Raw genomic sequence first — 72089 nt, 5'->3', positions numbered from 1 at the left:
AGGTAAATGATCAAGTCTGAAAAAAACACTACATTTTTTTTAGCAGTGCCAAGACTCCCAGAATCAAGATAACACTGAAGCAAGAACACCAATGGGAATATCACAGAAGTGAAAAAGAAAAATCAAAGTATTTTCTTCTTTTGCAGCATCTCACATCCTGATGCATCACAGCACTTTACAACCCAGTGATCTTTCCAATGTATCTACAGGGTTTGCAAATACTCTGTCAGTCAGAGAGATGGAAAAGCTGAGAAATGCAAAGAGGGTGTTTCTGCCTATAGAAATTACTTCTCTCAACAACCATGGGTGAGTATGTTATTTAGAGTCCTGAAATGGAAAGGATGAAGAAATGCTTACCAGAACTATCATTTTCCACAGATAAGTAAAAATGCTCCCAACAGCTGAATTTTGTGATACCTCTAAGGAATGATGGTACTCCCACAAAATACATTTGTAGGATTAGGCATTTCAGGCAGAGGCAACCTTTTTGTTTTCTTTTCAGAAATGTTCCTCTTTCTTTGTTGTTGTTGTTGTATATGTTGGAGTGACTATTTTTGCAGTTGATCAAACAGCAAATATCTCCCTTGACTCTCCCAACTTTTGAAAAATCTCAGTAATAATTATAAAGGATTGAATGGAAAAAGGAAGCTGTTTTCCTTTCTCTAGCCAGTGAGAATCTCAACAGGTATCCTTGGCATATGGTCCTTGCAGGAAATGGTCCTTGAATTATTATCTAAGGACTCCAGCTTGCCAACCTCCCCCTGTACCTCCAACTTCTTCCCATCACATCACCAGAAGACGAATACACACCATCATCCCTCTGAAATTAGCAAGGATGGAAGGAAGTAAATTAACACATTAAAATTTGGGCATATGATTGACGGCAATCTATTCATCTCCCTCCAGTAGCTGCTCTTAGAAAGCACAGTGGTGTCAAAGAAATAAATGCTTTTAGAGGTTCCCTGTTCATACCAGGTATCATGGGCCGTGCTGAGGTAAACATCAACATTTGTGATGGCATGGCACCATCAGACCTGATAAAATTCATTCCTATGGAATCTTGTGTATCACAGAATGGTGGAGGCTAGTAAATTATTTTTCTTTCCCTGGAGCTTCTCTACATTGCAATTTTGATGGGACCAGTCAGTCAGTGCACTCTTTCCATTATTACCTTAATAAAAGAACACAAGATCATTATCTCCCAGCAAATGTGCTGACTCTGTAATAGTGGGTTGGGATGGCTCAGTGTGATGGGAAGTTACTCTGGAAATCCTGCATGACCTTTCATGCTCCTGGTATAAAGAACACCCTCCCTGTTCACCTCTGCTTATGCTGATCACATCACAGAGCAGCAGTTCCACCAGAGAAAACAGCTAGGAAAAAAGAAAGGTACACAGAAATAGGGGAAGAAAAAGTGTCTTTCCATACATATAATTTCTTCCAAGGACAACAATCCTGAGAGTCAAAAACAGAGTAAAAAAGTACTTTTCTACTAAAATTTACAATATCTATTTACCACAGCCCACCTGAAATAATTTCAGCTACATTTTTAACTGTAGGAGTCAGGTTAAAGTACTTTAGCTGTACTGGCTTTATTAGGAGCTTATGAATTAAATTGAGAAAGAATGCTTTAGTGGAGGTTTTCTGGCATCAAAGAACTAGCTGCAATAAGCTTTCTTGGACTAAGCTGAATTATTAATGTTGATTATATAAGAGTACCATTCACCTTTCAAATGCTGAGGGTAATTAAGAATCATTCAACAGAATAGCTGGGGAGAAATCACTCAAACAACTTTTTTATGCAGCTCCCTTGAAAGAAAAAGAAAATTGAAACCCTGAAAGAAAAGCTGCTCTGCTAGTATGCATGCTTTCAGCAGATTTCAAAGACAAAAAAAAAAAAAGGATAAAAAAAGAATTATTTTCTCACAAATTACATTTGTAGTTAAACATTTGCTTTTGAGATGGGATGCGTTTTCAGCACCACGTCATTAGAAAAGAAATGGAGACGTTGCTCTGAATGTTTAACGATACCCTGAGCTGCTCTCTTTTAGTAAAATTTCATTTCACTACCATCATTCTGCTGAGAAAGATGTGTTGAATAACGCCAGAGAGCACCGGGCCAGCGCCACAATATTGCATCATCGCTATTAAATATTCCTCTTTGTGCATTCACGGCATGCTTCCACACATTTGATGCATGAGAAGTGAAAATGGCAGAGAGCTAAAGCACCTCAGTGTTCCCTTCAGCATTAATCAAGCGTCCAGGATGTTAAATGCCTGCAGGGTTACATCCCTGACCCCGCCACAGCAGTGCCACCAAACTTTATCTCATGCAGGCAGGAGGCATCGCCAAGTGAGCACCTGAGGCGGGCAGCTGGTGCAGCTCAGTCACGCACAGGGATGGTTTTAGGTGTGCTTTCCTCCCAGACTACATTCCTCCTAATCTCTGAAGGATGGAAAAGGACAGCAATAGAATGCGTGGATTAAAGAACTGCTTGCCTCGAAAACACCCAAATGAGCAGTGCCCCAAATAGAACAGAAACCGGGGCCTGACTCCATGCCTGCCACTGATGCTGAGCCTGTCTCACCCCACCAGTGGAGCTGACAGTGCCAGCTGTGCTTGTTCCTGGGAGGGGACGAGCCCCCAGAAGCCAGCCCCACACTTTCTACTCACAGTCTTCCATCTTCCTGTTTCTTCCCAGCCCTTGTGCCTTTCTCCCCTCAACACCCAACCATCCTTTCCCTTCAGATTAATCTCAGCTCAGCTGAACCCCAACATCCTCCCTCTGGTTCCCAACATCTCGATCCCTTCTCACTCCAGTCCCTTAACATCAGGAGAGCACATTAACCAGTGGCATGTAAACACTCAAATTGTCCCATTTATGAAGAGAAACTGAAAAGGAGTAAAACCTTTGAAGAACTTGGAGACAATATGCAGTGCCCTGCTTCCCTGTGCACCAGAGGGAATCTGTTGCCAAAAGTTACTTTTCGCGGGCTTCTCTGTTTCTTGGCATCAGTGTTTCATAGCTGTTTCTGCCACTTTTCCTGATGTTTCTGTTCTCTCTTTTCTCTCTCCTTCAAGCACACCCCAGACTAAAACCTAGCAAAACCTTCTTCCTGGAAGGCAAGGTCTTTGGGCTTGTTTCTGGTACCCTTCTGTGCAGCTTTCTGCTTAGGGGTCTCTGCATCTGCCTCCTTCTACAGAAAGTTTGCAGCTAATTTCACCACAGGACAAAGGATGCCTCACCACAGGATCATTTAGACTGGGCAGCATCTTTAAGATCCTTGAATCACTGTTAACCCAGCACTGCCAAGTCCACCACTAAACCATGGCCCCAGGTGCCACACAGTGGGGAATAGGTCCCCCAGATACCTCCAGATTAAGGGTACAGCACTAATAGACCACCTGTAGGAGGCAAGGGAAGGAGAATAAGGGGAGGCTTGTTCCAGATTTTAAAGATTTTTAGGAAAATCTTTATTTAGATTTTTAAGGAAACTTTGTTTCAAGTTTTTTAATTTAGACATTCTTTAGGGAAAAGGAACAAGGTGCTATTTATTTGGACACTCTCCTGTTTCCCCTGCCTTGACAAAATTCTGCTTCTTCAGGCAATTGTTTCTGCCAGGAAAAACAGACCACTGAGCTCAGGGTCTTCAAACAGGGTGAAACTTGACTGTGGCTGCTGTTGCTGCCAGTCATGCCTTGGCAGAAGGGTTACACACACAGAAACTGATCCCTCAGGACTTCATCTGCTGGCTCCTTCACCAGCACAGCAGCCAGACACATAATACACACTTGCCATGTGATACTTTAACAAATCTTTTACTGTCTACATCTTCATAGGCTTCATCTCAGCCACCTGGGTTCATGTGTGTGAGACAGACAAGTTACACAGACTCCCCTGCATCAAATGTATGATTTCTCTGCAAATCAGTGGGATCTGAGCAACATAACACTGTCCTTTTCCCTACAATACAAAGCAGGTATTCCTGTTTCCTTCACAGGACAAAAAAGCACACCTGCACTTACCAGGTTGATGTCACCCTACAGGGACAGACCAGATCTTGGGGCAAAACTCTGGACCTCTAAGCTTCAGTCACACTGGAGAAACAGACCTCATTCTGTCCTGATTCAGGGATTCTTCCATGTCCTTAATGAGGCAAAATGGAATCCCCATTCAAGCTCCTTCTAAATGCTGAGGCAATTCATTCACCCTCTGGTTCAAAAGGAGGGAGTTCAGGAGTGGTTTTTTTGAGGGAGGAGAAGGGTATTGCTTGTCCACAGAAAGAGCAAGCAAACAAACAAATGACCCAGTCTTTACTGCAGAAGATCATGTAGACGGCGAGATTAATAAAAAGAAAGCACAAGGACAGGGCTCCACAGGGACACCTAGGCTGGCAGTCAGTGCTGTAACAGGCCTGGAGAGTCTGTCTGTCTGTCCTCTCTGCAGCCCCAACAGCCTTGAGGAGACATGCAGCACACAGAAAGCAGCAGCTTGGTTATCAGGCAGTTACACCAATCACTCACAGGAGCCAGAATATACAGCTCAGCCTGAGCTCCTTGTTAACCTGAACTTGGTTGCAGGACCAAGGACACACAACCTACTTGATGCTGCTGCTGCTCTCTTAGTGGTGTCCTTGTGATTTGATTAGCAGGTAATAAATAAGGGGACATGCTAAACAAGTACACACATACAGGGAATAACTTCATGTTTGGTAACATCAGGGATGGCTCTGCCAGGTAAGCAATGCCTTCACTGTGGAAGCTGTACACCATTTACTACAGGACAGGAAAAACATTCACGAGTTCTCCCAGCCTTTACAGCACAGGACTGCCTGCAGGGAGCAAGTTTCACTTTGTGTGCCACACAAATTTATTGCCTTCCTCTGGAGGAACACTCAGGCTGATGGCATCAAGCAGAAGAAAAGGGATCAGGAGGGGCAGAGCTTTAGGTGTGAGCTCAACCAGGGTAGATTGGAAATCCTGTGCCCTCCTCTTATAAAACCAGCCTTCAAGTCCTTCACATCCTCTCCTCCACACATTGGAAATTGAAACTGTGCAGGGGAAGGGTAATTTGGGCCCTTAATTCATCAGTTTAAGCATTTTCTATCACTTCATTTTAAAATGTTGCTCTATACAGAATCAAAGGATCATATCCTAGAATCATAGGGTGGCTTGACTTGGAAAGGACTTTAAAGTTCATCCAGTTCTAACCCCTGCCACGGGCAAGGACACCCAACACTAGATCAGGAGCCTCAGAGCCCCATCCACCTGGCCTTGAACACTTCCAGGGATGGGGCATCCACAGCTTCTCTGGGCAATCCATGGCAGTGCCTCACCACTTCACAGTACAGAACTAATACAGATGAGAACATATATCCCTGGTCCTATCCACTCTTAAAATACTGTTGAAACCCCCTTTTTGTCCCCACACGTTACAGTGTGGTGAAGAAGAGTGCAGGGGGCAGCTCTGGGTACCATCCAAGCTCTGGGGGCTGAGGAAAAGCTGAAAGCCCTGGTGCCAGTTCCAGATGGCAGAAGCAGGACTGCTTGAGGCTGGGCTCCAAACAGCACATCCCTGTGATTTCTCTATGGGTCAGCTTTTTTCCAAAGAGGATGAAGTAATCAGAGTGCCCATATTCACCTTGCCGAAGCACTCAGATAAGCCAGTTCAGAGTAGGGGATATCCAATTTCTTGTTTCCCTGCAAAGGACACACACACATATCTGATCATCACCAGTATGCACACATAACTAGAACTGATCTAAACTTGTCTAAGCAGGCAAAAATTTACACTGCATTTGTACCAAGACTGTAGAAAAAAAATGATTGCACTTAGCAAAACATGTTAATCTGTTCCATTCTGCCTTGGGCAGGCCAGTGGTATGTGTTTCATCTTGATAAGGAAACCCTGATCTCATCTGGGACATTGCTTTTCTAATATACCCCTAGTAATGATGATGACAAATCTAGTCAACAAATAATTGGCATTATTGGGTGAATGTAGCACTTGATGTCCTTAGATCTTTCCACAGATAGACATAAATGCTGTAGATGAATAGGCTGCACTGATCATTCACAGTTCATGGTTACCCTTTTCAGGGTCAGTACTTTTCCTGTCTTCAGCTCCTCCTTGTGTACAACCACAACATGTTCTAAAAATCAAGTGCTGGCTGTGAAACTTCCAAGTTGAAACGGTTTCTCCTCTTCCCTTGCAAAAAGAAAATAGCCCCAGTGTTTCCATGGCTTGTTGCAAACTCTTTGTGAATCCTAAGAGATTAATGGTATCCAAATTTGTGTATTTTTTGTTTTCCCTGTTTCTGAGCTGAGACACAGATTTGTCAAAGCACTCCTTCCCACAGAAGGTAAATCTGAAGTGTGAGCTGTATGATCCCAAGTGGTTACTAATAAATTTAATCAGCAATAATTGTTCAAAATAGATACTTGCACAGATCAGATTACTTTTGGCTTCATCTCCCTGCCTAAGAATTCTGTTTTATAACAGGCGGTTGCAGTGCAAATGACAGTGGTTTTCTACAGCTGCTGTCCAAGACATACCTGGTAAGTCAATGCTAGTGGTTAGGTGAGGGAATCCTCACGTGCTTCCCACTGCTGGCTAATCGAATCAATGCATAATTGCCTCACTGCACAGATCTGCATCTCAGTAAGTAACAGCATGAATTCCAACACACTCTGTTCTCTCATGCACTCACTCAGAATGGCTTTCGAGAAAGAGATTCTGATACCTTTGCAGGCAAGAGTGGATATAGGCTTGTCCTCTAAATAACTAAGAAAGTAAATACACTTCAACATTCCCTCATTTATTTTGGCTGAGTTTGGGGAACAAAAGTTTTAAAGGCTTCCTTCTGGAGCATGGTGTCCTTGCCTCTACTCCCCCCACTCTGGCTCAGCCCTTTGGCTGAGTGCACCCTTGTGTGTTGCAGCTTGTTCTAGGCATTCACCTGAGATTCTTGCATTTCTGCCTGTACCTATTCCCACCCATTGTCTTTCTTCTCCCTTGTCTCCCAGTGAGGATTTCCCCCCTTTAAGGAGAACAGCATTAGAGAGAGAAAGCAAAGTGTCTGCTTCACAGCCCCATCACTCGAGAGTCAGTGGCAGGTTGACCACAACTGCTGCACCTCTTCATCTTCCAGAAGGTTTTGGGCTCTCATCTCCTCCCAGGAACAAATTGTGTTGATAGATTCTGATGCCCAAGCAGCTTTCCCATTTTCAATCACAGTCCCTGATGGCAAAGAAACCTCAGTGAACATGAGGCAGGTAAGCAGCTAGGAAAAGGAGTGAAACAATTAAAGGAGATTATGGATAAAGGAGCCTGGATTAATTTGACATGGTAGAAGATCACAAAACTTCTGTTTAAGGGGAACCAGAGCTATTGCTCCCTTCTCCATCTTCATGGCATTTTATATCCTGAAAATCAATGAGAAAGTTGATCCTGGAAATATGAAACAGGTTCACTACAAAATAAAGAAATTGCACTTGTCAGTGAAGCTTTGCAAGCAAGAAGAATCAAATGTTTATAATTCCTGAAAACCACGATGAAACATGGATCACCAACCTGCAAAAAGCAAAAGGAACAGGGTAGCACATATTGTTCAAAGTGCAACCATATTTTTCCACAATGCCTCTGAGCAAAGGATGCATTGTTTGATTCCTGATTTCAGCATCTAAGGACTCCTGCAACCAAGAGCTTGATCAACCTGGGAGGAGAGCATTAAATAAGTATCTGCCTTCACCATCACAGTTACAAGACAGAAACTAAGTCATTTGTTTTCTGCAGAAGAAATAAAATATTTTCCACTACTGACTCCCACCTAGCTTTCAGAGCCTAAAATTAATAGGGAAATTTCCTGGACTTTCAAAACTCTTCCCATGGAAACTTGGGGTAGGTCAGATGTTTTAATTTCTTCTTTAACGAACTTACTGCTTCAAATTCAAGTCCCTGCACTAATTTACTCAGAAGATGACAGTGCCTTTCCCAGCACCTTTTCCCATCCTCAATCTTCCAATGCAGCCCTCAAACTGTTTTTATCAAAACTTCTCCTCTTTTTATCCTACTTCTCTGAGGAGCAGAAAGCACTAAAAGCAAAGTCTCGCTGACTTCCTTACATAACCTTGGTGACACGGTGGCATTCTCAACAACTCTGATGAAGCATTTCCCAGTGTCCATCCTTATAAAGATCCGACAAGTATGTGCTTCTGCTTACCAGCTCACTGGGAAGAGCTGATCCCACAGTTCCACACAAAAACCTGGTGGTCAATACCTTTGGGTTGTGCCTCTATCTCATTTCAAGATGGGGTTGTTGCCCCTCTGCCCAGGTGAGTGAGACACCATTGAAATCATAAGCAGTCTGAGTAGGGTGACCTGCCAAGAAAACTTGGCACAGTGTGAGCCTCTAAACATGGAATATTAAATCCCCATTGGATTATGTGGGTGGTACAAAGCTTCCACAGGTTAAAGGAAAGTCTTGTTATCCTTTAAAACCCATCACTTGAGTAGGATCTGGAGCCCACAAGACAATCTCTGTGGAAGAACACCCATCAGTTGTCATTAGTGTTTCTGACAGCTTAACGGACACAGAAGTGACAGGCACTGAATAAAAGCATTTCTAAATACACATCTTCTGCTTTAGTCAAGATTTATTGCAGAGATTATACATGATTGCTCCAGTTTTCCTTTAGAGAACCATCACTACAAATCAGCATCCAGGAGCCCGCTTCATACCCAATGTTTAGATTGCAAGAGTTAATAATTGAGTGAAATCATTTCTATATTTAAGAAGGGAGGATATAAATCTTCAGACAGAGAGTGGACAGGGTGACTCACTGTGCTATTTCTCCTCCTTCCCTAACCCCTCTCTCTTCTTTTTCTTGGTTCATATACTTGGTTACTCACAGCCTATAGCTGGTGAAAGGAAAAAACCATGGAAAATAAGGGGATTTGCTCCTGTTTCTCTTCCTCCGTTGGAGTAACAACTGTCGAAGTAAAAAATAAAGCTGAGGACTCAAAGGAGCCTGAATCCCAGTCTGTTTGGAAGGCATGACCCAGCTGAATCTTCAAATCTCTGTGCTGGAAGATGATTGCCAATGCACACAAGAAACAGGAGGAGGATGACCTTGTACCTTCAGAGTCTGCTTTCTCCCATGCCGCAGGAAAAAGTGACTATAAATATAGTTTCAAAGAGTGCAGCCTATTGGTTGTACAAGTTGTTTTCTGGATACAGAGCTGTTCAGAGATGTCAGATATCCTTTTCTGTCTAAATCACATCTGCAATTTTATTTGCACCACAGTATGCTAGAGAAACCTGAAAACATAGACACTCTAACAGAACTAACACCTTAACATTTCTTTTCTTTGTTCTCGCCATATAAACTTCAAATAATTCTACAAAACATTTAAGATGGCCCATTAAGACAAAGAATGCAATTTACTTTAGTGAATTTTCAATAAGGCCTGGTCAATGGAACACAATATTAATGTTAACTTACATAAAACACATTTTTCAATATTATTATAGACGGCTGATTACATAATCACAACTATATGTCATCCCAAACTTATTCTTTACATCTTTCATTGGCCTGTTTTCTTGGGATTCCAAGCCTGGGCCATGCTGAAGACAATTTTATGTTTCAAGGATAAAATTCTTCTAATTGATATTCTCACTCAGGTCTGTTCAAAGCAGTGGAACAATTACCTTCATATAAGAGTTGTGCTCACTGGCCATATCTCACCTTTACACTTTAGCTCAACACATTTTCCTTTCAATTCAGCTCTCATTCTAAAAGTGATAAATTCACTTTTTATAGGGTGCTTATTAATTCAGCAATGCTGTCTGAAATTGGTATGACAATTTCTATTCTCTCTAAAATCTTCACCACAGTAAAAGACAGAGCAGTTCTGATTTTGGACTGTCATTGCCTGAACATATATTGGTAGTAAATGGATCATGAAGAACCATGTGCTAATTGTTTCAGAAATCAATATGTTCAACTTGAATATCCCAAAGCAAAGACTGTCCTTTGCTGTGTCAAGCCACAGATATTTTGTGCTCACTTGCTTTTTCCCCAGCTCTGAATACACCACAGACTTATTGCCCTTCTATTCCATTTGTGGTTATGATCAGAGTGTCCTGAAAGCCTAGATGCAATAAATATTGGGGTAAATGGACCCACTGGCACTGGAAGAGTTTGTGTATTAGTCTGAAAAATCATCTACTTTAGCTCCAGACATGGGAATTAATTATTTTTAAATAGTGCTTTTTTAACTGCAGGAGACTGAAAGCCTTACTTCTTCAGCCAGCTGTTACAGCATTCCCCGGGCAGTGCTGCACACAATACCTGCTGTGGGGGTTTTATTCCTGTTGTACTGTTCTTCTCCCCTGCAAAGGCACTTGCCATTTTGAGTTCAAGCAGAACAAAAGCAAATGCCAACATTTTGGGGCTCTGAAACAGCGTGTCCCCTTGTACCTTCACCAGAAGAGGTAATTTTCACCTAAGTCAGTGTGTAATGTTTGCCTGGTTTAAGACTCAGCCAGACACTGAATTAAAGTGACTCATTTTAAGTCACAATGGTATAATCAGCATCCTTGGGTTATTTCTTGCTTCTCCATGAAGGCCAAATGCTTTTTCCTTCCAAAGCCTGTTTCAGCTTTGAAACCATTTACTTTTCCAAGTCTTTCTTCACAGAACAATTTGCTAGACAAAAGCTCCTCATCAAAATAATCTCAGGAAAGCTGTTTGTCCCTTTGGTCACAGATGGCACATACTGCCAGCTCCAAGCATTTGCTTTGGAGGTCACATTACAGGACAGCTACTCAGGTATTGCTCCCCTCTCCTGGACACCAGGCTTTTGGATAACGTTCATTTTGCTGTTCTTCCAATGAAATAATCAAGGCCATCTCCTGGAAGCGATGCACCTGCCCATGGCCGCTGTAGGACATTAATATCATCTGGTTTCCTACGCTTGCCAGCTGGCCAGGAGGAGATCGTCTCGCTGCTGAAAGAAACCACAAAGTTCCGCGCTCCCCGCGGCGCGCACGGCTCCTGTTCTGCCACGCCGTGTCCATAGCTACACCAAATCACTTCATCACAGTGGGCAGCTGAGCAAATGACAGCCACCCCAGGGGCTTTGTCCAACAGCCGCTTCACTTGTGCACTTGACCAAATTACAAAGACTTCCTGGCCATTACTGGGATGAGCCAAAGCGAGGGCTCATATCAAATTATTTTAATCTACATGTACAGGAATAAAAACTATGTGATCCGCTGTTAAGCACAGGGGAACATTTATCATGCCATAACTGTAAATGCCATGTTGGTTTTGTATCACTGTGCCTCTCATTATTGGAGCAAATGAGGCTTGGGTGACATCGGCTGCCACATTCCAGCTGCTTTTTGAAGCGCCTCCACCTGTTGTTTTGCCCTTCTTGGACCACAAGCAGTTACATTTAATGAATCCTTGTCATACCAGAGGAAGATCATTGTTGAACAGCTTCTGTCACACAGACAACGCTCTCAGGATTTACATAATTTTCACTCAACAGCTCCCAGGGTTGGGCTGAAAGAAGCCTGCCCTCCCCAGGGTTCCTGTGTGGCAACCAAAAATTAGTAAATAAATAGAAGAGGAAGAGAGACCCAGCTTTCTCAGAGTGCAAAATTATATCAAGAATGCCTCCTGAATTACTCCACCCTCTACCCTCAAGTGGAAGAGGAAGAGCCTTGCTCTCTTCCTCCTCTACCCAAAACTGTTGCTCCCTCCCCTACCCGAAACATTTGCTCCACACTTCCTGGCTATAGCTCTCAGGAAGGTGCTTTGTGTCCTTGGAAGACAACCAGTGACCACAGGCATTGCCCCACAGGGTGTTAGATGCTGGCAGCACAGCCAGCCTGCCTTTCAGGTCACCACTCTCTGATGCAGAGCAGGATGGCACCTCCCTGGAGCTGATCCCTGCAGTATGTACAGGCACACAGCAATGGGCCTCTCCCTCTATGTCACTTGTATGGCAATGTGTCAAGGACTCCTTGGCCGAACGGATTTGTCTTCAAAGATGTGGGTCTTTAAAGGTGAGACATCACCTTTGGAGAACACTAGAAAAAAAATAAGCTTTGCAACCTTTCATTATGTTTTACCCATTTCATCCTCCATCTGCCCCAGCTGCAACACATTTCTGTTTCTCCTTCACCTCTCTGACATTGTTTTGTTACCATGTCTGTCACTGCAGCTTTCAACAGATGCTGCTGCAATCTTCTTGCTGTAGAGTCCCATTAACTTCAACAATAACTTCAATAAGTAATTTATTTCCCTTAAGATGTTCAAAGGCCTGTCTTTGCTAATTTTCCTTTTTGCTTAAATTTGTCATTAGAATTTACTGAAAAACATCTGGACATTCCCTCATTTTTTCCCTGCATGGTTCTGTTTTACTTTTACTTCACATTGTAGCTCTTCTGTACTTTTTATTTATTTATTTGCAACTTTGGTTAAATGTCTGTTCGGTTTTCCAACAAAACAAATGTCATAAATTCATAGAAATATCAGCTGGAGGGGAATTTTGATGGTCTAACCCAGCCCAACAACTGAAGCAGCACTAACACCAGGTCTAGAGCAGGCCACCCACAACTCTGTCCAGTCATGCCATAAAAACATCTCCAGAGGGCTTCCATGTGATCTTGGCTAATGAGGTGCAGTGCTGCACATCCCTTCTGGCCTTCTCATCCCTCTGTGGGGAGAAAAGATACTCCTCAGCAGGAATGGGGCTAATACAAGAGAGTCATCACTGGTAATCAGGCAATTTTGTCTCCATCTAGCTGGTTGTTTTTACTTCAACTGATCACAGGTCTGCCAGAAGTCAAGGGAAAGAAAAAGGGAAGATTGGGAAAGGTACACACCCAAGTGCTCTCTGGACCCAAGCATGCATGCCCCAAATACAGCACTCCTTAGAAACTATGAGGAGAAAAATGACAAAGCATAGGCAGGCAAACCAAAGCCTGCAGTGGGACAGGACTTGGGAACAGCACTGCAAACCACGAGTTCTGTCTATTTTTTCATATGGCCAGAACAAGAAAAACAATTTCCCAAATATATTAACAGAAATATGGAAATGTTTCTACACATTAGTGCTCAGACAGGTGATCCACAGAATACATGCACCATTCCAAGGGAGCCAGTTAGGAAGAAATGCACTGGGGAAAGATTTGGCCCTGTGGAAGTGTTTACATGAACAGTACAAATGTTTTGATTAATAGCTAAGAGAATCATGTTGAAAAGGGAGACACAAATTAATTCCAAAAGATAGAATATCTCTTTTACAAAAGGAGATGCATATTGCTGATCTTAAGAAATCAAAATTAAGGTGATTTCAAAACATTATGTGAGTCCCCAATACATTTCAGTCTCCCTGTTTTGAACCACTGTCACGTAATTGAAACTACATTAACTTAATGTGAATCATTCTTGATTTATGCTGATGTAAATAAGAGCTGTTCAGATATAACAAATAAAGAATTAAGTTATACAGTGAAGAAGGATGGGATAAATTGGTTTCTTATCTCAAAAATGGAGATAGGTTGATTAACATCCTTTTATGAAGCATTTTATCCTGCCGGAGCTGCCCAGGTCAGGTTAACCTTACAGAGGCAAACTGCCTGCTGAGAAATAATACAAATGGAAGCTCTTCTTTATATATTCCTTTCTGGTTCTGGCCTAAAATTCAGAGGCTCTGAAGCAGGTGTCATAAAAGTGAGTTGTGCTGGGAAAGTAAGAAGGAAAAGGCTGCTTGGAAGCTTCCAAAAATAGGCAAATTGATTATGTGTTTCAGCCTGGTAGTGATCCACACTAATTATTTCAGTGGTGCTGTATGGAGCTTATAAAGCTGTTATACAACTACAAGCACAGTTGCTATTATGGATAAAGGGATCTACAAATAAATCTAAAGGAAGGGGGTCACTTGAATCCCGTGACTTCAATCTGGGCTGGGGCAGGAATGCCTTTTGCTTCTTGGGATTCCCCAACCACTTCCACGAGATAAAACGGGAAACACTTTCTACAGCTAAGCCCTCGTGATTGCCATCATCCCTTCCCTCTGTTCATTCTTAAAACATCACTGGAAGAGCTTTTGGTGTGAGTAACAAAGCACAGTGGATTCTAAACTATGAAACACAGACAACTTCAGCTAACACAAATTGCTTTCAAAGGCTTGGATTTAGGAGGCTGGGGAAGTTCATGCCAGGAGGTGCAGAGCAGAGCTTCCACTGGGGTTTCTTCCTGTAAGACTCTTGTTTGCACACAGAAAACCAAACCAAAACGCCAGAGAGTGAGGAATTTGCTTCCCCACTGCACCAGTGCCCCAATGGGACTCACTACTGTCAGCTCAGCTGGGGAACATCTCTGGCTCAGGGCTGTGGTGAAACACACTGCCTGGGGCTGGGCACTGTCAGTAAGGAGGGTATTGCAGTACTGCTGAATCCAAGCTGGAGAAGCAGACCCTCCTCTTCCACATCATTCAACCGACAGCTGGCTTTGGAGGGACTGCTCAAAGACAATTCCTGGGCATTTTCCAGAAGACGGTTCACTCCAAAGACTGTTTCCCCAACAGCAAGATGGATAGTGTGACATTAGCAATCATCTTTTTCCTTCCAGTGTATCCCAAAACCCCTCCAGAAAGCCTGGAGCTCTCAGGCATTCCCAGCATTACTCATGCCACATCCACCTCATCCACCTCCCATTTGCTGCTGGAAGCACATCACTTGGAATGGGGGGAGAAGATATGCACTGTTTCAGACTATTTGACCTGAACACACTCACACACACATATACACAGAATGATAATCATGACCCAGGGTCACACAGACAGAACCCTACCCAGCATTTTCCAGAGTTTTGTGGACATTCCATGTGTTTCGTGTGTTCTTGAAATTTGCTTTCATTTTGGTTTAAAATAGCCACTGAACAGAAAAGCCCAGCATTTTGAAATTTCCAGCAAAGCATAAATTGTAGTCCTGGAGTCATCTGTGACCTGCTGCTCCACAGCCAAGGGCTCTGGAGCTGGGTGCCTCTGCCTGGGAAGCTGGTGGGCTGAGAGCCTGATGGGAGATGGTAAACACCCACTTGAGTTTTTCCAGAACCATTTTCTATGATGGACCGTTTTGTAGAAAGTTTTTATTTTCATTAATTGTCCTTCCTAATGTGGAAAAAGAGCAGAAGTGGTGCCAAGCTTCTGGATCAATTCCAGTGCTAAAACAAATTGCAAAACTCAAACGATCAGTTTGTCTATAAATAGTATCACCACTGGGGAAAAAAAAAAAAAAAAAAAGCAAAAAAACCCCACCCCACTGATAAGGTTACCTTGTTAAAGGGTGAGGGATAGCCCCCGCCATGGTCTGTGTGGGGTTTATAATGCAGAACAGTTAGAACCACTCTGCCACTGTATGGTGAGAAATACTTGTTACTTGTGCCATTACCAAATACTCAGACTGGGGAAAAAGATAATTCCTTTTTTAAATATGCTTCAGAACTTATTACTGGTTTTCTTTTGAATTCCCTCCACTCTGTTACTGCTAATTCCATTATATTTATGAACTACATTATTTTCAAAATGTCCATTCCACAAAACTACACAAAGCATCTTCCCTTTCAGGCTTCACAAATTCACTTATTCCCACAACTCCCTCCCTTCAGACAAGCAGCTGAATGTCCCAGTTCTGCCAAAAGCAAGGAATGGGCCAAGCAAAATATGGCAGAGGTGCCAAGGAGAAGAAATTTGCCGAGTGCCCTCAGGAAACCCAGAACAGGTGGATGCAGCATGCCCAGATGAGACCATGCTGAAAGGGCAGCATGGAGACACGACAGTGGAACAGGTGGTGCTGGAAGCCAGGCCAAAGCACAGTCCCATTTTATTTTAAAGAGGAACAAAAGTGTCTCTCTCTGAACAGAGTTTTAGGACTTTTGTCTCCCTTGCAAGTGATAAAGGAGAACTGTAAACCTGCAGAAGTTAGACAGTTTAAAATGACAGAGGATGTATCAGTATAAAGGTCAGTTTAGACAGAAAAATATTATTCTCAATTTAGCTGCAAAGTTTTCCACTCAAAAAGCACAGCTTAAAGCCTCCCACCTAACCCTTCTCTATTAAAAAATGGGGTTGGAGTCCTTTGTCTGCAAGCCAAGCGAAACAAACTCCAAGAGCTAATTTTTTTCATAAATCATGACAGCATCACTCTGCAGAAAAGAAAAGCAGCTTGGGAATTTTAGGGGCTCACCAAAACAACTGCATCCAGGGCTCAGTCCTGGAGAGAGACACAAAAGCCCAACCCTGCTCTGCAAACAGAGGTGATGAGAGATTCCCAGCCATTAATCTTCGACAACAAAACATCATCTCTGAAATGAGAAGCAATTGCAGCCACTATCTCAGGTTCACCTCACCTCTTAAACTGTAAATTGCACAGATCAATCTTATGAGGAATCCAGAGAACAGAGTGTCTGATTTCAGTTTTATACATGCTTTATACAGGGTTGACCAGATAAGTCAAAGCCAATTTCTACAGTGAACTTAATACTGTTTCTGTACACCAAGTGTATATATTTCTAGTGAGTTTATGGACACAGCCACAGAGATAGCATATTTCTTCGTTTATGAAAGATTTGACAAAATGGGATTTCAGCTCCAAGTAGAAGAAGTCTGGCTGTGTTTTGAAAGATGTTGAAGAAGTTTAAGAGAACCATATTTAAGATCAAACAGGTTCTCACTCCAGCCATTGAAAAGTATTTTTAATATCTGAGTTACACTGGAGAATATTGCAAACCAAGACATTTCCAACGAAAAATCCAAGTGTTTTATTTTGAAACTCTAGAGGGATTTTCTCTCCTTGGCTGTATTTTTTAAACAAAATACCCAAAATACATAGAAATTGCACATATCTAAGCATTAATTAATCTGTTCTTCAGCCTTTCTTCTCCTTAAGGCTTTAACTGCTGTCATGTCTGAGTGCCTCACTACAAAGAACACCCAGCATCCCTCTTTTAGGGAGCAGGAAATGAAAAGAGGCGGCCCAGTTACACAGAAAGTAAATTACACAGAATTCATTTGCTCAAGATCAACCAGCAAAAGCAAAACAGATAGCAGCACCTAAGTTAAGAAGCATTAGACTCCACAGATCAAAACATTGTGCCTGCAATATGCAAAGCTTCCTGAAAGTGTCTGTATTTTCTTTTTTTATTTGATGAACTTCATAACATGTATGCCAGTAGTGATCAGGCAGATAGGCTGGGAGTCTGTATACTGGACGCCTTTGTGGCTAAAGATTTCCAGAGAATTCTGCAAACCAAACAAATCCAGGAAACAGGGAGTAGTTGAGAACTAGGCATCAAAATTTGTTTTCTAGAGCTTTCTGAAAAGCATGCAGAGCAGGCTCCAAACCCTTTACAAACATTACTGTGAAGATGTGAGGGACAGGAGGTGTTTTGGAACACTTAACTGTGTCCATGTCCTTCAAGCAGGAACTTGAAAACATGGCAACAAGGATCCTGCTGGAAATACCTGTCCCTTTTATGTAAAATCTGGGACTATGGACCCAAGGACTGAAATCAGTGCCAATGACTTTTATTACTGGCTTCCTCTTACCAGTGTTTTTGTGATTACTTTTTTCAATATAGCTATTAAAAAAAAAAAAAAGGCAGTAAAATAAGTGAACTGAAACCATAAGTCTGGGGTGTTTAAGCACTTCTGAAGGTTTGTGGCAGAGTTCACACAGGATTGGTTCAGTTCCCCCATTTTTTGGCTGCAATTTTTAGAAGTTTCATGGGGTGAGCGCAGACTTAAGGGCAGGGCTTAATCAACAAGGCTCCAGCAGGAGCAGGGCTGATGTAAAGTGCTGGTCAGGAAGCAGGGCTGGGAGCTGCCAGCTGAATTTGCTGGAACAGCCATGGAACTGAAACAAGCCATGATGCAAACAGCTGAGCTCATTTTTTTTTTTTTATTTGAGCTCATTTTCAGACTGCTTCAAAAAACTATTCCCTGCTCATTCCATTACAAAATGTGAAGTTTAGTCCAGATTGACTCACTCTGTCACCAAGGGAGAAGGTATGATCTGCCACATGTGTCAGAAAAGGCCTATGAGGTAATTTTCATTCTCTCAACATATGAAAACTATTATTTCCTCACATAATGAAAATGCAAGGATGTAGATGGTAATCCCCACATGGACACAAAAATAAAAAAAAAAAAAAAGTTCTGGTGGATTGCTAATCGTTTTTTGAAATAAACAAATGCATTTCAAACATAACGAATATTCCTGTGTATGGGAAGAAGGTTTTTCTCATCTGCAGCATCCACATTTAGATTTGGCAATAACAGCATAATCCAGAATTCATATGTGAGTGTATGTCATTTCTGACGCTCACATTTCATGATGAGCTGAGCTACCCAGGAAATTCAGGTGCCATAAAGGGTAAGTATCCACATAGAGCATATCTTTTGCTTCCTCTGTAGTTTCATTACTCTTTGGTACACATCCAGATCATATGAAATACAATCTCACTCACCAAGTTTTCTGGACCCTCAGCACTTGAATTAAGCACTCACAGATGTTCCCTTTGCTCTCCTTTAAGCATGATGGATTCCCTCACTGCAGGCTCTCTGCTGAGGTACAGTTGTTGTCTCACTTTGAAAGGAATTTCAGAAAACATTTCAGTTCATCTGTGGAATTTTCCATCTGAGTGTTGTTATTTATTTGCATTGTCACCACGCACCAGAGGCCAGCCGCTTTTGCAAGGGCCCGTCTCTAAAGGTACTGATGAAACTTATATGTCCCCACTGCAAGCTTCCCAGAGGACTGTGACAAAGCAAAACCCATCATTTTTTATTTTTAATTACCTTAAGCTAAAAAGAGGGAGGGAAAAAGGAAGTTTTCAGAGAAAGGAACCACGACTGAGGATTTGTCTGGTGGATCAGTACAGTCAGTGCTGTAATTCTGCTTCCTGTGAAAGTGCCCTGAGACAGACAGCTGAGGATCTGTGCAACTGAGCTCTCAAACTGGTGAATTTTTCAAGCAGCATTTCACAACATCCAGATTGGGAGCATCTCTTTCCCAAGATGGGAAAAGATCTCCTGGTTTTAGTCTTCAGAAGCACACACAGTTTAACAAACAACATGAATCTTTCACGTGTGCTGAGACTTGCCTTGAGTGGAAGGTTATACATCCAGAAAGGGCTTTGTGGGCAGGGGTAGACCTCACCTCCTCTTGCTACTGAGCAGGGACACCCACACTGCAAAACAGCTGCTATTTGCACTCCAGCATTGAAGGGCTCTTCGTCCTTTGGAGGGCTGCTGGGGCTCTGATGACCCCTGCCAAACCCTCAGGGCTCAGTTCAAAGTAGCCCTTAGTGAAGCAGGAGGAATTCCACTATTTCACCAGCTTGCACCAGATAAGAGTTACACAGATCTCAAGGCTGGGTGGCCACCATCAGACCCATATGCTGAGAAATATTGAGTCATTCTGGAAAGTCTGGGCTGCTGCACAGAAGCCCATGAAGAAATAAGCTCATGACTCGTGTGCCAGCCTGCCTTAGAGGGCAAACAAGATTAGAGACACGGCTGGATGAGGAGCCCCTTCCTCAGCAGCAGGGCTCAATTTCACAGCAATAGGCAACCAACTCATTTGCTCTCCATCCCAGTACTGACTGACTGGCACAGCTGGCAGAGCCCGGGTCTTGTGCCCACTTTACAGCACAGGTTTGCTGCTCTCCTGGGTTAAAGAATCCCACTGGGAGACACAAGCAGGACCCAAACAGAACAGAGCCTCCCACAGGAACCCAACATAATCCCTGGAGAGGCACAGCTGCCCAGACAGCCATCATCATCATCATCAATCCTACCACGTTCCCAGACCAGAGCAGCACAACAATTCCTTCACCACCCTGAATTTAAATCTGTGCTCAAAGAAGCAGCAGAGAACACCACCAGAAGCCAGTGCTACAGGGCAGAATTGCCCTCTTGCCTCTCAGACCAGCAGCACTCCCCTCCAGCTCCCAGCATCAGTGCAAAGTGTCTGCAAAGCCTGCCATGAGAGCAACCTGAGTCTTGTTCCACAAGCTGGGACCTCGCACAGCAGCTCAGTGCCAGGGACACAGAAAAGGCTGTCCTCTGGCTCTCCTCAGCAGCAACAGCAGTGATGTCCACACAGCTGTGGGAAACAGCAGAGGAATACAACTCCTGGGCTGGTTTTCACACACATTTCCCTTCTCTCTGGGAGCTGGTTTTGAACTGTGACTTCAAACCTACACCTTCAGGTGTTCTGAAGGGTGACAGCACACCAGGCACCATCAAGGAGCAGGAGCAGCCAGAGCGTGGCTGGCATGGAGCATGGGCTCAGTGATCACAGCAGCAGTCACAACAGGATGTGCTACTTGTGGGTATTTGGTGAACAAGGTAATCAGACAGTTAAGAAAGTTTTGCAGAGACAGCAAAGGACATGTCACCTCTGCAGGATTTTTTTAAAAATTGTAGGCACCTGTTCCAAGTGGGAAAGTGTTCCTAGGGGAAATATTTTTCAGAAGAGATTAAACAGATTTTGACAACTCAACCTATTTTCTTCCAGTTCTTGGATATTTCCTAGCTTACTAACGTTTTCCCCGCCCCTGAGAATTCACACGGCCAAGGCAGAAAGCCAATGCAAATACTCAATCAGACTCTTCCAACTGAAAAATGTAATGAAAAGAGGAACTTTTGGGGGGTAAACTCAGCTCATCTGCAATGGTGGCTTTTATTCAAAATGTGCCCGAGCCAAGTTTCCTCGCTCTTTCCTCCCTCCTTTCAGGACTGTGCTGTCATGGGAGCCTGAGACTTCACATGGAATTTCTGCAAAAGGCCTGGTTTAGGAGGTGAAGCACCTTGTAGGTGCAGCTTCCCCTTGCCTCAAGTGGTGATCAAACAAGAACCTTAGGGGGACAATTGCCCTTCTACTCGTGCCTGTTCTCTGTGCACTGACGTCAAATGTGCTGCACATTTGTGCTGGCACAAATAGCAAGGGAGGAGAATCAATTCCTGTTCAGCCAAACACAGGTCACTTCCATCCTCTGGCCAAAAGTACTCTCAGGATAGCATACAATTTGGTCCATTGATTTTAATATATTGGCATTTCCTCCCTCTTACTGTGTGAACACATTGTTTACAATTTCAGTAAGCCACTTTGGAAAACACTGTTATAAATCAGGATACATAAAAGCTTGTCCTGTTTGCCTCCAGTGTCAAACATTGCTAGCGTGGGAGGTAGGTCAATTGGGGACACAAAAAAAACCCACTTCAAGCCTTCTTCACTAATTACTTGGTGTTTCAGGTGAGTTTCTGAAATTCCTTAGTGCTTCTGGACTGTAAAACTGTTGAGTATTACAGCAATCACCCAAGAGAAATCTTGTTCAGTGGAGATATTTTAATCTACTAATTTATTTAAGTATCCCTGTAAAGTGGCCATCGCTACAAACTGAATCTCTTGGCGTGGAGGCCTTTTTGCTCATTTTGCTCAAACAGCTCATTTGCTGTTTGTGTGTTGCTTTAAACTGAAGAGTAAAAGGATAATGTGGATCCAATGTGTATTCTGGATTGGTTTGGATTGCTGCAAAGGGTAAGCACGGAGCTTCTCTTCAATTAGCAGGGGAGGAGGCAAAGCTGGAATTGCTCTATGAATTGCCTATAGTATTTGACGAGACAGAGGAGGATACGGCTGCGCTTTCCAGACCAAAGTTAGTCACCTGTTGTCTGCAGGAGCTCATGCCAAGAATGGTCAGATTTGAGCTCAAGGGAGTGCTTTCCAGAGGACTTCAGCCAACAGCTGTTTCCTTTCAGCTGGATTGTGCTGAGAATCAAGCCTCAAGTTAAAGCATGAAAAGAAAAAGTGGTACTAGATGCCAAAAGAAATGAGAAGGCCAATTCTCCCAATAAAATGGAAACACGGATTGTGTGAATTATCTACCCTACTTTTCTGCTCACACACTATTCCCAGCGTAGCATGGTGACCCCGTCAGGCAGCCAATCAACCAATGGAGAGCACTGGAAAGTTCCTGCTTCTTCAGGAACAGATCAGAAGATGACTCTCATTAATACATATGTTCAACTCGATTCAGATGTTGAAGCAGTTTTAAAGTCCTGGGATTGTCTGGGAGAGGCAATTTCCATAATGGCCACTGAGAAGGCTAAAGTAAGGATGAGAATATGTTAGATCAGTGTCCTGATCCATTACAGAGTACCTCCAGGCATATTGCTTATTGCTGACCTCCTCACAGCATTCTAGATGTCTGACCAGCCCATCCAGTTTTGGTGGGAGCTTGGTGCTATGAATCTTCATGGTTCTGGAGCTTGGTCAGTTCAGTCACCTTTTAGTGAAATTGTGAAAAATGCTTTCCTCCTCCATATAGGAATTAGTGTGAGAATATCTGAGCAGCACAGAGCTCCTCCCTACTTAAGGCCACAGCAGTGAACTGTCTTCTTTGCACAGCCTGCAGCAATTTCAGCACCCGTGATAAAATCCCAACCAGAGAGCACACTGTGCTCTCTAAATGGCAAGTCACTGTAGAGAAACAGCCCTTGAAATCCTTTCCATCACCACCTCACAAACATAAGCTAGTTTTGGGCAGGATCTTAAGGGAAAAACCTAATCTTTTCCAATGCAATTATCACCAGAAGCCTTCAGATGGTCAGTGTAAGATGCAAATCTCCTGCCTAGCAGCTGTAACATTCGGCCAGATTCTGCAGAGATTACAACAACCAAGTGTCCAGCAGGGCAGCTTTCTTTTACTTCCTGCCCCTGCCCTTTCCAGAGGCACACACGACTACCACACCTATCATGCTTTTTAACATCTTCACCTGTTTGCAAGAGAGCCAGAATGGCTTATATCCCATTTCAAGATGCCTTCTCAGTCTGCCTCCCAGAGACTGGTGATTCCCAACATGGATAGAGAGCAGAAAGCGGCTATAAAGTGTTAATTTCTGTGTAAAGACTGAAAACAATTTGCAAAGCCTAAATTCTTTTAAAAATTATTGCTGATTTAAAAGAAGGACATCCTTTCAATAGCCTTTAAAACCAGGAAGGATCACTGATCAAGTCTGACTCCTAGTAAAACACAGGTCAATGATTTCATCCAGTGAAGCCTGTGTCCTGCCCATGCATGCAAAATGAGCCTCCCAATTAGTACTGGTTAGAGCCTTCCAGTGCAGTATCAGGAAATGCTATTTCATTGGAAGTGAAATGTGTCAGCTTCAATTACCATTTCATTTTGAAAAAAGTATCAGTCTCCAGATTTCCAGGACAGGCCAAATGTAAAATTTTCCTTTTCCTTTTTGTGATGGCTTTCTGTGTAATTTCTTGGAGGAATATAGAAGCATCAAAACGAAAATGTTTTTATGAATATTCAGCTTTCACATGAAAATTAAATAAGTATGTTTACTCTTCTCTTCAGAAAAAATGCAAAGTCTCATTCTCACAGTGGCATCAACAAACCAAACATAAGATCATACACAGAGAGGAATAGGATGCAGATACATAGCAACATTCACACTCCCTTTTATGCAGTAACACCATGTTTACACCCACATGAGTAAGGGCAGTAAGGACAAAAGCCAGTTATGAGTCCCTCAAAATCTCTTTGAAAGAAACCCTTTGGCTAAAACACGTGTGTGATGTTCAGCCAGAAAAATATTTTCTTCCCTGTATGCACATTTCCTGTATTCATATTGATGGGAAAGAAATGTCATTCTCAAGACATAAAAAAGACTACTTAATAATTGAAAGTTCTAATGAATTTTCACACTCTATGTCACAAAGCCTTGCTTACAGACATCAAATGATCTTCTAATTATTGAAACCTTCTTTAATTCAAGTTGCTTTGAGGCTTTCCCAGAGTGTTCAGAGTTTCTTTCTAAAGAAATTCCAAATTATAACACAGATGACTAAATGAACCTGCATATGCCTCCCTGGCTTTTGGCTGCCTGGGACAATCATAAGGAAGGTTCAGGGTGCAGTGCATTTTCAGGCATAATACCTAACAAAGACTTTCTCCTTTGTCCATTTTCTTATTTTCCCTCTTGCAGTTTATATCACTACAATTTTCCTCACAGAAACTTCGAATAATTTTAAATAAAAGAGGGATTTTCAGGGGGGAAATTACTATGCTTCTGTGGTCCTCCCTACCCCTCGAATAAAAAATGTAAATAACCAAAATCAAAACAAACCCAAACAAGCTTAGACATTAGGACTAGACAGGAAGGGTGGGGGGAAATTTACAGTTTTGAACTGAGTTCCAATTTTGAAACCAGAAGTGTGCATTAGGTGTCAATTTTAACACTTTACTGCTGTGTATCAATTCAAAGTTCTCATCTTGTCACTTTCAGCCCTAGTAAGCCTGTCCCTACAAGAACTCCACAAAGCTCTCCTTCCTGAACAGTAGCTTTCTAGGAAGCTGAGCTCAAGCACAAGGAGGCTTTCTGACAGTGACACCACACTGGGGCAAGTGCTGCTGATGGTCCCAAGGACAAAGCACATGGAGCACTGAAGGGACTTGAGCATTGTTGGGTGCACTCAGCTTTGAAACACACTCTCTCTTGCTATGAGCCCAAATTTCCATCACAACAGTATCCTTCAGTATTTATATATTTCAGGTGTTGGGTACCATAACAGGAGACAGGATAATCTGAACAACCAGCAATGTATTCCTCAGATGGGTGAAGCAGCTTGTAGGGCATACAGGGTCTGATCCCCAACCCTATGCAAACCAGAGCTGAACCATGCCTGTAGACATCTACCTATGGTGCAGGCACCGCCTGGATGCTATTGTGTACCACCCTATGGAGATATCAGTGGACTGGATGCCTTTTAAACACCCTGAAAGTCTCAACATGGAAGAGATAAGTTTACAGACATAAATAAAAGCCCAAAGCTTCTTTGTCTGAAAGAGTAATTATCTGTCTGACCTCAGAATTTATGCTGTTACTCATTACTAGAGTATCTGAGAACATTCCAGTTTAAATCAGAGGGAACAGAAAAATCTCTGGTGGTAGTACTGTTTGAACCTCCCTACTTAAAAGCTGAACAAGCATGTACCTTGCATTCATAAAGATTTTTTATTTCATCTGAGAGCAGGCAACTGTGCTTTGTTAATGTTTGCAAGGACATCAAGGTCACACAGGTCAAAACCTTTGCTTCTATTAAGCTGAAGCAGCAATGATATAACATCAATTCATTTGACAGGACAGGGAATGAGCCACAGAGGGCCTACAAATGCACAATCCACCAGTTTTAAGCATTCATTTCTGTTGCCACATTTGCAGCTGCCAGACATGCACTAAGTTTACCTTGAGGTTGCAAGGAAGTTAGACAGAAAGTCCTTACAAATGGTTTTGAGGCCAATAGGAAAGAGCAAACTGTGAACTATGTCAGAAAAAGGCAGCATTGCCATATCTGAACTCAGTGGTAACCATTGAAAACCGCCCTGGGCTACCTGTGGCTGTTGACCTGGAAAAGCAGGGAGTTATAAAAAGGGGGTAGGCTGACACCTTCACCTGGAATGGGCTCCCCTGCATTCCATTTGGGAGTCCCTCTAGATTTAAGATGCCTACATCCTAATTTCCAGTCCCACTACAAAGAGATCTCTAAGCATCCCTGATAAAGAGAGCTTGGAAATTTAGCAACTTTTACCCAACTGCACCAAATACAGCTCTTATCAGCACCAAGAGTCAAACCACTTGCTGTCCCACACTCCACCCTCATTTGTTGCACCACACTCCACACTCATTAAGCTTGTCCACCTAAGGGGAGTCACAACGGAAGGACAACTATGACAGAGGTAAGCATCAAACTGAAGACATCAAGCACTTACCAGGAGGAGACATAAGCACAATTTTTGGTGATCCCTCAGGCATTTTGCAGACGAATGCTTTACTGTGGAGGCCCTTGGAAACTCAGAGTGGAATGAGACAATTTTTTCTCCTGCTTGAGCTTCCCTGTGACTTGCCTAGATGCAGAAACACCTCCTAGCCAGGAAAACCTGTTGCAGGCAATGCAAAATGGGTCATTTTGTTAAAATGAATGCTTTCTGCTGTCCTGGCCACTTGCCACCAGGGCAAATGCAGTGAGAAATAGGAGCATAGCATGCATCTTCTGCTGGCAGCTGGTTGTATGGTGGGGCTTCTTCAGCCTGTGTCACTTGCTGCTGCTCCTCTTCAACAGTGAGACCAAAATTTTCACCTTCTGGCCAGTTTGTCAATATTTCCAAAATCCCAGGGTGATTCGGGTTTCCAACACGGGCGTGCTGTGTGATGAGGGCAATCCACTTGCTCCATGTGGCATCGGTGGTGTGGTAAGTAGATGGAGCATTTTCTTTAAACATCCACCCCAGCACTGGTAGTTGGGGTGCCAGGAGGAGTTGTGCTTCTGTGCCAATCACCTCTGAGGCAGCCTGAACTCCTTCATAGGCGGCCAAGATCTCCTTCTATGAGGGAGTGTAGTTGGCTTTGGACCCTCTGTAACTTCGGCTCCAGAATCTCAGCGGTCGGCCTTGAGTCTCCCCAGGCAGCTTCTGCCAAAGGCTCCAGGACAAACCCTTGTTCCCAGCTGCAGAGTAAAGCACATTCCTCACCTCTGGTCCCGTCCTGACTGGGCCAAGGGCTACTGCATGAGCGACTTCCTGCTTGATCTGGGCAAAGGCTTGCTGCTGCTCAGGGCCCCAGTGGAAATCGTTCTTCTTGCAGGTGACCAGGTAAAGAGGGCTCACAATCTGGCTGTACTCAGGAATGTGCATTCTCCAAAAGCCTATGGCACCTAGGAAAGCTTGTGTTTCCTTCTTGCTGGTTGGTGGAGACATAGCAGTGATCTTATTGATGGCCTCACTGGGAATCTGGCGCCATCCATCTTGCCACTTTACTCCCAGGAACTGGATCTCATTGGCAGGTCCTTTGACTTTTCTCTTCTTTATGGTGAATCTGGCTCCCAGCAGAATCTGGATAACCTTTTATCCTTTCTCAAATACTTCCATTGCTGTGTCCCCCCACACAATGATGTCATCAATGTACTGTAGATGTTCTGGAGCTTCACCCTTCTCCAGTGCAGCCTGGATCAGCCCATGACAGATGGTGGGGCTGTGCTTCCACCCCTGGGGCAGTCGGTTCCAGGTGTATTGCACACCCCTCCAGGTGAAAGCAAACTGAGGCCTGCACTCTGCTGCCAGAGGAATGGAGAAAAATGCATTGGCAATGTTAATGATTGCATACCACTTTGCTGCCTTGGACTCCAGCTCGTACTGCAGTTCCAGCATGTCTGGCACAGCAGTGCTCAGCGGTGGAGTCACCTCATTCAATGCACGATAGTCCACTGTCAATCTCCATTCTCCTTCAGATTTACGCACAGGCCAGATGGGGCTGTTAAAGGGTGAGTGGGTTTTGCTGACCACCCCTTGGCTCTCCAGCTCACGGATCATCTTGTGGATGGGGATCACGGCATCTCGATTCGTCCGGTACTGCCGGCGGTGCACTGTTGAGGTAGCAATTGGCACCTGTTGCTCTTTCACCCTGAGGAGTCCCACTGCAGATGGGTTTTCTGATAGCCCAGGCAGGGTGTTCAACTGCTTAATGCCCTCTGCCGCCACAGCAGCTATTCCAAAAGCCTACCTGAGTCCCTTTGGGTCTTTGTAATAGCCATTCCTGAGGAAGTCTATGCCTAGGATACATGGTGCCTCTGGGCCAGTCACAATTGGATGTTTCTGCCACTCTTTCCCAGTCAGGCTCACCTCAGCCTCCAGCAAAGTCCATTCCTGAGATCCCCCCATAAGCCCAGCAATGGAAACAGGTTCTTCCCCTGCATGCCCTGATGGTATTACGGTACACTGTACACCAGCATCAACTAACACCTCATATTTCTGTGGCTCTGATGTGCCAGGCCATCAGGTCCACACCATCCAAAAGACCCGGTTTTCCCCTGACTCTCCCTGGCTAGAGGCGCCCTGGCTATCATTTCTTTCATGGGCATACATACTAGAACTTCCTTCAAGGGATCTGACAGATCATCCTTCCTTCTGTAATACCCTGCACCTCCATGGGAGGCTGAGGCTACCTTCACATTAGTGGAGTTCCCTCGGTTAGTGTTTCCGTCCCTGAGTTGACACACCCATGCTGCCAGGATACAAGTGGGTTTCCCATCCCACCTTCTTATGTCTTCCCCATGGTCATGCAGAAAGAACCACAGGTCAGCTCATGGGGTGTACCCTCTCTCCCTTGCTGGGGGGTGTTGGGCATTGACTTTGGGGCCTGTGCCTCACACTGGTGCCATATGGGAAATGTTCCTCCTCACCTCCTCCCTCATCTCCTCTTGGAGGCTCTTAATTACAGCAGAGACATGAGCCTGCATCAGGCCACTGATCATACTCTCATGATTTCTAAGTTTGTTGGCAACAGAACCCACTGTCTCTCGGTTGTTATCAGCATTAATTGTTGCAATAAAGGTGGTGCAGTGAAACAGCCCTAGATTTGCCAGATTCCACAACATCTGCCCTGTGCACCTGACCTTGTCAGGGTCATTATCATGCTGTCCATCCCTCCCAAAGAGCACCTCCAGTACTGCCACTTCTCACAGCTGCTGGATCCCTTCCTCAAGGGTCTTCCAGCACATTCTATGGTGGTGCTCCTGCATTCTCTCTGTGGACAAATCTCTCTCTTACACTCATCAAAAGCTGCTCCCAGAGGGAAAGGGGCCCTGGCTTCCATATGAATACTTGATTCACATCTGAGTCCTGGGTCAAGGGTCCTAAAGTCCTTGCCTCAGTACCATCCAGTTGCACACCTGTACCCATAAGATTCCAGACTCGAAGTAAGCAGGTTGTATAAGCCTCACACCCTCGTGTCTTTTGACAATGTCTTTTTGCAGATTACAGAGACTTTCATATGACAGGTGACGATCTCAACCTCTGGCTCTCCTGTTGGTTGTGAGGGCCCTCCTTTCTTATCCTTATTATCTAGGTGCTCTGATTTCATCTTAGACTTCTTCATTTCCACAGGGGCAACTGCTGCTGGCTGTGAGTGCCCTTGTAGTACAGTTGGAACCTTGACAGATATAATGTCTGTGGGTTCCACTGCTGCACCATCACACTTTCCCTCTTCAAGGCAGGGGGAGGGTTTCTCACCAGCTGGGGAGATGTACTCCGCCAGCATCTGGCCTATCTCACACGTCTCCTTCACCATAACCCCCACCAAATCCGGGTGGTTCATTTCTGAGGTGGGCTATGGGGCAGGGTCATGCTCTGGGGCAGCATCCCTATTTTCTGGGGTAGGTATCAGGGTGGTTATCCAAGCCAATCTTCCCTTATCTCTGAATGCTAAATAGAATAGGCATATCAGCAACACCAGCCACTGTATGATATCATTAGCATTTAGAGAAGATTTGAACCCTTCGAAAACTGGTGGAGTAGACCCAAAAAGCTGGGTGAAGATTTGGAGATAATTTCCCCTGGTATCATTTCCTCACAGCAGGTACCATTATTGAAGTAACCTCTAACACATACAGTTAATGTGCAATAGTTCTAAATCCATGTGCCTGCCTTCCAGAGGAAGTTAAAAATCCATGAATTCCTCACCTTATTAACCCATAAAGCAAACTGGATAACAGCCACAGTAGCCTTAGTGATAGGACCCATGTTTAGATAAGGACCTGCAAATGGGAGAAATATAGCTATGACCATGTGCCACCTGAACCAGGATAAGCTAGACCACATGGTGCCACCTAATGAGGTTTCTATATCCAGCACACAAAAAATTAGGTTACTCAAGAACTGTTATTCCTTTTTCTCTTGATGCCCTCGTGCCCCACATTGGGCACCAAAATCTGTCTTGGTTTAAAAGACAGGTGTCTGCTAAGAAAGGCAGGAGCCTCTTTTGAAATGGAAAATGTAAACCCCCTCCCTCCAAATTATTAAAATTTTGAAATTAAGAAGCTCTCAGGCAAAGATATGGGAATAGGAATAACAGTTCTTTACTAAGAAAATGAAAATAAAAATGCAGTAATACAAAAAAATACCCCAAAACCAAAACACTGACAGAGTCAGAATACAACCTGACACCCCATCAGTCAGTCAGGGTGTTGGTAGCAGTCCCATTAAATGGTGGCTGCATCCTCCTGGATGACAGATGTGGTTCTGTTGAAGCAGTGCTCCTGTAGAAGGGTGCAGTTTTCCTCTGAAGGTCCAGTGATGATGTGGAAGGGTCTGGTTTTCCTCCAGAATCCTCTGGAAAAAAGGCTGCTCTGGTGTTCCAAATCTCCGTTTTTATCTAGGTAGGAAAGGCTTGGCTCCTCCCCCTGGGTGGAGCATCTCCCAATGGGATGATGTAATTTTATCAGTCATGCAGTGGGACTCAATGGCCCATTAACAGAAGATATCTCCCTGGAGGAAGGATGGGTTGTGGAAAAGATAAAGAACACTGCCCCACCTGGTTTCCACAGATGGTGATGGAATACATACTTTTGGTTACATCCTGCATTGCAACCCAAGACACAAACACATTGTACTCCAGAGATAGTGCATGTTCTCCAGAGGGGCTCCATCATGTAAAGACAAATGGGTGAATTAGATAAAATTATTTTCAGCCATTTCACATAAGAAACTTGGGCTTGATTGCAAATGTCAGGCTCATTAGTCTGCTCAGGAACCTGACAGTAAAAAATACAGATTATATATATTAAGGCATGACACAAGGACCTGTTGAAATCACTGCAAAGATCCAAACCAGTCCTCAACGAGGTCCAACAGAAAAATTAAAATGAAGATGCAATAAAGTGTATAGGTTCTCCTTAAATCATCTTCACATCTGACTGACAGATCAAACATTTCTGAGAATTGATTCAAGCCTTTTCACATGGAATCACTGTGCAACTTCTTTTTAACAGCTGTACTACTACACTTACACCTCACTAACATGGGTAGTGAAACAATAATCTGACATGCCAACTTCACTGGAGTCACTTAGAAACAGAATTAAAGTGTTGGCTCAGTCTTACTGGAATAAATATGTATTAACTTTATTGTGAGTATTACTGTCATCAGTGATTAATTGGAATAATGAGCCATGACAGTGAGCTAGCAGAGGTTCCTAAGAAAAAAGGTATATCATACCACAGAGCCAAAACCACTAGCCCTTACAAAAGACATTCACTGTCTCTAGGGAAAATAGAAATAGTACAATTAGAGGTATACAGTAGACATTATCCTCCCAGAATATAGTTTTGGAGAATGAAAAAATGGCATTTCACCCAGAGATTTTGAAACATTCAGTTCTGGCACAGTGGAGATAATTTTCAGTAGCCTTCATCTGGTATTGCATTTAATATGACATAGGGACTTAAGGGCACTTAAACACTGTCTGTGGGGTACATGAACAGAAATTTAGTTATACTCACCTACTCACACAGACAAGAGCAGGTAGAAGTAAGACCCCTCTTTTGCAATCTCATGGCTCTGCTTCCTCCTGTCCAAAGGGAAAACAACAGGAGCATGCCTGCTGCACAAGTTTCTCTCTGGGCTCTGTTCTTCATTCGTGATCTTATATTCGTACCCAATTGTTACAACCAAAGGAATAAATAAAACATCTAAAATATACACAAACCATCTTGTTCCCCAGCAGCAAGTGATGTTCAAATACACTGAGAAACACAGACATCAAACTCACGGCTTTCCTTTACAGCAGGTCTTCATAATTCCTCTAAGGCCCAACCATAAAATTCCCTTCCTTCCCTGAACCTTGCCTAATTCCTGTGTTTCACAAGGGAATCACGTCTTTTGTGGAAGAAAAATATTTCCTTCTGCTTCTTTTGCAGCTTTCAAATCTCTGAGTGTTTGAGGAAGAAAGATAAATAAGAGCATGCAATTTATTTTCCTTAGTTAGAACAGAAAGTGTGGTCTGAATGAAAGATTAGGGCTCCAGATGCTCTTCAAAATCATCAGTCACTGCTTTCAATGGGCATGCAGCACTTTTTAAAAAGGGACTGTTTCCACAAAGTCCTTTACCTGAGGGCCAAACTTTGAAAGCTTAATCTTAAAGGTGAGCATCTTCTCAAAACTTCCCCTTAGCCTTTACAGTGGGTTTGAGACACTCCATCCCCCTCACCTGCCCTCTTTGCTGACCTCTGCTGCTGAGTGTAACTTAGTTTTTCAGCAACACCTGGTTCTGGCCGGAGAGAATACACAGTCTGCTGGCACTCCTTGGGGAAAGCTTGCAAAGACAGAAGTGAGTGTCCCAGCCACTCCCCACGAATGTTGATAGTAGCTATACATCAGCCCACACCTTTCTGTTTCTGGCAGTACTATCTGCATCCATCAATTAAAACTGCTGAGTTTTTGCCAGAAGTCCAAGCCTGAGAGGAAGACCCTGAGAGCTACCAAAGATAAGGAAATCTTGAAAGCTGAGTGCTACCTACGTTGTCTTTATCTAAATGTATCAAGGAAGATTTCATAAAGAGAGCCTTACTTGCTTTTCGCACTTGTTAATTAAACTTTGTTTCAGCAGTAATTCAGTGTTAACACTCCTCCCTTACAGTGTTATTTAAGGCTTTTTTAAGTGAAGGCCTTTGTAAGAAAACTTACTGAGAACAGAGAATACCATCCAGGATTGGACTGAGTTACATTCTGACACATAAATAATGCCCAAAACCAAGGCTGGTTTCTTCCCAGATCAGCCCACAGCCTGGCAAATTAACACATTCCTGCCCCTGAGAAACTCAGGTCAAATGTTCCCTTTGGGCTCCTGAGGGCATAGACTGAAGCCTTTATCTTCTCTACTGTTTGATGAGTTTTTTATGGATGGCCTCATGCTTGCTGTATGGGGAATAGAACACAAAAATCTCAGGTTAATCCCAGAGTGAAATGAGCATTATAATCCAAAATATTGGTATGCGATGGAGAACCATTTCCTATAAGGTCCTAGGTAAGACACAGGACTATTTTGAGCAGCCAAGTGTTGAGACAGAAAGGACACACTGACTGTGCCTATGCCCCCTGGCCAGGTGGCTTCAATGGCCTGTGCTCATACAACAAATGCCACGCCTCTTCCTCCCACCATTTCAGCAGCCCAGTCCTACCTAAGCGCTCCTGGTAGGACACCCACAAAAAAAGGGGATTTGCTCAGGTTTCAAGCCAGTCTGACCTAGAAAAACTCATGAGATTGTGGGTTTGGTTCTTGCAGAGACTCCTGCCTTTTGCTCTGCTGTGTGAGAAGCACAGATGCACATTCAGGCAATCCCAGTGAGTTTTACACCAGCATGGTCTGCCCCTGACTGGGACTGAGCACAGCATCAGAGTAACAGATGTGATGTCAGGTACGCTGCTGCTGTAATTAATAAGTTGCAATTATCACTCAGATACATTCACATCTCATTTGCAGCAGCAAGAGCATGAAAGGGCTCCCTTAGCATACAGTCAGCAGGATTTTATTGTATGGATGGGATAAAGCATAATAAAGCAGGGAAGTATTTGCAAGGAAGCGTCTGAGACTTGGAGAGAATTAGAGTTTTGTTCCCAGACCTCATCTGTGACTTGGAGTGAATCGCTTCATTTTTATCCTGTACAATGGGGATTCTCCTTCCTCTTTGTTACTCTTATCAGTTTAGGGAAGAGTCTCTGACCGTGAGCAGGCATCTAACAACCAGCTCACAGGCACCTTAAACCAGTTAAGGGGTTTGAGATTAATTTTAAGAAGCAAATCTGATTTGATAGATGAATTATATTGTTCTGCCTCATAAAAACATTTGCTTGCATAACATTAACCAATATGAGGTTTTTTCTTAGATATTTTATACAAAAAGTATCATGCTAGCATCCTGGGAAATAGAAAGATCTACTGGGTAGCCACCCACGTTTGTGAACCAAATAGAGCAAGACTGAGTACATCCTTCCAAGGACTTTGCTTTTAGTCACTCACCTCCTGTAGAGAGGGATCAGATGTTGGAGCAGTGTGGGAAAACTTGTGGCAACTGAACCTCTCTTTAGAGAAACAGTAGATATCACTCAAATGTTTTGCCAGTGTTAAACCCAAGAAGGCTCTACAGCCTCAGGCGAATCAAAGGACTGGCCCTCCACAAAGGCATTCTTTACCAGCATGCTCTACTAAAATCGAAATTTCTGAGCTTCTGAGCTGCTGATTTTTCCAACAGCAAAATTTTAAAGTCTGTCCTTAACTACCAAGACAACCTTATCTTCATGATGTTTAGGTTTTGGAAAGAGACAAACTGACTTGCATTTACTGTGTGCTGTTCCAGCCCACCACCATTCCAGCACTGCTGAATGTGTGAGTTCTGACTCAGGAGAACATTTTCATTTGAGCCATGCACAGGAGCTCTCTATGAAATAAAACCCTGCAACTCCAAATAACTCTTTGTTCACTTCAAAGCCCTGGCAAGAGCTCTGCAGCTCACAAGACACACTAAGAGCTGGCAGCTGGGACTATCAGGCTGACAAAGAAGCCTCCTGGCCACACTTACCATATAAACAAGAAAGGTCAGATCATTCTCCTATGGCATATGACACTGATACTGCTTCCCCACGGGGTAACTATTGGGTTACATGGACTGGCATGACCCAACCCCTCCATAGGAGAGTGAAGAGAGCTGTACACACCAGACTCCTCTTTTGTAGACCCCGCAAAGCAAAGCCTGATTGATGGTGTGGCTTTCTAGTGACAGTGCACAGAAAATACCTCTGGCCATGTCCTTTCCTGAAAAGGTGAACTCAGACCTTCGTCCTCCTGAGAGAGAAATCAACACCTCGGGGCCCTGGCTCAGCTAAACCAGCAGCTGGCAAAAGCCCCAGAGGAGAAAAGCGACTGTGAGCTGCTCCTCCAAGGCTGATGTCTCACAGGGACATTTCATGACAGAATGAGGACGACCAAAACAACTCTGCCTCATCCTTTGCCATTGCCTACCTTCTCCATGGCTGTTCCACCCCATCCTGCACTCCTCCCCTCTGCAAGGAGGTGGGAGCCATCCCAATTAAGGCTTCTGAAGGCAGGGATCATATTTGCTCTACCTTTAAACAAAGGCAAGCACATTGCTCCCAGGCCCAGCAACATTAACCTTCTGCTAGTGCAGTTCACTGGGAGAGTTCAGGTAAGAGTGGGATCCACAAGGAGTGAGTCACATAGAGGTGAGGTAAGCCATCAGACCTGTAACACCACCAGACCTCCAGACCATCAGAGGGAAAAAATCAGAAGTACATATTGCAAAATGTACCTCTCGCAGACGTGGAGTCACTGATAAACAATCCTCAAACATTGTTGTTCAAACAACACTTGAATCATTCTCTGACTCAGTGATCAGTGAGCAGCAGAAAGAACAACAGTTAGCTAAGACAGCAGAAAATGTTAAAGCAGTGAGCCAAGTGTGGCATTCCCAGCTTAGCGTTTAATGAGCTGGGTCAGAAAATTACTGAAAAAGTCACTCCTTGGAATAAATCCCCTACAAAGCTATAATAGCAGAGCTTGCATTAGAAAATGTTCATCAGCTGCTTCGCAGTCAATGGCAATTCTTAAAGTGGGATAGCATTTATAGCTCTGTCCAGTTTCTCCTAATCTTCATGTGTTTCTCTGACACTCTTCTACGTACTTGCTCTTGATTAAAGAGCACTGCAAATCTCTCTCAATATAGCTGTCAGGATCAGATTACATCTGCTCCAAAAGCAGGAAAAATAAGAAGAAAATTAGGAGAAAAAACTTAGTTACATATTGCTTAAGTGTTTCATTTACGGCTTTGCTTGACAAACTCTTTCTTCAATGAGTTAAAGGGGAAATAAAAAGAAATTGCTGTCCCATGGAGAAATCCACACAATTGTTGGCTCAGAGCAGTGGTTTCCCATTTGCCTGATAAAAAAAATGAAAGTTTTTCAGTAAATGACTAAACAGATATGTATGTCAATGATAGGAATTACCCATTTCTGTAGTTTCCCAAAATGATCAAGGCATGACCATACAGTTTTTTGATTTTACAGAAGTAATCTTAGTCAAACTGTTTCACCACAGGCAAGCAAGTCAGGAAGGATTTTAATTATAAAAAGCCCAACATAAGCATCTACCCCTCCCCAGCCAAACCCAGCACAAGTTTAAACAACCTTCCTGAGGGATTTAGGTATTTCTCTCTCGAGCAAAACAAAAACTGCTGATCTTTGGAAACACTGAACAGAGCCACTCCCATTTACATCTTAAGACGTTACAAGGACTAAAAACAATTTGTGTGATTAAAAGGGCTGCGAGGCCATGTTTTGTACATTTGGCCAAAGTAGCACCAGAAGCCAGTGGCAAAACAGGAATTTAACCTCTAAGCACCTGTCCAGCACTCTAATCCCCTGGCAACCTCCTGTCCTTACCTGATGAAACCAAGGCAAAGTCCAGAAGATACATGAGGGAATTGTGTTCTCTGGGTTAGCCAGATGTGCCATCAGCCACTCCTGACATGTGGCCCATGCTGCTGTGAAGGAGGACAATGTGCTCACACCTGGAATCCTTCTCCAACAGGGACCTGCAGAGAGCATAAGATACCCAACAAGGCCTTCACCCAGGCAACCCAAGGAAATAACAAACTCCATTTTACAGTGAAAAAATTGTATTTGCCCAGGCCGCATGGTAAACTGACACAGAAGCTTATTTCTCCTCACACCACCAGCCTGATGAAAAGAAATAGAGTGCCTGTGAAAAGGTGCCACCCTTTCAGAGAAGGCATTGAGCTAGATTTACTTTGGACAGGGACAGTGAAGATGAAACTGGGAGCATCTGAGGCTTTAAAAGCCAGACAGATTGACAAGACTTAGCAAGGAAGGTGGTCCTGGGGTGGAGCCCCATGCCAGGGTTCAGGAGATGGTGGTCTCCCAGCTGCAGCAGCAGCCTCACAGCTGGGCAGTCACTCAATCTCTCTGAAGTAAGAGGAGTGGAAGGGGAACTCATTTCCCAATCTCTTGCTTTCTCCTCATGCACCCACCAGAGGTGAGGTGAGGATAAGCTGATGAACACACAGAGGGTGCTTCAGTCCTGCAGGGATAAGCACCAGAAAGGTCCTGCAGACACAAGAGAAGCCAGATGCCAGCTTCAGCTGCCAGACCTGAGCATGCATCCAGACCCCAGCAAGAGCTCCCCATGGCTTTTAAAGGACCTGTTCTCTTAGGGCTGATTTGTTTATTCCCAACCCAATATGTTATCTTTACATCGCAAAGTTTATTTCTGAACATGTCAACAGACTTTTGAAAAGGTCAGACATATGAGGGCATGCACCCGTGGTGGTGCACAGGGAGGCACAGACACGGCTGCATTCCTGGAAATCACGATTCCAAGGGTTTTCGCAGCAAAGTCTGACACAGCAGCTGAGTTGGGAGACACACGTAGGCAAGCCACCAGCCTCCCCCTTTTGTTATCACTCCCATTTCATTTCTGTGCTTTGCATGAAAATCTGAGGGTTGCTTCTAAGTATAGGTTTTGCTGGCTTTGTTTGAAAGCTTGCCATAGCTCTCAGACATTATAACACCAGCAGGGTGCTAGCTGAACTATATTTATCGATGCATTTCATAAAGGAAAAACTTAAGTGGTTTTGAGAAGTTGAAGTCTTTTCTCCCTTTCTTTTCTTTGCAGCAGACAGCTTAGTTGTCACCTTGACAAGTAAGATATCATTAAAAGGGGAGACTCAGGATCTGTTTACAGGCACCAATGTTTTGGATAACCAGTTCACGTTTAAATGAGATCTGAGAAACATGGTCAGTTTTTTCTCTTTTTTTTAATTTTTAAATAAAGAAGACATTCCTTTCATTCCTCTCATCCCTCAGCCTGCAGCTCACAGGTTATCCACTTACTGGGACACCCCAGCAAAGCCAGCTGACAGCTGGGGATTGCTGTCTGCTCACACCAGGAGCAGTGGCAGTGCCCAGCCCATACCTTTAAACACAGGACTGCAAATAGGGCTCTAAAATAGCGAGTCAGTGAAAAGAGCCTTTAAAACAATAAAGCAAGTGGTACCCTTTTCCAGATGGCAAACATACCCCAGAGAGGTCACAGGTCCCACTGTGCACCTGGAGGTGATCCACAGCCCTGTGCCCACTCCTCACCTCACAAGCCCCTGCATGGAAAGGGACATCTTTTTTCCAGAGCTTGGTCACCACCTTCCCAGCCTGACCGAGAAACACAGTGTGGAGGGTGACAGAGAGATTCCCAGTGCCACCATTTCCCCCATTAATGCACAGTTCTGCCCCATTCCAAGTGTCTGTGGGAGCAGGAGCAGGAGAGGCTGAAGAGGAGCAGCATTGGTATAACTCTGTTTGGGCCTTTAGGCACAGAAGCACGACCTCGTCCCCCACCTCAGAAAACCAGGGCAAAATCCAGGTCTTCCCAGGTCTTCCCTACCACACCTCCAATTGGCAGCCGTGTCCCACCAGGAGGGCAGAGCTGGAATCGACAGGAAAAGCTCTCCCTGGGAGAGGTGACAAATAAGAGAGTGCTGAAATGCAGGCATTCAACTTGTCTGGTACGTCAGCATGTCAAGGCTACAGCACTGATGAAATGTCTGCAAAGGGGCTGGTGAGAGGAGCTGCCTTTGGCACAGGGGCACTGGTGCCTTATCCAGAGCTCCCAAACGCTTCCTGCCAAGGGGTAACTGAGGGTGTCCATGCTTGCCACCCAGAGAGTATGGGACACACCCCGGGCCTGCCACTGAGCTCCCCCATGAGCTGCTCTGCCTCAAGCAACTGCTCTTGGCACTGCTCATTCCTCTCCAGGTATTTTGATGAATGCTTAACATTAGATCCAGCAAATGTCCAAGGAAACAAACCCCAGTTACTCAAAGGCAACAAATTACAAGCATTGTGTCATCAGCCTTGAAATTTCTTTGTTCCATGTGATAACTAAATTGACCCCATCCATTGAAAGGAGCAATGTAGAAACACTAGAAAGTTAGGTAATCTTTATTCCCAACAATATTCTGATTTGCTCTGTAGGAAATGATTCAAACATTTGATAAATCACAGACTAACCACCGAACCATCTGTGGAAAATTTTAAAGATATACCCATGAAAACATTCATGGTTATTCAGAAACATATCATTCACAATTTCAAACCATTTACAAGCTGTACATAGAGTGATTAACTTGGCAGGAGAGCAGGGTCTGGATGACACACAGCACTGTGTGGGCAGGAAAATATTCCACAGCACTTCATCTTGAGGTTGATGTTGGTGCATTAACCGATATTTTTTCTACTTGCCACCTCTCACTCACGAGGGCAGTCTGTGCTGCCCCTGCCATCCCAACCACACCACCAGCAGTGCATGCTGCCCAGGGAAAGGCATGTGCTGGGACACAAGATGCTTCACAAACGCCAGGTACTTGGCCTGATGGTCACTGAGCTTGTGCTCTGTGTGAGGATGGAGAAGGGGTCCATGGATGCACAGCGAGACACGTGATAGCAACAGCAAGACTATAAACTGGGACCAAATCAGTCACATTGCATGCCCCTAAATCATTCCTTTAAGGTACAACACTTAGTTAGGAAATCCCAAGGAAGATGTCATGTCTTAAACCTGATGAACTTCCACTCGAAATCAAAGTTGACAAACTCATTAAAAATACCTACATGCTTCTCTTTACACCCAACTAAAATTACTCTTGACTTCAATGCAACTATTCACCTGTCATATAATCATTTGGGAGGCCACAGATTTGTTCTGCTGAATGTTATTTAACCATCATTATGTTCCACCTCCCAAATGACCACCTCTAAAAATGAGAAAAAATAATTTCTTTATGATTTTATCCCCCTAGAGTATAGGCATTTGATAAATACATATTGCCTTTCTATGGTCAATGACAGCTTACTCCCTTTTAAAGTAATCCCTATTCCCCAGCCCTCTGTTTCTAAGTATAGAATGTTTAAAGAGTGAGACTCGATGTTTGCAATCATTTCAGACTTATCTTTGGCAAACAAGGAATTGACTCCAGTATAATACCCAAAAGGAACAGATCTGTCCTTCCAAAATCCACATTCACACTGGCTGCCATTGTACTAAGAAATTCACATCCAAATCACATGGCAGCTATCATAAAAATTACAATTCAACCTTGAGTTCACTCTCAATTTATCTTTTAGAGGATCCTCTAGAATTAGTACCAGAAGTGTTTTTACACCAAAAAGAAACAGAAGTAACCATAAGGTAAATTGTTCTCTCCACAACTAGAAAATCTGGAAACTGCAGTGTTCTAAGAGCAGAGGGGGTGTGAGGGTGGCTGAATACCTATAGAGATGTAGCTATAGAATCTAGCTATTTGTATCTGTCTTGGTATAAATCCCTCTCTACTACTGCTCAACTGCATGACTACGCAGACATCATTTCATTTTTTGTGCCTCTCTCTGACCAAATGAAGCTTGCTTACAACCAAATTGATATTGCTTGGGATTAATTCAGCAGCATAACTGAGAGTGTTTAAAAGACACTATAAATGCAGAGAGCTCCTGCCCAAAAGAGCTCTCTACATCCATGCCTCCAGAGACAATGGGTAGGTGGGAAAAATTAAAGGGGCATAGGAGGGATGGATGAAACCACAATAAAATGACAAACTGCAGCAAACGTTACAGCACATCATTAAAATTAAATGATGAGCTGATCTTAGCCTCAGAGGGTGTCATTAAGCTCCACCCAGTTTAATGGATACAGTTGTTTCCATAGCAACGAATTATTTTCAATAAAAACTTAAAACCCCAAATCCAATAAACCCAGGCAAAGATGGGACATGCACAAAATGTGGGATGGGACTATAAAAGTTTTATCACTGCTTGTCTGGCATAACCTGCACAATTCACTCATGCTTCTGCCACTCCTGTTTATTGTGGTCATGGCTGTAGAATTTTGCAGCCTCCTCACAGCTTGGCAAATCCTCTATTGATTTGTCTCTTGCAAACACACCAAGGGGAAATGTGAAAGTGCTAAATCACAGAGGCACTGCCTCTCCCCTCACAAGGCAGAGCCACATGGAAGAGCGACCTTTAAGTAGGATTGTGGGATGTGCCTCCTTTTTCAGGTCTCTTTGTACTGGTTCAGTGTCTGCACTTGTTGGTCTTGGCCCAAGAGAACAAAGAGTGACCAGCACAGAGCTCATCCATTTGGTGGGTGATGCTAGGATGCTGTCACCTGTGGAGGTGCTGCAAGCACTGGAGCACCAGAGCCAGGAAGGTCCAGGACATCTGTTTCTGTGCTTGCAGCAGTACAAACAGAAGATTCTCCACATCATATTGGCAATTCAGCCTGCTGAGCATCGTCAGCATTCACATCACAACAACCTCCGGGTGAGAACAAGAGGACTTGCAGTGGCATATCAAGTGTGCCCTACACATCAGGTAAGGCCCTCCTTAAGGTGTGCAAAAGCCAATCACTCTGGAAATGCTTTGCCTCAGCAAGAATTGGTTTGCTCACTTTTAAACATGAGATCTTCAGGAAATTTTGATCTTAGATTTGTTAGGTTGCTCTGTAAGCTGCCTTCAAAACACATGCTCGCAACACTTGGGATAATTCCACTGACTCTTGGGTCTATGAAAGGAAAGACTCAGAATTAAATCCCTAGATTTTTTGCAAAGCACAGCTCTCAGAATAGCAAAGTAATAGGACTTCCACCAGTACAGCCCAACCCAATGCCACCATTATCTTCAGCAGTCCCACAGGGTGGGTCTTCAAACCACAGTGATGCCCTAAATCCATTTCAAACCAATTTAGATCCACCATTCTCATTTCAGAACATGTTAGAGCTGGAGCCAGGAGTGTATTGAAGACTCATTGCCCCTAGCAAAGGCAGTGTGATGGAATTTGAGTGTAGTCAATACTTGGTAGGAGCAACTCTCAGTGAATTGGTGTTGCAGGCAAGAAAAATTATAAAATCTACACAAGCAAATGGTTTAGAGCCTAGAATCAGTCAGGAGAAGTGGAACATAACTGGTTAGGCTGTTAAAGTACTCCCTTTCACACTTCTGGCTCCTGTAACTATTTCTCTCAAACACAATCTCTTAGAACACCCCAAAAAGCAATCTGTCCACAGCCTTGCTATCTTAGGTGTTAAAAACATTCACAACATGGGCACAAGCCTTTGCCTCGTAGTCCCCTCAGCAGCCAGTGCTGCTTCTGGATGCAGTCAGCCCACAAATGTGCTGCAAGGCCTTAGAGTCTTCCCAGGATCTCCCAGAGTCATCAGCTGGAAAAGCTGATGCCTTACTTCTGAGCTCATGCAGACAAGCACTCCATATAACCTAAATTTGGGCTCCAAATACAATTAGAGTCAGACAAATAATGGATAACTTGGGAAAACTGGAAAAAAAAAAAACAAAAAAACAAAAAAAGCCCTAAACAAAAAACTTGAAAACTGAAGAAGAAAAGAGAAACAAACCTGAAAACTCAGTCAGGTTTTTCTTTCTGTTTAAAATATTTAGTTTGGTGAGACTTTGTTTTGTGTTCTGGTTATGGAAGTCCATTGTTTATTTATCAACTAGAGGATGGTGGGGAGCAATGCTCATTTTATAAAAATGACCCTGGTCTCTGCTAATACTGTTCTGTGATCATGCACATGGGAAATGATAGTTGCATGTCCCACTTTTTTTAGACAGAAAAACCACTACGGACTTCAGGAAGGAAACGCAATTTTTTTAATGACCTGATTTAATAGATAAATGTTTCTTGAGAACCTCATTTTAAAAAATAGAAACAGCAGCAGGTCAAAGAAGCCATCTGCAAAATAAATATAACAGGTCAGATCCTTCAAATACCATAAAATAGATGCAACTTCTGTAATTTCAGAAGACCAACCCTGCATTTGCAAGAGCCCCAGGGCAGAGTCCTGCCTGCCTCTCATGTGATCCATACAAGCTTCCTGCTGATTTCCCTGTGACTGCAAAATACCAAGCCAGGTGGAATCTGGGCCTTCTGTATTTGCCTAGAAGGGAGAGTAGTTCTTGTAAACCTGCCTGGTGAGCGACAGCTGCTGGATTGTGATCATCCAACCATCAGCCAAAGATAAATCTGTTACTGTCTGAAGCATGGGACACATTTGCCCTGCTTTTTGAGAGGATAAAAGGAGTTTCCCTTTCACCAGTGAAAGTGACAAGGCTGTCACCCAACACAATCTGTGCACTGCTTGTCCCCTTGTCAGGACTGGCCACCCCTGGGTGCTGAGATACACTGAGCCCATGAGCAGCTCACATGGGGCTTCTCTTCATCTCAGGAGCACTGGGGACCATGCTGGAGCTGCAATGCAGAGACCTGGGAGGCTGAGAGCAGACTTTGCCAGAAAGGCTGAGACAGGGAAGCACTGAATCCCTTGGTCTTTTCAGTGTCCTTCATCACAGTATGACCAGTCAGCAACAGCTCTCCTCCTGCTGCCAGTGTAGAAATGTAGAAATGCCCTTGTTACCCCTCATACCCTTTACTGGTTCTAACTCCAGACGAGACTGGGCCTGCCTGTTTTCATCCCAGAAATCCCAGGAGATGCTTCTGTATGCTTCTACCTTTCTGGTCAATGTCCTGTCCCCTTCTCCAACTCTTCCTAGTGCTGTTTTGTTTGCTAAACTGAGTTGGGGGTTCCCTGTTCAGCCAAGGTGACCTCCTGCCACACCAACTCATCTTCCTGCACATAAAGCGACCGGCCATGCATACCAGGGCAGCCCAAAATAGACTGCCCTACTGGTGATTTTCCTGGGATTGCTTCTCCACTGGTTTAAAGCCCTCCCTGTGTCTGTGCTAAGGAGCAATCACTGGTTGTGCTTGCTCCCACAGGAGAAAAACTGTCCCTCCAGGCAGGGAGTGTTGGAGCTTCTCTATGAACTATTCTCCCCTAAAATCGATATCAAGTGTAGCAGTCCCATGGACAGAACATAGCCCCAGCTTTGAGACCCCTCCATCCCTAGGTGGGAAAAAAAGCTCTCCTTCCATCCTTGCCAGAGGACTGGTAAAATTCACCCTTCATTCACTGACAGGAAAGGCAGCACAGTTATATTCTGTTGAATCTTACCACAGAATCACAGGGTACCAGGCTGGAAGGGGACCTCAATGAGCATCTGCTGCAACCTTTCCTGGCAAATGCACAGTCTAGACAAGACGGCCCAGCACCCTGTCCAGCTGAATCTTACAAGTGTCTGACTTCGGGGAATCCACCACTACCCTGGTGAGATTGTTCTAAAAGCTCATTGTTCTCACTGTGAAAATTTTTCCTCTTGTGTCTAAATGGAATCTCCCCAGGAGTTACTTGTACCCATTACTCCTCATTTTTTCCATGTGACCCCCTGTAAAAAGCAAGTCTCCATATCCTTTGTAGCCACCCTTTAAATACTGGAACAACAGAGACACCTGTGAGTTGTCAGCGAGGTCCTTTGCCCAGCTGAGCTGATGGATCACAGCATTTGTAGCAAGCAAAAATGAAAATAACTATAACTAAATCCTCCTTGATCCTATTCATTGTGCTTCTAAAAGTGCTTACAAATTATGCCAAAAAGCAGATGCCCGAGGTCAAATAAGCGGCCCTGGCTTGTTGCTGAACACCAGGCTTTGACATAAACCCCATGTAAGAGATCAAATGGGCAGAGCTCTGCCCTGTGAGGGCACTTCTGCAGCGCTGGTGCAGTGACTCAGCTGGCAGCAGTGGCCTGCAGCGCTGCTCTGCTGCGATGCCTGAATCTCAGCTCTGCTGGCTGCAGTCAGGGCTTCAGCTGTGGATGCAGCAGACCTCAAAAACACTTCACAGCACAGCCAGGCTCTTCTCTCTACAAGGAGTGAGCTGACCTCAAGAAGGAAACAGCTATCAGCTGGTTTTATCTTGACCTGGTTTGATCTCATCAGAACCATGAGGATAATTTAGAAAAAAATATGTATCAGCAAGCCTAGAAGACAAAATATATGTAGTCAATGATGCAGGAAGACTATGAAGGGTGATTTTTCTTTAGTCCCTCTTTATATGATCAATGTATTTTCCTCAATGTTTGAAGGAGTGCATGGTACACATTTTTCCATATGGATAAATGATTAACACAGAACATCACAATTGCATTAAGCTGTAAACAGAGCTTTAGCACAAACAATGGAAAATATCGTGGTCATCATTAAAAAGTGAACATTTGCCAGCAAAAGTACCGTGGTGTGGTATATGAAAAGACCACAGTTACTTCCTGCTCTGAGTATAAATGGAAAATGTGGTGTCTCAGATACCAATAGGCTGGTAACTGTTAGCAAATGTTGACTTTTCTATGGTATCCCAAACGGAATCGAAGCCTTTTTTGAGGTCCAGCCATTGCTATTTTCCAGCCCACAAAAGACTGCATTTCACTGGTGCATGAAACGATCCCTCTGCCGTGTATAATAAGTTGTGCAACCCTTTGACAGAGCACAGAGAGGGTCACTGTGTGCAAGCTCCACTGCCCTCTGATGAGTGCAATCCGAACTGCTCCCAGAATCGCCTAATCCCCTCCCGCCCCACATTCAGCCAGACTCCCCCATTCCAGGATGCTCTTGAGGCCAGCAGAGTTGTGCTCTTTCCCATGTGTGCCATCAGCTTCCAAGCAGCCTCTGTGTGAGACAACTAGAGCTGCTTGGAAAAGTTGGGCTGGAAAGCTTTTTGATGAAAAACGGAAATTGTTTCCCAATGAAATCTTTTCAACAAAATGTTCTATTTCCTCATTAACTGTAGAAGTGGTTGGAAATTTCCATTTAAAAATCTTTCCAATGGAAACCAGATTTTCCCCCCCACACCCGCTCCTTCCTATCCTGCATCACCTCCCCTTTCCAAGTAAAAAATATCAGTGGAGAACAAACACAGTTCTTCAGTAAGGTCTTCTGAGGACCACCAGATTTTTCAGTGGTTGTGGATTAATCCTTAAAACAGCACCTTCCACCCTAGAGCTTGGTTCTCTCAGTTATTTCCAGTTCCATTAGAAGATATTGTGTTTGATTCATTGAGAAAGACTAAAAACATCCCACATGATTTCTCAATCGTTGCCATCCAAGTCCACTCCCAGTCCTGGTTACACACAAGTTACTTTAAAATTTTCCTTGCAATGCAGTGCATCAGTTTCATGCCTCTGACCCCTGTGAATTTGTCTTTATTATTTGTATTACTGTTAATTTAGTTCTTAAATGGACTGATTTTTCACCAATTACACTGAAACCCTCAACATAATTTCAGATTAAGATCTCCAAAACTACCCCACTAGCTTAGCATTCCTTCAAATTGCAGGTTGTTAAAAATATAAACAGATTTGGCTTTATGCACTCATTTCTTTCTCAAACACATTTTATGCCTAGACTTTCCAACAAGCAAAAGGGCTGTGACATCTCTCTCTCTCCCTGAACACCCTGGTGAGCCATGCTAAAATTAATCACTTTTTAAGAGGTATATACAAACTCTTGAGGATAGGATCATAACTGGATTTTTTTTTTTTTTTTGTTGGCTCAACAGAAAATGCAGAACTGCTCTTATGAGGAGGGGGAAGAACGAGACACAGTTTTATACTTACTCAGAGGATATGAGAGGTGCCAAGAGCAATATAATAGGCATACAACCTATTATACCACATATAATCTCACTTATCTGTTATGCATGTAAGAATTCCGTATCTTTTGCAAAGAGAAAATAAGAATTTGTGAGCAAATGAACATGTATTATACTTGAGGAACTGAAGACCTCATTCTGTTTAAGCAAGCCAGTGTTGAATATGGAAATCAGATCTGACAGAACCTTCTAGCAGCAGTTACAATAGGATTTAAATGTGAAACTTTCCTAATGGCCTTGTCTTATTGTTTCTGCTTCTATCACTCCCTTTATGCAGAGAATTTAATAGAGACTGACACCTTGTCTGAGAATTGTTTGACCAGTGTGGGCAATACCATAGAGTAGACCCCTGCTTAAAAAACAATTGCTTGATTTAAACATCTTCTTCAAAGTCTTGTCAATTGCCTTCCAGATTAGCACACTTATTTTAAATTCTGCAGAATCAAAAACCTCTAACAGCACATTCTGTACATTTGCCAAAATGACCTTTAAAGGGAAAATTGTCTCAAGGAGAGACAGCAAAATGCGGATCCTGCTCCCTTGCCATTCCCAATCCCCAAATGTTCAAACTCTGACCTGCAATCAATTTATCATGACATTACACAGTACTGGCCACCAGTCAGCTCCTGCAAACCATCCATGTGCTGGCTTTAACTTGAAAGAAATAAAAAGCAACATGAGCAAAACCCTGGCAAGTTTGCATATAGAAGAATTTAAGCTTAATCCCAGTTCCTGTTTCCTTTCACAGGCTAGTGGCTGTGTTCAACTGAACCAGTCAGAAAAAACAGATTTCAAATGTCCTTCAGGGATGGGCCTGCTGAGAATCTTCTCCCACTCTCCCATGAAGTTCTGGACATGTAACTCCACAAACAGTTCTACTGACCTCAAAAGCACTGATTTAAGACCAAGTTGTGATTCAGGATGAACGAGGGTGGTGGCTTCCAGCTCCATACAATCTTGGGAAGATCATTTCTTCCTTCGTGCAATGGAAGTCCAAAGCATTACTTTTGTCTTATTTGACCAACTTGCTTTCTCAATGCTCTTTAAATACAGGAGACAGCTTGTATAGTTTCTGTGCTCACTTGGCATTATCACTTTATCTAACAGTATTTCCTACCTAACACTTAAATTTAATGAAAATTTATTTGTTCATATGAGTGACCTTTTCACATATTTAAGACTTCTTCTGCTTGTGTTTTATTTCTTTTAAGTTATACATACAGAGAGTTAAAACCTCATTAATTTACAAAATAACTGGAAATAATGGGTGTTTGCAGTCTGCTACTGAAGAAATCCATTTCTAAGTGTCCTGCTGTGACCCATTCCCTTTTAATAGAACAAGTTGCTTTTGGATGGGTGCCTAATGCAAACATATTCCTGCACTGAATAAACAAGTGAGTAGATAGCTGCTTCCAGATCTTCAATTCTTTATAATCCTAAAGGAATAAAGTGAGCAGAACATGGTCCAAGAAATACAGGCTTCTCTGATCTTTAGAGCTCTAGTTAATAGAAGCTTATTTGCATCCCCAGTTGTGATTGTGTATTTGTTTTCTTGGCATTCATAACTGCGGTAATACTCATTGATCAACACAATAAAGTGATGAAAACTTTACTTAATACCACTCCCACTTCTTTTTGTTTCATCTTTAGAAAAAATACAAGAAGACAAATGAAGCAATTAATGTATTTAAAAAGATATACATTTACGTAAGGTTATTTAGTAAAGGGCTTTTATGCAATGTATGTAGTGAAGTTAATGAGCTCCTGTCTAGTTTTTGGAGCAGGTACAGCCTGCAGGCCACACCACAGCAGAGGTGGACTGCACCACTCTGCCCAGTCTGGGCTTTCTTCTGAAGAAAATATGCCCCAGGACAGAGGAAAGACCAAAGCCTCTGGGACGTTTAAAGAGTCGACAGAGACTGACTGTCTCAAAGAGTTAGAATAATTTGAATAAAGGCAGAATAATCCTATGGGGTTGTATTTTTGCTTCACTGGAGTCAACTGTCAAAATTTCACAGCTTCAGAGAAGTTAGTTTCACCTCTGAGCTGCTGAGAGGTGACAGGGCCCCAGGATATTGAGTAACACCCAGCTCCTGGATTGCAGACCCCGTTTCCAGCTCTTCCCAGTTTTGTTACCCTCAGCAAGTTTCTTAATGCCTCTACTTCTTCATTTTTAATTGGGATGGCAGTAATTAACTTTTATAAAATCCTTTCAATTGGATGGATGGATGGATGGATGGATGGATGGATGGATGGATGGATGGATGGATGGATGGATGGATAAAGTCATGGAGAACATGATGCTGTAACTCATCTTGAGCTTTGCAGCCCTTTGCTAATCTAACCTCAAACATCTGAATCTTATATGTTGCTACATCCACCAAGGGTTTTGGCTGGGGATTTTCTTCTGCACTTGGCAGGGGCTGATAGTGTTGAAATGTTACAGAATGTCTGCATCTAACCAAAAAGCTGTAAGACTTCTGATGATATTCCTAGACCAAAAAGAGCTCTTTGGCATTCTTTGACAGTTCTCAACATTGTAAGTGAAGTTTATAATCTCTGAAAGACCCGTTCATCACCTTGAAAAAAATCTGTTCAGCAAAAGTGCTGTTACAGCCTCTCCTGTCACCAGCAGGATTGCTTATGGGAAATATGGTGGCCATAAAACACCACTGAGTGCCTCAGCACCCCGTTTGGGTGCTACATGTTCTTGAGTAACAGGCAGCTAAGGACACTTAGAGGGCAAGATCACTGCTAAGAAAGGGAAGGGAATTGAGGCAATCGCTCCAAGGCGATATGGATAACAAAATCTGCCAGGCCTGGCTAATTTGTGTTTGCCATGGAACTCTGCTTCTTGTGAGGAAAAGCTATTAAAACACTTCTTTAAAATATCTTGCCTCAGTTCAGTTACCAGGTGTTTTACATGGAAACAAAACCACATCTACTAATACAGAACTAATGTCAGGGAGCTGAATGGCTCTGAACTAAAGACATGGCTGTACAATTACTCCCTCCTGTACAATTAGACTCTCCTCATGCCTTTTTTAAAGTTCATTTGTTTAGCCCTTTTATCCCTAGCCAGAATCGACATAATTAATAGGACTGCTGGGTGCTAGCTTGGCAGAAGAGATCACAGCTTGAACTTGGCTTGTTTGTTTCTACACAGCTTGGTCTTTCATGATGAAAGATGCACAAACAAGAAGAAACATTCCTAGTGCAACATCCAGAAAACTGGTGGGGCTTGACAATATGGCACCTCAGAACATCCCAGACAATCTGTTGTCCTGTGTGCAAATTAGTTAAGGTTAGCAGATACTAAAAAATTTCAGAACAATATGCCAAATCCCATGGAGCCTTTGACTGTTCCCCCAATACTGACCTTAGCATGCTTTTTAATTAAAGCCAGATATAAACTTTGGTTCTTGCAATTGTTAGCAACAAAAGCCCTCACTGACTTATATATATATAATGCCCCACGACACTACAAGGAGTCTATAATCTGAGTTGGGAATGATATAGCCCTTTGATTACCATTGTCTATTACAAGAAAAAGCCAAGCCACTTGGTGAAGTCCTCTTTTATAGGGCAAGTGAAGTGAGAGGTGCCTAGCAGCAAAGTCCTAGGACCTGGCTGGAAATGCTGGATACACTTATCTGTTGCACCTGCATTTGGGAAGTTGGTGAGAGTTGGCCTGAGCACAGCACACACTCACCACATGCAATAATTCAACGTCACATGCAATAATTCAACGTCACACAGATGTGCCAGCAGGTGAGAATAATGACTGTTGAGCTACATCCTTTCTGAACTCTGAACGATGATTATTTGTCTACAGCAACTCTCTCAGTGCCTCTATTCCCTGTCTTAGGTATGACAGGAAAACATAGCCTTGATAACCTGAGATATTTCAGGTACCTGGCTAAAGTAACCCAGGATCTTTAGCCTGTACTGCAACATGGATCCAAATGGGCCTTTAAATGCATACTACACCATTATTTTTCAGCTCTCTTCTTTCCTGCCTGGAACGCTTTGGGCAGTTTCCCCAATATCCCTTGAGTTCATTCTGAATGGAGTTCCAATAGGTACAGAACAGAGGCTTCAAGTAATTTAGATCGGGGTAGTTTCCCTTTTTAAAGGAGCTGAAGTTCAGCAAGATTCAAACATCTGCCCTTGTTGATGTACTTTCCACAAGGCTGGAAGCAGGGTCAGTCCATGGTTGTGCTACAATCATCTACATTGAGAAGCTAAGTGGAAAGTTACAAGGACTGATTCCTGGAGATGTTCTCTGAGCCCCCAAATGAAGCTCTTGATAATCCGGTGCTCACTTAACAAAAAGAGTGTCAAATCTGTCTTCTGCAACATTTACAACCAAGAGTGAAAACACACAGCAGACATTAAGATAGGGCTCTATTGTTGCACGGGCCCTGTGATACCAGGGTACTTCCTACCCTAAATAAAAATCATGATGGCAGTTGCTTTGTGAATGTTCAGCGGCAAGAAGGAGCAAATGTTGGGTAACTTGCTTTGAACTGAAACAACTTCTTGCTTGGGAGGGATTTCAGTAGCTTTGGAAATAACTAGTCCGGTATGAATGGCCTCAAACTCTCTCTGTATCTTGTTACTACCCTTCAAGATGATTTCATGCAGCAGAAGAATGACAGGTCCCTCAAAAGTGTGCCTTGAAAATTAGAAGGGAACTTCCGCATTCTTACTGCAAGTTTTAGATGTTTCCAAAAGCAACTAGGACAGACAGAATAAAGGACAAGGCAAAACATGACACCAAAGTAGAGCTGCTTCTCTTCTGTTGTCCCTAATTCACTGTATTTTTCATTGGCAAGTAACCATGTGTCTGCAGCCCAAGGGTTGTTCTTTAACTCCCAGGATTGCTGCCATTTTCCATTCTGCCAGCCAAATGAGTACTGTGTGTATTCTGTCTCAGCAAGTGGACTCAATAAGTCCTTTTATTCTTCTCTGACCCTGCTGAAATGGTTGTTAAAGCTACCCACCATTTGTTCCCTGTGTGTATTTCATGCTTTGGTTTCTCATGACTCCTGCACCTTTCCCTTCTTTCTTCCCTGCAAAGCCAAAGCAAGACTCTTCCCCTCTGCAACCCCACTATGTGTTCCCTACTGAAGATCTTTCCCTTTTGATCACTTCTGTTATTCACATCCACTCAGCCACCTCTAGAGCAACAGATTTGGAGGCAGTGTGTTCCCTCCCCCTCTACTGCAGAGATCATTGCCTGCCTAATTGAAGGGGATGATGTCATGCTGGCTGCTCTTTTTAAGGCAAATAAAAATACATCCTGTCCCTCTGGATGCTGCTTTTGAAGCTCAAACCTAGCTGGAATCAAGAAATGGGTTAAAATCCAACAATGTGCTCATACTACACCCAAATCTATTGCTAAATCTTTTTAAAATTACACAAACCTACCGACCTGCTGTACAAGCCATACTCAGGACCCCGTGGAAATGACCTCGTTTGTTGTTGCTGTTAGGGTTAGGCAAGGCACAGAGTCTTGAATTTGCTTACTGGCTTTGCCCTGGCTCACCCTCTGTGTCCTTCTGCAACACTGTGCCCTGGATTAATCATCACTGAACTGAAGACAGGATGTACCTGCCTCACAAGCAGATGAGCTCACCTGCAAAACTCTGATGAAACTGCAGCACCAGCAAGTAAAAAGTAACTTATTAGGGCTGGAAAACACAAGTAAGTGTTCATGAGAAACAGGAGTCAGGTCCTCTGATTCATTACTAAGAGGTAATTTCAGAACCAAGAGGTAATTTGATTTAAGCTGATTTAAGCCTCATTTCTTGTTTAATTTACCTGAGTATTTATACTACAAGGCTTAAAATTTTTTTTGTTCTCTCTCTTATCATCTGTTTTGTGGAATCAAAGGAAATTTATCTCAACTCAGAGTATTAAAAAATATACCATCAGAAGACAAAAGACTGGAATGAAAATGTATTGTTTCATTTCAGTGAAGCAGAACAAAGCAAAAAGTCACTTAAACATGTAATAAAATCATAGAATTCAGATCACATTATTCATTCAGAGCAATTGTTCCTGGTGTGCTTTTTCTTGACTGCTAAGAAGTAAGGCTTTGTTGGCAAATATTGTATCTTATTTCATTTAATGGAGTGCCTTGCTTTCCTTGCCCCAGCAGGACAAGAGAAGGCAAGGGCTGTATGCTGCTGCTCACATGAATTTCATTCTTAACACCAACACAATACATTATCTGAGGTGTCTGGTCCACACTTTGGTACAATTTGTGTCATGAAGAAAGAAAGACATAAAACCCTGTGTGAAATCCTCCATTACATTGTTCTGCTTTACCTCCACTGAAGCTGATAATGTTTTAAAAGAGAGCCAAGCCTTCAGAGACCAACACAGAAGACATGGGCCACTACTTCAGGACCAAAAGTCATGGCTATCTGCAGACCTCATTTCAGCTGGACCTTTTATGTCCAAATTCTGGAAAAATGTTTCATCAATACTCTCTCAAAAGTGTTAAGATAAGGAAGTGAGGAAATCAATAGAACCACTCTGCAAACACTAGAACTAGAATTATTGCTACTATTGCAGTCAGCACAGATGCTTTAGTGATGCCACTGAAATACTCAGAGAAGAAAAAGGTGGAAGGAAAAAAGTGGCTCTTCAAACTCACAATGCAGCAGAGCTTGGAAAACAATCCCCAGATTCTATTAAGTCACTTCCTAACATCGTGTATCCCGAGCAACTCAACGAGTGTTTAATACAACATGGTCAGTGTGGATCTGTGCTGCAAGCATCTTGGACTAGAGGTGATTTCATCCACACAGAGATCCTGATCTCATGCAAGCCCCAGGACTCCAGGTGAACAGTCCAGAGCACAGCATGTCGAACTGAAGGAGTTCGCAGCTCCCCCCACAGCTGATTTACTATTGTAGAGATTGAGGGAGAGATAGGGAAAGAAATGGAAAAATACCAGGAGCTAGAAGCTGTCCAATATTTACTTTGGAAAGAAGTTCAACCCATTAGCTGTGAAACTGGGCAATGTCTGACATCTTCCTCCAATCAGTTGCTAAAGAGAGAGTGACCAATAAATTAGATACATTCCAAAGCCTGGCTTTGAGGAGTTTACACGTAACTGAGTCTTGACTCTTGCTCACTAGGGACATATCATCTTCTCAGAAAAAACAAAGCCACTCTTCCTGAGGGTGGTTACAATATGAATGAACTTTTGTCTCCATTTCAGGTCAGTTTTCCTGCAGCATGTAGTAAAAAATGCAGCCTTTATAACGAAGTTGCCCTTCTGTTCTCCAGGTTGTGTGGTACCTGCTTTGGAAATAGCATACTTGTGTAAAATGTGAATGGTGCAAGTCTGGCATTTCCTGAATAACATCCTTAGGAGGGTTTCCTCACTATCCCTCTCCTCTTAATGGGCTGCTGTTCAGCTATCATTAAAAACAGATATCAAACCGGTTGGAAGCTGATACCTTTCTCCATGGCCAACACTGGAGACTCTGCCAGTGCAGTGCAGTCCTGCAGAGGTCTGGTAGGTGGTGTGTTCTTACTGAGACAATTGGGACAGCAGCACACAAACATATGCTTAGGGCCTTGCCCATTTAGAACAGGAAATCGAAGTTGAGTTGTTTTCAGGTTTTCCCACTTTTCTTAACCCACAAGAGAGGGAGAAATAAAAGCAGCAGGGAAAAAAGATAACATTTAGCAAAATAGTGGGTATTATCTCCCATTTAAAAATAACAAAACAATGGATTTAGACGTGGAACTAATTGAAATAAGGTATAACTTGTTTCTGAACAAGGAAACAAAAATGCAGTTGTAGCAATAAAGGCTGCAAAGCATTGTCTCACAGACAAAGAAGGCCAAAAGCCCTGCACTCCACAAGATGTGCCTAAGTTTTCCAGCTCTGGAAGAACAGGACATGTCATGTGTTCACATTAGGGAGCAGTGTTCAGCACTGTAGCTGTGAAACTGGGTGACACCCACCTTTCTGCCTCACAGCTGTAAGAGACAGACAACCCAACCACTGTCTGCTTAGTGTGTCAGGCAGAAAAAAAAAGCAAGTATCTGCCCTAGATGCAGTCTCTAGACCCAGAGCTGTTTGCATCAGATAATAATATGGACAAACCTGGACACCACACTTTTGGAATTATGTTTCCAGAGCTCTTCTATACTGTTTACTCAGCATTTTGCATTCATTGCTGGGGAAAATTGTTAGGTTTTTTTTTTTTTAATTATGATGCTTTCTTCAAATTTCCTGGAGTGATCAATACCCCCTAGCTTGCTGCAGTGCAGTTTTCTCGTCATGAAGTGATATTACCTGAGCTGGGCCAAACCCAGGTTTAGGCATGAAGCAGTATAATTCCAAGTGGAAATCCAGATTTCTTTAGCAGAGCATTAGCCCCAGAGATTCCTTTCATTGTTATTTAATCATTAGATTGCAGTAGCAGACAAAATCCCTATGAAACAACCCCAGTGGCACTAGGCACCATACACCAAGCCGAAAAAAGAACTTGTCTCCCTCAAGAATTTGCAATTTAATATAAAAAACAGGTGTTACATATAAGCAGCCGGGAAGAAGAGGGTAATTGTAGCACAGGATCTCTAAGTGGATTCAAACTGATTTTAAAAACACAGGACATAAGTCAATATATCTCAGAAGTCCCTCTGATTCACACATTGCCCAATGGGGCACTGACAGGCTGTGAGGGCAAGGCACTGCTACCATGGGCTCTTCCATCTATCTGTCCATCCATCCATCCATCTGTCCATCCATCCCTCCCTCCCTCCCAGGGCTCACAGCACAGCTCAGGGCTGTCCACACACCTCCTGGTGCTTTCTAAGGCTATCTCTGCTGAAACCTATACAATAACATAAACATATAGAAATTCATATCAAAGGAAAGGAAAAAACCCAAAGCCCTCTGATTCCCTATTACAGGCCTCAGCCAGATCTCTCTGCTCTTTCTCTTCCAACAAAAATATGAAAGTTGCCTGAATTCTGCTATGAAGAAAACCTCAGTGATAGAGTGCTCATGTAAATCAACATGGGTGTCTCAAGTTGACAGCAAAAATCAGACCAGCAGTAAGAAAAGTAAAATGAAAAAAATCTGCATTTTTGCCTAATTTGGTTAAGATTAATGCTGTAAAGCCAATACATCATCCAGGAATAGCCTGAATTGTTCACATGGACAAGATAACATTGTCCAGCGGGGCCATGCCTTGCCTTGGTGACCACTTGCTACAGTCAAACACAGATGATTTATTGTGTCCTGTGGCTCCTTCTACCAGCCAGCGATCCAAGACAGGCAGAGAACAGCTCTTATTTCTGTTTATTTGTTTTCATCTCCATTTATTAAAGCTTTGAAACTTTATGATTGTATTAGATGTGAATGCCAATAATAGAAAATACAGAAAATGACACCAGGACCTGGAATGTGCACGAATCCAGCATGTTGGACAAAGATTTCTACAGTTTCAGGTCCAAACAAAACATTTCAACATTCCTAATAGTTTAGGTTTCTCATTGACTGTAGTTGAATCATTTCAGAGCCTCGTAAGAAATGGGCTCTGGCAACCTGGAAGCCCCAAGAGCGTCGCCCTCATATGATGTACAACAACAGCTAAGGTGAGCACAGACAAATGACAGCCAGATCTAAATCAAAATTTCACAGCCTCCTGGTGGAGAATCAAAACATCTGCTTCTCCTCAGATTGCTAGGACTTCGCAGAAGCCATCACTTCCACAAGAGACTGCTGAGAACTTTCTGCCTTCGCTGTTTTTCACTGCAATGTTTATTGTTTTATAAACATGAGTGTACAGACCAGCTTGGATGACAATGGTCTCTGGTCCAAACTTTAATTTTCTCCATACTCACTTCAGCAAAGAATAGGACAAAGTCTAGGCAATTCACTTGAGCAGCAGAAATATGGCATTCAAGTGCTTGTTTTGTCCAACTTCCTCTAGTGACTTCCAGGTGAGCCCTCAGTTTCATGATCTGTAGCATCCATTGATCAGCATGCTACAGGATATTCAACTATAAGATCTCTGGATGAAGATACACTCCTGTCCATAAATAATCTTATTGCAGCAGAGATTTGTGTCACTGTTAGGCTGTGGTCCCAGCTCAGCTGGTGGGTGATAAAAATTCTTTCCCCCTTTCCCCATCCCCTCTATCTGGCATGTCTTTCTACAAGGACTTCAGCTGCATGTTTGGCTGCCTGAAAGCTAATGAGTGAAAGATGGCCAGAATATTCAGGAAATCACACCTTCCAGACAAGTTACTTCCTCACATCATCTTTGTTTCTTTCCTTTAGTTAAATCTGCAGCTTAGGCTATCTGCTCTGTTGACAGGGAAATAATATTCAGGAGTGTACCTGTGTCTTGCTCATTTTCATGCTGAGCATAAATGGTAAACCAAAAAACTCACTTAATATGAAACAATATTGCTGATAAAGAGGATCCAAGGGAGATGCTGAAAAAGAGAATTGGTGAAATATTCTGGCTACTGCAGTCGAAATAATGTACAAGTTTTGATTAAAGTGTAATTTACGGTCTTCAGTGACGTGGGGAAGGGGATGCTAAATTAGTTCCTGGGATGAGAAATCAGCTGCCACCAACATTGTGCTCTCTACATAGAAACAAATCAGCCCATGCTATAGTGCCTCTTTCTGCTCAGGCAGCATTTGGTGGCTGGGTTTTGTCATGCAGTCAGAAATTCCATAAAGTGTACTCTCAGTCAGAGGCCACCTTAGGTATGGGGTCCACCATCCTCTACAGCACGTGTCTTGTGAGAGAGAAACTGGGGTCAGCCTAAAGGCCTGGTGAGAGACAACTTACTCCATTTGTTAGCAGCTTCATTAAAGCAGCTCCATTAAACCCCCAACCTCCCTGGGGTGTTACCCCTCTGCACAGCAAGAAAGAACAGGATCGATCAGGAGGTGCTTTACACCCAGTTTGCGTTGGTGTAAATCAATAGACAGCACTGACTGAAGCTGCTTCACCAGCGCTCTGCTTCTTCCCAAAACATAAAAGCATTTGTAACCCACTATAGTTGCTTGTGCTTAGCTGCAGCAGCTTTGTGGTGCCAAAACAGCAAAAGACTGCCAGAGGATATTCAAGAATGAGTGTGATCTAAGCCATAATGACTTTACACTTCTTCTTCAGTTCAGTTCTTATTTAAAGGAATAAAACTTTCCCTGGTGTCATATTTAGGTGTGGCCTGCTGGCTGCTCTCTGCCAGGGGTCTGCAGGCTTAGAGTGACTGGGCCACAGAACTGGGCAGGGGGTGCCCTGTGCCTCCTTGCTGGGTGTTGGTGCCCATGCCACAATCCCTGCTACTGGATCAGCCCATCTCCCACCACATTCATGTCTCATCTTAGCACAAGTGGACATGCCCAGGGCTGTTTTCACTTGCCTGACTCAACTCAGCGCTAAGTAACCCTCACTTCTTGCTGCAAGTGGCAAATACGTTTATTGAAAGCCTGTGAGGATTTTTTGAAAGTGCACATTATTCTAGGGTTTTGTTATAGAAAGAAATCAAAGGTCAAAAGAATTCATTACGCTCAGGCAGGAGAAAATGCACAACAGTCCCTGGGGAGTTTGCCCAGAACCACAGCACACCTTCTTGACAAAATTCAGAAAAGCATTCCCAGCTGAGAACACATCTCAACTGCAACAGCAGTGGAGCAGCTCCAAGGACTGTCTTCCTCCCAGCCCTCTGGTGTGTAGCTTAGGCCCAAGCCAGCTCCAGGGTTACAACATGATCCTGTTCAAGAGCTGATGGAAGGCCAGGCAACTGAAATGCAATTGCAGGAGCTGCTGGGTCACTGAGGTCTGCACCTCTCCCCACCAGACCTTGCTGGTTTTGTCCCCACACCAAGCAATGCAACCACAATGTGATGAGGGCATGACATGAAATGAAGTTGTCATTTCTCAGAATGGTGGAAATCCTCCACTCATTTGTGGATGGTAAAAAAACTTTAACACAAATGCTGCCACTGAGCACCCACAAGAAACCTGCACTCAGAGCAGCAAACTGGGAATCTTTACAAAGGAGGTCAGGAACTGCATAGCAGCTCTTAAAAAATGTTTTCTCTACCCATCAAAGTCCCCTCTGCTGTCAAAGAAGATAGACATCAGGGAAAACACAGTGGTAAATCACATCCTGAGAATATCACAACATAAACCTCCCTTTGATTTTTGTGTATTAAACTATGACTACATAGCTATCTTTTTTTTCCAGTCTTTGCAGCAGAAAATACAATACAGGAGGATAATTTCTTTTTCGTAAAAACACAGACTTAGGAAGAGCTCATTTTAGCATGAGGCTATTATCTGTTTAAGTTTGCATCTCTTTGTTCCTTCTGTGCTGTTTTATTACCTCCTTCTATCAGCTATATTCAATGGCTTCTTAAATTCTGCCTCCAGCCACAAGGAATGTAAGCAAGTATAGCTGATGTAAAATGACATCCATGCCTTCATTCACTGAGCAGTGATTGTCTGCTGAGTACTTGCAGGGAAAGACTTTTTTTTTTTTTTTTCTCCCCAATACAAATCCCAAGGCAGCTGAGGTTACACAACCAGCTTCATACTTAGTTTAAAATATGTCTCAATTTATACGCCATCTGCAGCACTCATCATTAAATGAGACGGCCACAAACAGGAAAATTCACAACAACGATAAATAATCAGGACTCAAATAAGCACTCTAGTTTGAGGCAAGAATCTACATTCATCAAAATGCTCAAATTGATGCCAGCTCAATGAATGGGACAATCACATCACAAACCACTTGTCTGGGGCACATGGCCCACTTTCCAAAGTCACGGATACGTTTTCTGGCTCAGGAATTTCCTGACCTGCAAATCATTAGAGAGTATAAGAAGCATCATTAGATGTTTGCCCTTTGCTTTACTCTTTCTGAGGCATCTGCTTTAGCATCATTGCCGAAGAACAGATGTGGAGGAAGGAGGGCTTCTGACCTGACCCACTGTACATGAGGATTGCTGTGGTCTTGGGCACAAATCCATGGGGCTGGGAGCAGGGTATGGATCTGCTATGGAAAGCAAGGGACAGAGGGCAGTTCAGTGTATGTCCTCACTTTCCCTCACAGAATCCTTTGTGTCCAAATTACTGTGAATTACTTCATTTACTTACATTCCTACACATGAAGAAAGAAATACGTTGGGAAGTTTTGTTACTGAAAAAATATAAAAAGCAAATCAAAGAACTTAGATTCCACATTTAAATCTGGGCATGACCAAGTCAGAGGCTGCCCTGGTATTGTTCACAGAATAAAGCATTCCCCACAATGTCTAAATTCTTTACAGAAGACAGCCATGAGCGATATCATTGAAAAGATATGCTGGACTCATAGAAATTGGAGCCTTAATTTTTGAGAGCATATAAACCCAAGCACATCTATATCCTATGATGAAAATTACAGGACAAGTGGCATTTATTTGTTTACATAATGAAGACCAGGCAACTAAGTCTCCTAAGATTTCCACCAAAGTATGTTGATTGCCTTTGGGATTTCGATTTGCAGAGGGTTTAATGATTGCATTTCAAGGCACATTATATGCTCTGGAGAGGCACTATAATTATTATTATTTTTTTTTTTTTTGGTAAGGCCTCAGGAGGATTCCTGGATTTTTTGAAATTAGAGATGGAAAGATTTATCCTTCCCTCTGATGAAACCCCCACCAGAACAGGACTCACTTCTAAAGTGTAATGCCAAGGAGTTCCCTAGTCTGGAATGACAAAATTTGTATCTGGAGGCAACTCTAAAATTTTAAGGGTCTCACATTATAGACTAATTATCAACATGACTGGTCCTATCATCAGCTTTTGTTTATTAATCCTACTTTTTTTAAACTCTCATCATTCCCCATTATTCTAGGAAAATTGCTGAACTTCAGAAATATTTGTAGAAGAAGTCACTATGGTAAAACTGGACAGACATGCTCAGTGGTATCTTATTTTCTGAATAAATTCCTATTGAGGTCATTAGGGATCTTGGTAGAGTAAAATCAGCAGACTTTGTCCCTCAGAGCCCTCATGCAAGAGGAATAAATCAGAAAGCAGTGGAGCAGAATCTGTCCTTGTACCATTGTCTGCTTTTTTTCTTGCTATTATTTTCTTTGAAATCTCTCATGCTTGATTAAAGAAATTTCTCCTCAGTTTTCTCTTCTGTTTTTATTATGCTTTTAGATAAAAAGCCTTTGCACGGCAGGAAGAAGAGCAACAATTTGCCAACTCAAGCTGCATTTACCATCTGGTACACAAGAACTTAGCAGACTGCCTGTTCCATCAATGCAATAATATTTTCTTGCTTTAAATGACCCTATGCTCTGATTTGAAGATAAGAAAGTTGGACTGAAGATGACAGATAGGGACAGTCACCCCCTGTAATAACCTGCATTTCCTCAGCTGCTGTCACCAATTACCACAGCACTGATCACAGACTGATAACAAAAGATTGTTACAAGTACAGAAAAACAGCTTTCTCTGCTTTTTCTGTTTTGTGCTTTCTTTATTTAGGCGTAGATGGCTGCAGTACCAGATGCAGACAAAGCTTCTTGGAGTGAGACCACAGAATCCCATTTCCCCAGAGTAAGGAGAGTAAGCAGGGCCCTGGTCACATCACTAAAGCCAAAATGTCCAAAGGAACCAGCATTTCTGGGGGACAAGTGTTAGACACCTTAAATAAATCTTATTTCCCAAAGGAAATTATTCAACATACTGCAAAAAATGATAGTGGGATTTTTGAAACCTGGCTGGTCAATGATTGCCTCTGACATTAGACCTCCACAGCTGTGCAGCAAGTAAAATAAAGCATAGATTTCCTAGCAAGAGCACTACAGTCTGAAAACCTTAGAATTAAATGAAAGGAGCACAGCTTCTCACCCTCTTGATGTCCAGCTGGGAGATTTAATCAGCAGTGGCAAAGAGGAAAACTCATGATAACACACATAATCCCTGTATCTGGCACTCTTTCCTGCCCATGTACCACTCCTTCTGCCTCCAGTCATTCATTCTTACTGGAAGCCACTGCTTTCTCCTCTTCCAACTCCACAGTTACTCATCAGATCTTGCTGCAGTGAACAGGGAGTGTATTGTACACTGTGGTGTATTCAAAAATCAGCTTCTAATTTCAGGTACAAGGATGAAAAATTGAACGTGGAGGAACTGTTACTCTTATGCATAAACTCTGTGCCTACTATATCACCTACTACTGTGTCACCTGGCACCAGGCAATAACAACAACAGCCACCAACCACCGGCTATTGATCTTCCCCACAGTCAGTAGGAGCCTAAATAATGAAAACACAGTATTTGGGGCTCAGGCAGCAAGACAGTAACACAGTGTTCCCTGCTAAGTAAGACGTGGATTTGCTGGAGTTGTTCACTGAAGTGTCATCCTTTAATAGGTAGAGGAAACATGGGAATAATCAGACAATCATAATTTTTGGAGACTAAAAAAAGCCTGTTAAGCCTTACCCTCTACCAGGGCATATAAAAAATAAAACTCCCTATCCCAGTCTCTATATTTACCAAATCAGAGTAGAGACAAGAAAGGTGGGCTGCTTCCTAGGTTTTCACAGCTCCCATCACATGATGGTGAAGGAAGGAATACAGCAGGGGAATAAGAGGCAATCAACTTCAGCCATCTCCAGTCAGAACATTTCTATGGAATATTGGCATGTCCCTTATAAAGCATGAAACACATATTAACCAGTCATATTTTTGCCACATGATAAGGAGAAATGATAATGATTATATGTCAAGGACACTTTTATCCCCAGCTGTCATGATAATCCCTTCCACTATAATATATTTACTTTAAAAAGTAATAAGTAAAAGCTAAAAGGAAGGAAGGATACTGTCTGTAAGCAGGAGTCATGAATTTCAAGCCAGGTATTAAATCTTGGCTCACATCCACAGGAGAACCAACTTCACAAGCATCAAAGTGATGAAGCAAGGGAGCCCACAATATGAGTGAGGTATTCACAATACACCCACTGATGACAATAAATATAAGATCCACAGTGAGATATCTGCCCAGCTTTGCTATGAAAATAGCCACAAGTAAGATATGGTCCAGGGATACTCTGGAGAAGCAACTCCCCAGCAACAATGGCAGCAAACCAGCTGAAATATCACAGCTTTTAAATATTGCATAACAAATTGTTATGTAATTCCTACTAGAGTTTCTAAATATTATGAGTTATTGTGCCATGTATATTTTATAATGTCAATGTTTTAATTAAAATGGGATCTTATTTACGACTCGGAGGAGTCTGCAGCTTTACAGAGACATCTCAGGATTCAGCCTCTGCACCATCGGTCAGGAGAGACAGTGCACAGCCACGGAAGGAGCTGTACTCCCAGAGCAGAGCTGATCTAACTGACCACTGTCAAACAGGGCTGCAGCTTTCTGAGCTCTCCTGTACTGGAAAGGGATGTAATATACTCTCTCTCGAATAGGTGAAGGGAATACCTCCAATACTGACCTTGACTTATAGAAGGCTTTTTCCAGTTGTTTGAAAGAGTGCTACAGACTTCATTCTGCTTTGCTTCAGTTCCTAACAGAAAAACTGATCATACCATAGCAAAATTCAGGGCAAAAATATATTAACATACGTCATTTAACTATTACCGCTCCTGCTAGAAATGCCAGGACTAGCTGGGATCTTATTATCTAAATCCTTCCACCTTGAAGAGTGACTGAATAGTGAAACACCCTAAAGCTATTAAAATTCCTTTGTTCATAGCCTTGTTTCTATGAAATGGTTATTAGAGAAATGTCATTAGGGAGAAAGAGATGTTGCTCAGTTTTCTGGAACAGGAACTTACTCAGAAGATAAATTCGTATTATTATCTCTTCCATTTTTCTCTAGTGTGTTTACTGATGTTCTGCCCACAGGAGAAGCCAATCTTTCTTGATGAAAGAGTAAGCTGCTTGGAAACAAAAAAAAAACAGATCAAAGAGGAGAGCAGCTCAGTGATGGAGGATGTCAGCTAGAGGAGGGGGTGAAAGCTAATGTACTGCTGATTGAAGAAGCCACTTTCGTTCAACTCCACATGCACAAGATAAAAAGCAGGACTCACTTTCCACATATCTGTTCATTTCACAAATTGTACAAAGTGGTAATTTTTCAACCCACCTATTGAAGCAGTATCTTCATCTGTAAGACATGCATTAGCCTGTACAACAGAAAAGGCATCACACAAGCAAGCAGGGATGGACTGGCCTAGAAAAAGGGATGGGTAGAACCCTTCAGCATCATAGACACTGATTTTGAGGCTACAGCTCAAAATAATACTGGATTCTTTGTAAATCGTTGTTCTCAAACCCCAAAAGTTTTCACAGCTGTATTTGTTGCCCTCTTCACCAAGAGACCCTCTGAATTGTTTCCTGAGGCCATGCCTTGTTCCTAATCTCACAACTGAACTCAACCTCAGTGCAGGGACACTTCCCATTTTCAAACATCCCTGGAAACCTCCCTTTGCCACACTTCCTCAGGGAACCTAGTTGAGCTGTATTTAAAAAACACACAAACATTTCTTCCTATCCTTTCCCAGGCATTCTCAAAGCCCCACAGAACAGGGCCATTTTGCTTATAATAAACCTGGCACCTGGCAAAACATTCTGAACACTTCAATAAAAAATGAAGAATGAGGCAATGCTGTTTAGGCTCAATGTCTCTGTCCCACTTGGCTTAGCCATTTAGCATCTTAGGTTAATTACTGATGGGTCCACTAAAGCTAAGTACCAGTTGCACACCATTGGCTTTTAGAGCTTCAAATACAGATTTTGGATACAGATCTGGATCAACTCACTGCAGTTGGCTGAACAGCATCACTTCATCTACCACTGAGCAGCAAAGGGAGAAGAAACTAAAATGTGGGTGCAGATGTGAATTTTGACCCTCCCCTAGATTCTTCTAAAACCTCCTGGAAACAGAGAAGTCAGAACATTAACTTGCTGGTTTGCTTATTTTGGTCACAATACCTAACAAAGCCTGTTGGAAACCTGGCAAGGAGAATCTTTCTGCAGATTATGCTCCTAAACTGGAGGCTAGCACAGCTTGATTATAATTATCAGATTCAATCATGTAACTGAAACTAATTTTTTTTCCCTTGAACTTCCAAGACCCCGTAACACAAACCCTCCTGATTGTAACAATGTTTGGATGGACCATTCACCACAAAAGTTAGCAAAGCAGACCAAGAGATTTATAAAGATTGGGGTCACAAATTCTAAATTTAAATGCAGGAGAACAAGATGCATCACAATTAATAGTTTATCTGTGCTCACATGCAGCAGCAGAGTCAGCTAAATTCATACATCCTCACTTGAAGTAAGCTGTTCTAGTCATCACCTTATCATTACAAACAAGGTAATTACTGGTGTACAGGTGCTTGTGCAGCCACCTACAATAAGCAAGGATGCCAAAATGAAATGAACTGCATGAGTAACCAACCCTAAATCCATACTACCTACATTAGGTGGGAGTAAAATTGCTCTGTCTTCTTAGTAACATCCATTGAGATTTGACACAGGACAGTGCCTGGTTATGCAACCCTTCTACTCAGGGCTGCTACTGAAATATTATTTCACATCATTCACTCCTGCTATGTGACCTGGAAATAATTGTCTGGAAGAGGATGGATTATTTTTTTTTTCCTAAGGAGAGAGCACTTCTTTTAAAAGAGTGGTAGTACTAGCTTTAGCCTATGTGTAAAAGAGGGTTATATAAAACTCAGTATTGGTGTATGTGTTTTCAAGGGATGGCCTTCAGACTTCTTTAGGATTCAGGTGGTCCCCCATGGACCTGCTGTGAATTTAAACAGAGTGATGCTGCACTATTGCAATGCATGATGTGGCATAGTGGCACTGAAACAACTTCTGCAACAGCCAAAGCCAGAGACAGAGGGGGCAAAGGAGAAGGACATTGTAATACCTGCTTAGGCTTCTAAAAAAACTGGCATTCTCCTCTGACTTATGCTAGCCATTAAGCTTAATATAGCAGATTCCAGCTATCCCAACCTGGGATTTATGGGAGATTGTTTTATGCGGCAGAGTGAAACTTCATCTTTGGCTCATGCAATTATAAAGCAACATATTGATTAGTAGTGGAAGAATGAATAACCCAGGGAAATCTTAATAGTTCAGTAATCTCCAGTTCTTGACTTTCTACCCTTCTTCTACCTTGCATAGCCAAAGCAATTAGCCTTATGCTTATCTCTGTTTCATAGTCACCTGAGGAAAGGAGGCTTGGACAGATAGGGAACATCTAACCCAGCACCTATTTTCATCAGAATACTCACTAGAAACCTTTTTTGTAGCAAACTCTTGCAGTCAGAGTACTTTGCAGTTTGTCAGCCTGTCCCTGATGAGGTTGCATTCTGTCCCAAGGTACACAGCAGCATATACAGGGCCACCATTGAATTCCACACTCCCAGTGGAGACAAGCTCAGCACTAAAACCTGAGTTAGAGGGGACTGGAGGACAGGGTAATGCTGCAGGTTGCAGAGCCTGTCATAGAGGGATGTGGAAGCCCCATGGAAGAGGGCTCCTCATCTGGCAGCCATCCTTCCAAACTCACATATGCACTGAAAACTAATCTCAACAAAACTGCATTCTCTATCCTGAAAATTCTCAGATGAGCCACTGCATGGAAGACACACAAGCAACCCCTTCTTCTCTTTGGACCACTTTGTTCCACCTGCTCCTGATGCTTTGATCAATTCTCTTAAGTCTGAGGGAAAGGGAAAGCTGGGGAGAAACAGCAGCAGGAAGACGGGGAATACAAATCCCAGTCTTTCTTGCCAAGCAGCCACAGTGATCACCATTCACACATGTAAGTGGAAGAATGAAGATTGCACTCTGATCTGTTTTTAAGTATTATCTCCCCTCCCCTGGAATGTTACATGAGATATCTTAAAATGAACATATGAATAAGCTTCTCAATCTGGGTCTGGTTTTGATGGCCTCCAGGATTGGAAGCCACGAGTAAAACCTTGAAATCACGAGAACTTTGGTAAATAATTCTTTCCCAGCCAGCAAAGCTGCTTCTTCTCCAGAGGGGACACCCACAGCATGGACAGTCCTGCCCTGCCCCAAGTGGGACATGCAAGCAGAGCAGCAGGGAAGTGAGGGGGTGATTCCCTCTCTGAGCCCACTTGCATTTGCAAACCAGCACATGGCATCACTCTTTTAGAATCTCCAATGCTGCAATCCCTGCCGTTGAACATCATTTGATCAGATTAACGAGCAGCGGCCCTGCTCACCACTGAATGCCAGCATTAGCCAGAACACAATGGGAGCACAGCCCTAAGCCCATTTTTTTTGCAGATAGCAAACCTGTCAGCGGAGCAGGAGTGTTGATGTCATCTTCTGACTCAGTGACAGTGCCTGTTCCTGGGGTCACCCAGCATTCCAACGCCATCAGCATCCCCTCTCCAAATCTCATCTATTATTTGCTCATTGTGGTTAGATTTTGCCTGGAGGAAGAAAGGAGTGACAAGCTGACATCACCTGCTTATTAATACATGGGCAGAGAAGAATGATCTCCTATAAAGGCTTGGGTGAGGATGTTCTCCCAGGGTGTGCTCAGAAGGATGGTGTGTTCGGGAGCAATACAAGCTGGTAACCTTTTAAGGGAAGCAGCTGTCTGCCCAGTGGCTGCTTCTGAACCTGTGAATCACAACTTGGTGGTCCTTCAAGGGCATGGCCAAGCCCCCACTGGAAAAAAACAGTGCTGGGGACAACTGGCAGCAGACAGGGTCCTGTGTGGAGCAAAGTTATTTGTCTTTACAAAGGAAAATAACAAGGTACTACAGGAACAAGATGAGATTCTGTGGCCCTACAGAGCCATGGCTCCCACCACAGATCCCACAGCCATCAGTGACACCAGGAAAGGGATCAGCAAGAAGCTCCCCATGCAGCCCTGCTGCCAACTGATCTCAGCCTCTGGACTGAGGCCTGCAGCTGGATGCAAGTTGCAGTGGGTAAAAAATGTGAAACATCTCATTCAATCAATAAATCTCCCCCTCTCTGCTTGCATGTTTCCTGGTAACAAACAGTTAGAAATGTTATCAAAGGCATTTGCTATTGAAAACTGTTTGTGCTAGAAAAAAACCCAGACCCTTGGGAAAGAATTCTTTACTGCAGTTAGGAATGATAACGCCAGGTCATATGGGATGGGGGTTTTGTGATGTTTAAGGAGTTGTGTGCGACTCTTGGCATTATGCTTCCACAGCAAGATCACAGGACTGCAAGTTTAAAATTCATTTCTCCTGGGTCAACTGCTACATTAAGTTCAAATGCATCTTTCCAGGAGACTTTCTGTCAAGGAGGCTGCTAACAGAAAGTAAACTTGGAATAAATGGAATCCAAGCAAATTCATTACAAAATATAAATACACATTCTTACGTTTTTTGTTTCTCCCAGGCTGATGGGAGGAGCTGTCAAACATGTTTGAGTTAGCCAAAACAGAGACATTAATACCTACTCATATTTCTAAGCCTTCTTTCACATAACTCCTACATATTATTCCCATTTACCCACTTCCAAGCCATGAAGACTCCAGCACAGTCTCCTCTCAGCAGCAGCACTGTAAGATGAGAGATTTGTTTATTTCTCTCAGAAAAGGCAGAATATTATGGTATTCCCTCCTACGTGAACAGATCAATTTACCCATTCTTGGCTGCACCTACCATCTCTCATAAATTACCAGCAGAAAAATTAAGCAGAGGGGCAAGGCAGCCTGAACCTTACAATTCAGAGGTAAGGGTCTTCCCAGCCAGACAGCACTGACACTGCCAGGGACACGCTGGCACGCTAACACAGAGCAGGGCAGCTCTTTTAGGGTGAGTACACACTCTAAAGCACAGCACTAAAACCTGAGGTACTCAGCAGCACCAAACTGGCAGATTTTCAGCTTTGTTCTGAAAGGACCATAATTTGAGTGGTTTACTGAGGAGGAACACTGTTCATAAGAAAAGGGCTTTCTTTTTTGTGTTTCTTCTTCTTTCCCAGATGGATGGTAACTGCTGAGGAAGCATTTACAGAACATCAAGTGCAGCACGTCCATGTTGCCTCCCTCCCACTACTGACTGCAAACACGAGAACTTACCAGAAGTCACTGCTGCAGTGACTTGTTCAGTGACACGAGTGTCCTGCTCCACATTCTTCTCAGATATTCATGCTGGCAAGCCTGCCACTGCCTCTAGCTGCAGGTCTGCCTCATGATTCAAACCACTGAAGTCTTATAGAACATAATTTTCTTTTGCTGTCTGATTAATTTCCTTGCTTTCATCTATTTTCAAATAAACTCTTAGCATCCTCCCTGGGATTTCTATCAGCCAGTGCAGGAGGGAGGATGCCTCTTCCCAATGCAGCATGCTCTGACCTTCACAGCACTGCCATGCCAGGAGAGCTGGGCCATGTCCATGCTTTGGGAACACAGAATTGCAAAGAAGTGACAGTGCCACCCAACAGCTCTGTCATCCTTCCTTCAGGCTCCACTCACACCTTGTGCAGTGGAGGAGGACAAGATCACTAGATCACAGTGTACCCAAAAAGGGCTGAAAGTTCTCTCTCTCCATTGCAGTGGGACTTTTGACACCCCCCCAAAAAAAGAGAACTGGTTCTTTCCTCCTTGATCCACGTGGCCACAAATCTCTTTTCTTGGTCATCAAATCATGAAAGTGTTTCAGCTACAGTGTTTATCTCTGAGCTGCAGTGAAAAAGAATCAAAAGTTAGCAACCAGAGAGGATCAGGTTTGCATGGATGCACATGTACATCGAGTATGCCAAAAAATGCACATTCTTCTCTATCATCCTTCCTCCTGCTGTAACTTGTACACAAGCTTGGAAATACTGAGGTCAGCATTCCATGCCACAAGATGGAACAGGGTCTAAGTGACCAGGTTTTCCTCACATTCTCCATTGTTTACAGCCTAATCAGAGGGAGCGAGAACCCAGGAGAAAAACACAACAAACGGTCACTGTTACATTTGTACACCACGTTCCTCACAGAGTTACCAATATTTTATGAAACACGAGTTCAGAGTGCACAGAAAGAAAGAAAATAGCAAAGTAAGCTTGTTTCACCTTTTTCATACTATTAGGATAATACAGTCCACCCCACACTGATAGCATCCAAGGGTAACAGAGATTCAGATTTGCAGACTTTGGGGACTTTGCATTTAATATCACATTCAGATCTGAGCCAAGGCCAAATCCAGAAAATCAATCTGATTCAGATTCCAGTGATAAAATCTCTGCCCTTTGCTTTCTTGTGAATTTTTAAAGGGTGTGAAGCCTACATAAAATGTAGCTGATTTTCACAGCTTTATTTTTGAAGTTTGATAAGTTTTTATTCCAATTCAAAAGAAAATGAGTGATAAGCTGTCTGCTGCTTTTTCTTTTCCTCAAGAATGACTTGATTTGAATTCAGCAGTAAATACAGTAACCACTATTTGCATGGATGATCCCTGTAACTCATTGAAATTCCTGACTTGAACTTTGCAGTTCTTGTCTCTTATAACAGCACATACCTAAGCCCAGGGTTTGAACATCTGTTGTTATGGAGAATTTGGATCAAGAATTACACTCAGACTTTACTGTCCAGACCCACCTTTTATGAGTATTATGCAGTTTGAAAAAAAGGATATTGTCCTACTCAGTAGTAGTACTGCTGTGTTGTAAGATAAGGGATCTTTCTGAAGCTTTTGGTACCTGGATATGAGGAAGAAGTAGGCCTTCTTCACTGGAGACAAGCTTGGGCAGACAAACAGGAAGGTAAAAATATTTCTTCTAAATCACTGTCCTCCAGAATCCCAGTCTGGCCAGCTGTGTTTACTAGCCCACATTAATTTAGCAATGGACTCCACTGCACAGTGATGGTGGGAACACCCCATTAGAGTGTAGTAAAAAACCCAAAAGATGTGTCAGTAGCCACAGCAATCCACTCTTCTGCTGTTACCAAGGATGGGGAGGCTATAAAATTCAGATCTAGATTTGAATTGTGAATATTAAGGAACTTCTGCCTAACTCCCAAATCACATGACTCATCTAATGGATGTATTACTGCTTTACAAGTGAGTTGTCCTCATGAAATGAGCCATCAAGTAGGCACCAAGCTATGCCATTCCTATTTGCTGTGCCCAGGAACTGTTTACACAATACCTCATACACAAACATTTATTCAAAGGAGCTTTGAAATTGGCCAGAGGCCAAACATTTGCAAAAGGGTTTTATAAGACAGGATAGCTCAGTGCCTGGCTGGACACAGTTCTGCCCACAAACACAGCCTCCTTGGGATTCTTGTTCTGCATCGAAGAGTACAAAATGTCATACACCAGAGGAAAAAGATGCACTGACAAATGTGCTCAGAACCATCCCTGCCTCTCAGTAAAACTGCTCCCCCACCCCTTCTCCAGCTTACTTATTACTAAGGTGTTTCATTTTTAAGGAAAATGGGAAATTGTCAAATATAAATTTCCATTTACTTGGCACAATGCCCCTGAAAAACAAAGATCTAAGGTGCATATTCTACAGAATTTAAACTGAGCATTAAATTGGATGTAGAGCTCAGTCTGGTCCTGCAAAGCAATGCTCCATTTGCCTGCAGGATTTTCTATTTCTGTACTGCTCAGGATAACAACAGATGGGACCCCTAATTCAAAGGACAATCTCGAGGCTAGAGACAACAAAACTGGACCAGAATGCAAAAAGCAGGATTGTTGCAGATGTGGAGGAAAAAGTGTATTTTCAACTGGGGAAAAAAAAATTAAAAGAAGAGGATGGTATGCAGAGAGCAGGGGAGGGTACTCTGGATTGCTAAAAACACCTCAAGATCTCCCTGTATTTGTCTCCCTCAAAACCCACACAACTGGTTTCACTGAGGAAGCCCAAATTAACAAGGAAGGCAAAAGAGGAATCTTATCAACAAGACTGGAATTGTGTATGAAAATTTGCCACCACCTCAGAGAAAGAAACTTTCCTTCTGTGCTACCAGAAGGGCTGGTTGGGAATTTTCTTCTATTGGCTTCTGAATGAAAAAGCTGTTGGGTTTTTTTTATTATTATCATTTTAACCAGAAAACCAAAATGAAAGCTTTTGTTCCAGGTTTTGTTGGCCCAATTGAAACACTTCAGCTGACCTATTTGAAAACACTTCTTTTTAGGTCAATTTTTTATTAATCTGTCTGCCTCAGACACCACACTGTCTCAGAAAAGTAATGTCTCATGTTTCTCCAGTCTTTTTTTCCTTTACCTCTTCCTTTCCCTACATTTTGGATTTAATCTGAGAAGATGCTGTAAGATGTCATCCCCACTGAACCATTGCTGTGTACCATGGAGATGAATTCAGCCACAAATTAGAAGGGAAGCCTAAGGCATTATGATTGATCCAGCGGATGTGGTCAAATCAAGCTGAAACAAAATGCTTTGACTTTCAGAACAAACCATTTGGAACATGTGATAAATTAATGATAA

General features: G+C 43.0%; 1 long non-coding RNA gene across 1 annotated transcript; it reads right to left on the bottom strand.

Annotated features, from left to right (window-relative positions):
* Nucleotides 1–31294: 31294 nt before the first annotated feature.
* LOC148224211 (uncharacterized) lies at nt 31295–67049 on the bottom strand. Its single transcript, XR_015802836.1, has 3 exons — nt 66949–67049; nt 36386–36537; nt 31295–31502 (listed from the first exon to the last, which is right to left on the bottom strand). It is a non-coding gene; the product is annotated as an uncharacterized LOC148224211 (long non-coding RNA).
* Nucleotides 67050–72089: the final 5040 nt, after the last annotated feature.

The sequence above is a fragment of the Sturnus vulgaris genome, chromosome 3, assembly GCF_052056855.1.
Source record: "Sturnus vulgaris isolate bStuVul1 chromosome 3, bStuVul1.hap1, whole genome shotgun sequence".
In the NCBI taxonomy this organism is placed as follows: domain Eukaryota; kingdom Metazoa; phylum Chordata; class Aves; order Passeriformes; family Sturnidae; genus Sturnus; species Sturnus vulgaris.
The sequence above is the reverse complement of the archived record's forward strand: the minus strand, read 5'-3'. Positions and strand labels throughout refer to the sequence as shown.